Source organism: Pongo abelii, chromosome 2 (assembly GCF_028885655.2).
Source record: "Pongo abelii isolate AG06213 chromosome 2, NHGRI_mPonAbe1-v2.0_pri, whole genome shotgun sequence".
NCBI classification, from domain to species: domain Eukaryota; kingdom Metazoa; phylum Chordata; class Mammalia; order Primates; family Hominidae; genus Pongo; species Pongo abelii.
Genome location: NC_085928.1, coordinates 31,220,682 through 31,292,770, shown reverse-complemented (window position 1 = coordinate 31,292,770; position 72,089 = coordinate 31,220,682).

Here is a 72,089-nt window from a genome sequence, read left to right as displayed (position 1 = left end):
TAAGCCCGTCGGAAAAGCACAGTATTCGGGTGGGAGTGGCCTGATTTTCCAGGTGCCGTCTGTCACCCCTGGAAAGGGAACTCCCTGACCCCTTGTGCTTCCCGAGTGAGGCAATGCCTCGCCCCTGCTTCGGCTGGCGCACGGTGCACTCACCCACTGACCTGCGCCCACTGTCTGGCACTCCCTAGTGAGATGAACAGGGTACCTCAGATGGAAATGCAGAAATCACCCGTCTTCTGCGTCGCTCGCGCTGGGAGCTGTAGACGGGAGCTGTTCCTATTCGGCCATCTTGGCTCCTCCCCCCCTCCTCTAATTAATCTTAACATAGGTCTCTTATTTATACTAGCCACATCAAGCCTAGCTGTCTATCTTATGATCAAGATGAGCATCCAATTCAAAATATGCACTAATTGGTATGCCATGAGCAGCAGCCCAAACAATTTCATATGCAATTACCCTAGCTGATTATCCTCCTGTCAGTTGTGTTAATAAGTGGTTCATTCAGTTTATCTGTACTTATCACAAGAGTTTATTCTGACTACTCCTGCCATCATGACCTCTAACCCTATGATCTGATGTATTTCCATGCTAGCAGAAACTAACAGAGTCCCATTTTACTTGACAGAAGGGGAATCAGAATTCGTTTCAGGCTTTAATGTGGAATATGCTGCAGGTCCATTTGCCCTATTCTTTATGTGACATATATAAATATTATTATAATAAATGCCATAACCACTATTATCTTCCTAGGAGCATTATATGATATTCATATGCCAGAACTCTATACCATAATTTTCATCACCAAAACCCTCCTTTTAACAACCTTATTTTTATGACTTCAAGAGTCATACCCTTGATTCTGTTACGATCAACTTGTACGCCTTCTGTGAAAAAATGTCTTACCATTCACACTAGTGCTTTGCAGATGACACATCTCTATGCCTGTCCTAATATCTAGTATCCCACCTCAAACATAAGAAATATGTCTGACAAAAGAGTTACTTTGATAGAGTAAATTATAGAGGTTTAAATCCTCTTGTTTGTAGAATTATAGGAATTGAACCTACACCTGAGAATCCAAAATTCTCTGTGCTACCTAATACACCACATCCTATACTAAGGTCAGTTAAATAAGCTATTGGGCCCATACCCCAAAAATGTTGGTTTTTATCCTTTCCGTACCAATTAATCCTCTAACCCAACTTATTTTCTCTTTCACTATCTTTATAGGAACTCATTACAATATTAAGCTCACACTGATGTCTCATCTGAATAGGCCTAGAAATAAACATACTAGCCACTATCCCAATTTTAACTTAAAAAGAAAATCCACTCCACAGAAGCAGCTACCAAATATTTCCTCACACAAGCAACTGCATCTATAATTCTCATAATAGGAATCATTTCCAATATGCTATTCTCTGGACAATGAACCATCATAAACTCAATCAATCAACTATCATCCTTGATAATAATAATGACCTTAATAATAAAATTAGAAATGTCTCCTTTTCACTTTTGAGTCCCAGAAGTAAGTTGAACTAAAACTCTGTCTTGGACAACCAGCTATCCCCAGCCTTGATAGGTTTATCACCACTACTCATGAATCCTCTCACAATTTTGCTATATAGATGAGTGTGCTCATTTAGCTATTCTTGAGTAGCTCATCTGGTTTTGGGGGTCCTGGCTAGCGTTCTCTCTGTGAAGTCTGTTCTGGTTAATTCATTATGCAAAGGTACAAGCATTTGTCTTTGCTTTTTGATGCTTGGTGTGATTATTTCATCTTTCCCTTGTGGTACTATAGCTATTGCACCAGAGTAACTACTATCACCTATACTTTTGTCCAGGGTAAATGATTTGGTTTAAGGAGATATGGTAATACAGTTTAATAAAGTTGGGGCTAGAGTTGCCTCAAAGTGGTCAGGTAATATGAAATCTTCCGGGTGTAAGCTGGGTGCTTTAAGTTAAGCTACATTTTGGTTAGTCCAAGAGCACTTTCCAGTACGCTTACCATGTTACAACTTATCTCCTCTATACATGTGTAGGAAAATTATTAGTAATAGTGGTCTCTAGACTAGTATTTGAGAGGGTGATGGGTGGTGTGTGCATGCTTCACGGCCTCATTTAATCAAGCACTCTGTTCTTCATTTACCGCTAAATCCTCCTTGAATCTTTAGGTTTCATTATGGTTATTGTAAAATTTTCTGGGAAATAGAAAATGTAGCTCATTTCTTATCATTTCATAGGCAACACCTTGACCTAATGTTTTTATGTAGATACTTGTGCTTACTCTAAGGCCTTTTTAGGGTTTGCTGAAGATGGTGGTATATAAGCTGAGTGACGAGAGATGGCGAGGTATATTGGAGTTTACCGATTATAGAACAGGTTCCTCTAGAGGGATATAAAGCACTGCCAAGCCCTTTGAGTTTTAAGCTGTTGCTTGTAGTACTCTGGCGAGTAGTTTTCTTAATTTAACTATTTGGGTTTAGGGCTAAGCATAGTGAGGTATCTAATCCCAGTCTGGGTCTTAGCTATATGTTTTCAGGATATTAAAGTCACTTTCGTAGCTTATGTAACAAGTCTTCACATGTACCTCTGAGCCTAAATAAAAGTTTTTAAAAGTCTATTAAAAGTTAAGTTCTACATAAAGAAAATCTTTGTGTTTTTAAAAAATATAAAATACTTTCTACTTAACTTTTACATTGTTACTAGAAGACATAAAACTTTATTAAATCAATTAAGAAAATATTTGTTGCTGCCAGTTTAAAATGGCAGACTGAAAAGATGTAGTTACCTCTTCAATGTCTCACAGTTTTATTTAACTCAGGGTAAAGACATATAATATGAGATAAATTTATAACCAAAGTACGTTTTGGAGCGGAGAGCCCATCCCTGGAGCAAATATTCTGATGGCTCTTTTATAGCTAAAAGTAGAAGGAGTTATAAAGGCAGATAAACTATGCAGGCAGATGAAGACATAGGTCAGAAGCTGAATAGGAACAGATGTCAGCATTGGTGGAAACTGCTCTTTCTAGAGAATCTAGAGGAGGCCGATGCTAAGAACTAGCAGGTCTGGAGAGTAAGCAATAACTAAAGAGAAGCAACAAAGGAAATTATTTTAAAACTGTCCACATCACGGTATCTTGGCTCCTCCCAACAGACTCCTATTGCCATGTGAATGATGCCTGACAGGTCTTGCATATTCCCTGAGCATAAATCAAAGAACTGTTTCCTAAAGAAATTGAATCAACTGCTTGGGAATAGCCAATGTTCCAAGTGCTAGATTTTCCATCTGAAGTCACCTTGATTTTCTCCAGTGTATCCCATGGGCAGACTGTCTGCCTGCTTCTCATCTATGTACCAACTATATACATTCAAATGAAACCTGCTGATTACCAATAACATCACACACAGACACAAACAATACACAACACACACATACTTCCCTCTTAGATAAAAAAAGAAATGCTTGTTAGTTTGATATACAAACAAATCTAAAGAGCAGCAGCGAAACTTATCCCAGCAACTTAAGTGAATCAACACTTTTTTATTCATAAAGATGAATGGAAATCCAATTATCATTGTGTAATAAAAAGTATCAAGAAGAATAAGACAAATAACTGATCCTAGAGAAAACTCAATTAATAAGGAAATAAAACATAATAATACATAAATAATAAATAATAATCCATAATAAAACATAAATAATAAGGTCTCTCCTTGTTATTTTTGTTTTCTCCAGGATCAATTATTTGGCTTATTCCCCTTGAGACTCGTCTTTGTGTGAAGATTTTTAAGAAATAAAAGATGTATATCTTCAGTTCTCTTCTGTTCCACTTAACAAGATAATATATCCATGCAACAAGAATAGAATGCCACAAAAAACAAATATCTAAGAATGAGTTTTTGAAATTCAAAATATGATTTCTGAAATTGAAAACTCAGCAGAAAGGTTTCCTGATAAAGAAATCTCCTAGAGTACATAACAAAAAGACAAAGAAATAGAATATAGCAGATTTTGATTCCTAATAAATAGGAGGTTCCAAAGAAAGAACAAAGAAAATGGAGAAGCAGAAATTATGTATGAGTTCTAAATTCCTAGAGTTAAAAACAGATATGAGACTTTATATTTAAAGGGTCACTAAGTGCCAAGCAGAATGAAATTAAAAAGACCTACACCTAGACATGTAATAATGTAATCTAAAATATCTAGGATGAAGATAAAATATTAAGAGCTTCCAGAAAAAAAAATAGCCTATAAATAATGAGTTTTGGTGTAGAAGATATTTTCAGTGCTCCTCTGTGCCACAGCCCCTCGCTACAGATCTAATTTCAGAACATTTGAAAGCACATTTCACATAAAGGGACACCTCACAGATACAGCATCCCAACTCAAGTGCATACTGTCTTTCCAGGGGATAATTCTGGGTGGCATTATATGTGCTTCAAAAATCCTAGCAGACTAAAGCTCCAAGCAGTGACCTCATTATCTTTCCTCCTTCCTTGTCTCACTACTCCCTTCCCTTAACCCTGTTTCTTAGAATATTATTTCAAACAGATGAACTTCACTTAAGTCTTTTTCTCAGGCATTAGTTTAGGGAAACATAAACTAAAATGTTGGTGCTCACATGTCTGGTGACAATGATGAAGGAATAATTACAGCTATGACAGCCTAACAAGAGCAAAGTAAATTTTACTCCTAGAAAAAACAAAATCTAAAAATTAATGACAATTGGCTTTGGGTTTAAGCAATGGGCAGATGCTGGAAGAGTTTGCAGGAGACTGATAGTGAAACCTGGAAGACCTCAAGGAGGCTGTTGGAGAGGGCTTGAAGACAGTGAGGATGTTATTAGAGGCTGTCCTACTCAGCCCAGGCTGTTATATCAAAATACCAAAGATTAGGTGCTTAGCCACAGACACTTCTCACAGTTCTGAAGGTTGGAAGTCTGAGATCGAGGTGCCAGCAGATTTGATTCTTGACGAGGGCCCTCTTTCTGGATTGCAAATGACCACCTTCTCCCTGTGTCCTCATGTTACCTAGTGTAATGCCTTCAAGACCTAGGTCAATTTCTATCCCACCTTAACTCTGCTTATCTTTAGGAAACAGGACTAAAGTCAGAAGTTTCCCCTTGTGATTAAACCAGCTAAGACTGGTGGGATCTAAAATGGCAGGTCACCTGACCTCTGAAGAGCTTCTAACTTCATTGTAATCTGATTTCCATGCTCAGTGACACTCCCACAAGCACCATGACCCTTGACAATCACTATGACAATGACCAGAATAAACCATAAAACGACAAAAAGGAAGGTGGCAACTCCAGTTCCAAGAAGTTCTCTACCCACTCCCAGAAAATACATGAATATTCCTCTCCTCGTTTTTAATGCCCAACACGTTCATTAAATATGCCCTATACCTGCACTTCTAGACGCTCACTTTTGGTTTTGCATATTGACTTTGTGGCACTGGACAGGGAAAGACCCCATTTTAAGGGGTACCAACTTTGTTGGTATCACTCACATGGCCTTTCCTCAATGTGTGTACTTGGAGAGAAATCCATCTTTCTTCCTCTTCTTATAAGGGAACTAATCTCATCATGATGGCTCCACCCCCATCAGCCCATCTAAACGTTATTAATTCTCAAAGGCCCCACCTCCAAAGATAGTCACATTGGAGGTTAAGGCTTTAACATGAATTTGTGGAGGATACATACATTCAGTCCATAACAGAAGCTAGTGAAAAGAGGCACTTTTTATGTAGTGGCAGAAAATCTGGCAACACTATCACTTTTGGCAATAAGAAAAATAGAAAGAGTACCCAGTAACATTGGGATAGTTACAGAGATTTGAAGGCAGAATTTCAAGCTTCATCTGGCTGATTTTAGCTACCTATGATAAAATATAAGAAGAGATAAATGCAATAAAGGGGAAATGCTTCCATTTTTTAAATCAAAATTTAAATGAAACATAAAAGGTCAAGCTTTCTGGGACCAAAAATAAGACCACTTTTTTAAAATCTCCAATCTCTCCAGGAAGAGAATGTCATAGTATAAATTTTTTCAAAACAAATATCAAATCGTGTGGAAGTATAAGATCCTTGATAAACTGAAGAAAGAGCTAAAGTGGTATCTGAAAGATAACTTCAAACAGATAAAGGTCCTTGTATACCCTCTCTGTGACACATTAAGTTTTCTAATAATATTGAGGACATTATCATAGGGAACCAAAGGTAATGAAGGAACTGTCTCAAATAGACTTACGGGTGTGGCTGTTATCTAAAGCAGGACTTTCCAACCTTGGCACTATAGACATTTTGGGTCAGATAATTTTTTGTTGGAATGAGGGAGTCTTTTGTGTTGTCCTGTACCTTGTAGAATGTTTAGCAATATTTGTGGGCTCTACCCATTAGATGCCAGTAGGATGCTCTTCACCCAATTCTTTTTTCTTTTGTTTTTTTTTTTCAGATGGCGTCTCGCTCTGTCATCCAGGCTGGAGTGCAGTGCGGCACAATCTTGGCTCACTGTAACCTGTGCCTCCTGGGTTCAAGTGATTCTCCTGCCTCAGCCTCCCGAGTAGCTGGGATTACAGGTACCCACAATCATGCCTGGATAATTTTTGTATTTTTAGTAGAGACAGGGTTTCGCCATGTTGGCCAGGCTGGTCTTGAACTCCTGAACTCAGGTGATCCACCTGCCTCAGCCTCCCAAAGTGCTGGGATTACAGGCGTGAGCTATCGCGCCTGGCCTCTTCACCCAATTCTTGACAGTCAAAATTGTTTCCAGGCCGTCTAAATGCCTGTAGGACAAAATAATGTACATTTTAGAACCACTGGTTTAAAAAAGTGGATTGTAATTTAATACACAGGAAGTCCACAAAAACTTTAAAGGAATGATTATCAGCTTGGACTGAAAGAGAGAGAAATGGGACAGAATTAAAGAAAAAGCTCTTTCCAGATATCTAAACAGGAAGGACACTAAGAAAACTACTTAGTTGCAAACATAGGTTATTTTATGAAAAGTTCAATCTTTCCATTAAAAATAAGTCTTATGCCCATCTTAAATCTGAGCAGGATCTGTAATTGCTTTAACTAATATAATGCAAGTCACACCATGCCAGGTCCTGGCCTTAAGAAACTGGAAGCTTCTGATGGCAACAGTGGGCCATCTGGTGCAACCACTGCCATCATGCTGGCCACCTCAGGGAGGGCACAGGAAGGAGTTGGGCAGCCCTCGCTGCCTGCAGCCCACCACCCTGGGAGCCGCCATGATGGAGTTCGGCCAGGTTGCATGCTGAGGCCACAGGGGCAGCTCACAACAACGTGGCGCCTGCCCTGGATGTCAGCCCAGGCCCAGAAAGGACCTGGAGTTGCAAGGAGGGTGGGGCTGCAGCCGCCCACGTTGTGACTGTGGATCTGGGCCTGTCACTCCAAGAGCAAGCAGAAGCCCTGCCCCCCAGCACAGCTGCAGCCTCCCAAACCAGGGCTGCAGACCCAGATATTCCTGCACTCTTGGGGGGCCTGGGAAGGGCACCCTTGCTCTTGCAGGATCAGAGGTGCTTGCTCCCACTGCCTAGCCTCTCCTAACTCCCAGCATTGGCTCCAATATTGAAGCAGGGTTGGGGCTGAGCCTGGGCACTGTCACAGCCTAGCCAGGTGTGCCCACATTTGGGGCAGCACTGACATGCCAGCCTCCTGCTGCCTTGGCCCCCTCTGGACTTGAGGCACCAAGAAGTGTGGGAAGGGACACTGAGGTGGGGTTGGGGGTGGTTGGGTGATGGCCTGCAGGTACCAGCAGCCTGGGCTCCATGTTTGACATGGGAGGCAGACAGGCTCCTGGGAGGAAGGGGGTGAATCCTCAGTGAAGCCCCACCTTCAGGCCAGAGCAGGCCCGAAGCTGGGGGCCAGGATGACAGTCCTGCTGATGAGATGGGGAACTTATGGTGCTTTTTCCTGGGCCCTCCCATGGCTGCCCATGGACCAGTCAGCATATACTTCCTCCCCTCTGAGGTCAATAAAAGCCCCAGGCTCAGCCAGAGCAGGAAAGAGAGTGGAGAGAATAGAGATAGCTGATAGCAGAGAGGAATTACCTTCTGAACTGAGAGCTTCAGAGACCAGCAGAGGCATCAGAGCTACCAGCTGCAGAGAGGAGCTACCCTCTCCAGGGCCTCCACTCTGCTGAGAGCAGCAGACATTGGTAGTAACAGGGAGGATCTACCCTCTGCAGGTCTCCTCTGAGCTGTTCTAACACTTAATGAAGCTCCTCTTTGTCTTGTTGATCCTTCACTTGTCTGCATACCTCATTCTTTCTGGACATAGAACAAGAAGTCAGGCAAAGGCACCACTAGCCACAGAGGTTTCCAGCCAGAAAAATTGACACCCCAAAGATCCCATAACATTTATACTTCCTGTCTCTCTATAAACTTATTCTTGGAACTCAACTGCCGTACATGAGAAGCCTAAGACATGGACAGGCAATGTGTAGATACTCCAGTCACCAGCCTGCAGTGAACTGGAACTTAGGCATTCAGGTCATTTGAGCCTTCTCATGACTGTAATATCTATTTCTAACAGACTGCAACCATAGGAGAGATCCCAAGCAACAACCCAGCTAAGTCTAGTCAACACAGGAAACCACAATAAATAATATGTTGTTTTAAGCCACTAAATTTTTTAGTGCCTTGTTATCCAGAAGTAGATAGTTGGTAATCACAGAAGAAACTTTGAGTAATTTAACTGACCTTTCAGAGATTAAGCTCTTGGTCATCACACCAGGTAAGCAGTTTAGACAAGCTAAAATTATGGCTGAAAAAAGGGAGAAAATCTAGAATGAACAATTGAGACAAGAGATGATAAATATCTATAATGGTCTTAGACAAAATGGCAGCATTAGGAACTGTAGTCTGTTCCATTGAGACTCCTGTATTAAATCTTATAAAAATTCCAGCTGGTTACTACCTTGAAGTATCAGAAACTGAGTGAACTTAATTGGTACTATACTAGTCTGTTCTCACAAGAAATACTCAAGACTGGGTAGTTTACAAAGGAAAGAGGTTTAATTGACTCACAGTTCTGCTTGGCTGGGAAGGGCTCAGGAAACTTACAATCATGGCAGAAGGCACTTCTTCACAGGGTGACAGAAGAGAGAATGAGTGCCAGCGGGAGAAATGCCAGATGCTTATAAAACCCTCAGATCTCATGAAAACTCACTCACTATCAGGAGAACAGCATGAGGGAAACAACCCCCGTGATTCAATTACCTCCCACTGGGACATGGGGATTATGGGGATAACAATTCAAGATGAGATTTGGGTAGGGACACAACCAAACCATGTCAGGTACATAAGGAGATATATCTACAGTGTAAGGAGTGAACCAGACACCTCTGGGGTGGGTCCTTGGTCACATCCTATCAATGCACATATGATTTCATTATCAGTTGTAGTAGACAGTTCCAGGTGGCCTCAAATTTATATAATGCTGAAAAGTGTGCGTCTTTTTGCATTTTGCCTCAGAGCTTTTTCCAGCATTGTAGGAACTTTCAAGTACTAACAACAAATGGCAGTGGTAAGGAGAAATTTAATGCACCTTAAGAGAAACCAACAAACCAATGTGGAGTGGTAACCTGTGTATTAAGTACTCCAGTGTCCTATACTCCAGATGGAAAAATCTGGGAGGTAGTAGGTACACTTCTCAGAAGATGCTGGAGGAATTGAGCCCAGTTGTCCATAGCAGCTACTTTGATAGAGCACCCTAACATTGCATTTTCTTTCTTAACAACCTCACTCTCCCCACTCTCTCACTTCTGATCCTGGGTCTAACACCAAAATAAACTACCTATACTTAAATTTTTGCTTAGGTCCTGCTTTCTTGAAGAACCCAAATTAAGACAGTGAGTTTGATATCTGCACTTTCAGAGCTCTTTGAAAATGACATGAAACCTAGATTTCCTTACCCAGACCAATTATTACCAGGCATAAAAGAAAAATATATTTTGGGGCATGCGAAAATATATAAATCTTACATCTCATGAAGATTTAGTTAAAAAAAATTAAAGATTAAATTGAGAAAATTGTAACCATTCCTGAGAAAAGAGCTCAAAATCCAGAAAACAACAGTACCAACCCATGAGTGCAAAGGTAAAAAAATTATGGATGACAATAGTATAGTACACCGAGCAAATATTTAGACAAAATTAGATAGAAGGTCAGAGGACTCCAAGAATGCTCTCAAAATGAAAGTAAGTGCCATGTAACATATACTATTATTATAATTAAGAAGCTGTAAGATATTTATAAAATACATTTACATAAATCTTTTACACATTTATTTGATGAAAACTATATATTTTCTTCTGTCAAAAAGGAAAAATACAATAGAAAATTCTAGGGAAAGGGTTGAAAGTTATACTCCAGATCTGAAGTAACTAATACATGGTACAACTTATTTTACTTTATCTTACTTTTTAAAAACTACATACACTAAAATTGATCTCTTTGATGTACAATTCCATGAGTATTAAAACATGTTGATACCACCACGATCCATAGTTGAGGATACAAAACAATTTCCTCCACCTACAAATCTCCATCGTGCTGTCCCTTTGTAGTTGCACCATTTCCCCAACCCTAACCTCTGGCAACCACTCATTATTTCTTTTTTTTTTTTTTTCATTTGAGACAGAGTCTCACTCTGTCACCCAGCCTGGAGTGTAGTGGCATGATCTCAGCTCACTGCAACCTCCCCCTCCCAGGTTCAAGCGATTCTCCCGCCTCAGCCTCCCGAGTAGCTGGGATTACAGGCACACGCTACCATGCCCAGCTAATTTTTGTATTTTTAGTAGAGCTGGGGTTTCACCATGTTGGCCAGCTGGTCTTGAACTTCTGACCTCAGATGATCTGCCCGCCTCCGCCTCCCAGAGCGCTAGGATTACAAGCGTGAGCCACTTCACCCAGCCTCACTCATTATTTCATCTTCACTACAGTTTTGCCTTTTGTAAGGCATCATGTAAATATAATCATACAGTAAGTAATCTTTTAAAACAACCTTCTTTAGCACAGCTTAATGCCTTAAATATTAATCCTTGTGTGTATCAATAGTTTATTACTTTTTATTGTTGAAGATTATTATATGAATGTGTCATAATATATCCATCCACTCATTGAAGAAATTTAGTTTATCTCTATGTTTTGGCAATTATAAAAAAGAGCTGTTATAAATATTGTACATGAGCTTTTATATGAACATGTTTTTATTTCTCTAGAATAAATACCTGAGTGGGATTGCTTGATCATATATTAAGTGCATATTTATATTGTGACAGCTGCTTGGTTTGTGACATATGCTTGATTTTGTGACATCTGCTTGGTTTTCTTTTCCAGTCATTCTAATACATATTATCTCACTGTGGATTTAATTTGTATTTTTTTAATGGCTAATGATGTTGATCATCTTTTCATATGCTTGTTTCCATCTGTATATGCTCTTTGGTGAAGTGATGGTTTATGTTCCAATTTTTAAAACAAGATTGGTTGTTTTATTACCTGTTGAGTTTCGAGTGGTGTTTTTATATTCTATACTTAGTCCTTTGTCAGATAAGTGATTTCCAAGTATTTTTTCTCACTTTGTAGCTTGTCCTTAATTATGACTTGATTTTGAACAAGCATTAACATATAAGAATCTGAATGCATATGCTCTGTCTCTTGCAACATCCTCATTCTCTTTGAAATGACATAGGACTACATGCATTTTCTGTGGGTCTAGTTATCATATTTATTCCTGTCATATATTCATATAACATAATATTATAACAACCTTTATTTATTTTCCATTTTAAAAACTTAACGTATAAGCAAAGGATTTTGAATTCCCTTGGTTATTCAATAGAATGTAAATATTACAAATAGAACAATTAAAAAGTAATGGTTTGGTATTACTTTTAAGAGCCAGACTAGACACTAGTTGGGAGCACCTACTTGCAGATAGGGGTTACCTGCTTCAGGTCACCTCTCTTCTGAGAGCTGTCTGGTTGCCCAATAAAACTTTTCTCAGCCTTGCTCACCCTCCGGGTGTCTGCATAACCTCATTCTTCCTGGATGTGGGATAAGAACTCGAAACCTGCTGAACAGCGGGAGTGAAAGGAGCTGTAACGCTTTCCTGGCTGACTCACTGAGCTGTGGGCAGTGACGTGCTCACAGACTGTGGGAGTGAAGAGTAGTGATTCTTCTGGGGGCCCAGACCTTGGTATTGCCTGAGCCAGAGCTGTAACACTATAGCCCTCCCACCCTCTGCCAGCAGTGGGTGGCCGCCCCACACAACAGGAAGCAGAGGCCGGGCCAGACCAGTCCAGGAGATGCGGGCTGGAGCAGGGCCCCAGGACTGTGAAAGAGCTAGCTGTAAAAAACAGACTGAAACACAGCCCCCTGAAACACACCCTCCCTCTCACTGCGCTGCGGGCGATGAGAAGGAGAGAAGAGCTGCGGACCTTCTGTGAGCCCATACCTCAGGGCCCCTACCTTGAAATATTTCTGCTCTCAAGGCCCTAGCACTCTGGGCCTGTGATGGGGGTGGCAGCCTTAAAGATCTCCAAACTTCCTTCAGGGTCATTCTTCCACTGTCTTGATGAATGGCATCTGGGTTCCTTTTATCCATACTAATTTCCATGTCACTTGGCCACATTCTTGCTATTCTCCCCAAAACAACCCTTTTCATTCTTTACATGGAAACATTTAGAATTTCCAAATTGTTAATTTCTGTTCCCTTTTTGATTATACAGTCCATCTTTAATTTATTTCTCTCTTCTGCATTTTACTTGAAGACATCAATAGAAGCCACGCAGCAACCTGAACACTTTACACAGACATTCCTCCACAAATACCCAAGTTCACTGCTCTTAAATTCTGCCTTCCACAAAGCCCTAGGACACTGAGGCAACGCAGCCAAGTTGTTTGCAACTTTGTAACAAGGTTGTCCTTTCCTCTAGTTTTCAATATAATATTTGTAATTTCCGTCTAAGACCATCTCAGAATCTTTCCCTATTTCTACCAGCATTCTGATCATGCCCACTTACATACACACTAAGAAGACTGAGGGTCTCACGGCAGCGCTCCTCTTCTGAGGCTAATCATCTCCTAAAGGCTCCACCTCTTAACATTGTTGCACTGGGGATTAAGACTTAGCATGAATTTCAGAGGGAACACAAACATTCAAACCATAGCAATGATGGTAACTATCTTACCATTGAACCAAATATTTGATATTTTCATTTGAACTAACAGTTGGAGAGTAAATTTGCGAAGTGATGATGAAGGGTTAGGGGAGCAGTGGGGAAGAAAAAGGACACACTATTCAAGAGCAAGTGGCACCAATGCTTATAATCCTGAATATATGCATTTGCAAAACACAGCATTTTAGGGCCACTGTGAAACATCTGCCTGCAGCCATTTTGTTGTATTTAGTGAAAATCTGACTTCAAATGAATAGCCTCACTACAGGGCTACTTTACTCATTTCTCTAGTACAAGAATTTTGGCAGTTGGTAAAGTATAATCAAATTATCATGGGAAGAAATACAAAACTCCCAAATCTACTAAGTGTTCTAGAAAGCTGTGCAGTTTGAGAAGACTTCTGACCACTATCATCTGTCGTTATATTATCTCATGGCAATAAATGGATCACTGGCCTAAACATTGGCAAAATGCCTAAAATATGTGAAACAAGAGAGAGAAGAAATAGAAGAATACACTTTTGGTAAATAGAGACCCTGAATTTTTTGTTGCTATTTTATTCTCCTTGGGGAGGAAGTTGACTTAGTTATATTGGTTAAGATGTATTTAATTTTCAGCTATTTTCAAGCGTTTTCATTTGTTTTTAAATGTCCATAAATAACAAAATGTTATACATACTAGTACAGACTCATTCTAGTATTTTCAAACAGTATCAAAGTTCAAGCGTTAACTGTTTTGTATTTTTCTTAATATAATTTTAGCAGATCTTTGCCCCCAAGCTTTTGTCAGCTAGCTGTGACAATGAATTGCTTTACACTTTAAAACTGGCAAACCTGTTATTAGCATTTCAAAAACAGATTATAGTAGGTTTTAGATTATGTTTGTTTTTGTTTTAAAACTGCTGTATGAATGATTATAGTCAAAGACAATGACTCCCAACTAGAGAAAAGAAAAACAACTCACATAAAGGAAACATGTATTACGAACTAGCAGTGTTGACTTCAGTTATTTTTATCTTGCTTAAATACATAAAAACATACGACAGAATAAATCCCTCATGTGCCTAATTCTCTCCCAACCATAAAACCAAGCATTTATAGCAAATACTAAAAAATTTAAGAAAATAAAAATTCAGAGTAACAGCATTAAATTAATGTGATGGATGATATTTTGCTAAACTAAATTAAAACTCTCAATATAAATGCGGTACTGACTGCTACAGCGTGAGTTAGTAGAGGTTCAGCAAACTAATGGTGATGTGATGGCAGGACCACCTCACCACTTTTCTCTATTTAAGTGATCTTTTCCTTTGTGGTAGCATCTGGCCTTTCCCTTGGTGCACGTGTTGCATTTGCATTTTAAATCAGCCTCTGTTTTCCTCTTCTCAATCCACTATAAATGGTACATTACTTTCCCTCAATGCTCTTTCTTACTCTCAGATCCCAATATATTATATTCCTTAATAAATTAAAGTCTTAATCTATGAAAACATTTTCAATAGAAATTTATACCTATACATTTGTCTGTTAATGTTAAAAAGTCCAACATGAAAATTGTGTTAGAAATGATTTTACCTTTTTGATATTAGGATCAAATGGTAGATATGCTTATAATAAAAATTCAAATATAAATATAGTAACAGATAGTAATCATTTTAATATTAGAAAATGTCAAGGTAATTGCTAATGCTAAGACATGTTTGCCAGTACATTAAAAGCCAAATGCTGTCAATTGTGTCAATTGCTTATTTCAAATAGAATCACAAAACTAACACTAAATTAATGACTATATAGGATGTGTGGATCATCTAACATTTCCTGACAACACATATGTGAAATCTGATTTGAAAAACGCTAGATTAAACCAAATACCTTTTGGGGAAACAATGTAGTCCATGTATTACCTGGGGACGTGTCAACAGTTTGAAAAAATACTACTTATAGTTTGTATTTAGTATAATATATCAGCTCCAATCAGGTTCTAAGTGTAATTTCAAACTCTTATTCTAATTCAAGAACTCTAAGTCTGAAAAGAACTTTCCCACATATGCAGAGTGACTATGTTGGAGCTTAGTACAATACATTTAAACATATTCTGCAAGGGAGTTGAACACTGTCTTTGACCTTTTGTTGATATATGATCTCACAAAGGAAATTTTAAAACCAATATTAGCTTAATATAATAGAACAAATATGTGTGAAGTATACAAAATTAGAGTTTTAGAAGAGTTATGTATACATTTTGTCTCCAACATTTACTTGCCATGCAATCTTGGGCCAACACAGAAGGTAATGATAATTAAATGAGTAAAGTAATATGTAGTATAAGGGATACTTTCTATATTCAGTTGTAAAACAATTTTAATTATTTCTTTTGGTGATACACAATGGTGATATTATAATGTCATTTATAAGTTTTCAATTTAGGAAACTACAGCATGTGTTTTTCAGGAATAACATATCATCCATAGAGGAGAAAAGAAGCCTTCTTCTGTCTTTACTGATTTCTATTTGGTTCCTTATCATATAGAATAATAGCATTTTGTACATTCTTAAAAAGAAAGATTAGTTTGCATTCACAATGTTTATCTCCAGACTCAGTAAGCATTTGTTGAAAATCTTCTATGATTTATTCATTGTGATTAGTAATAACAACTACATAAAGAGGTTGAAAAGACCCAGTTATCATGGACTTTGCAGTTTAATAGGAAGATATACATAAATGTCCATCTAACCAGGCAGCATCTGATAAACATAATAAAATAGATAAAATATTCTACAGAAGAAAAGAAAAGGGAGATAATTTCCAACTTTGGAATTCTTGGTAGCATCCATGCAAGATGTCTGTACCAAGCATTTAGTCTCCATCTTGGCAAAAGTTACTTTCAATTTGTGGAGATGTAAACACATTGTAAAATGTATTTCATTTGGAAGAAATCAGAAGCCCAAGAAATTGAAAGGAGTGATTTTATGTTTAGAGAACAATAAATCATTTCATATGGCAGGATTTTTGTCTTCAAAAGTGTTTTGTGAAAGAGAATGGTTGAAAATAGTCTAGGGCCAAATCAAGTAAGAATTTGAATATTAATTTAAGAAAGTTGTATTATATGTAATATATAATATATAATACATTAGACTGTAGATTTTTAAAGAGAGGAAAGCGATGATCAAACATAGAGGTGGGACATATACAAAGATGAGAAAGACCAACAAGAAACATTGCAGGGTCTGAGTTTTTGATGGTCTGAGAATGATAGAAAAAAAAATAGACAAAAATATAATAAGTAGCAAGAATCTATAGAATTTCCTGATTAATGGAATACAGGGTACAGAAAGGAAAATTTATTATGTAATTTTGAAGTCTGAACCTTAGGAAATGGTGGTAGTGTTACAAAGAGAGCAAAAAAAAAAAAAAAAAAAAACGATAATGGCAATGGAAAACAGAAATTAGAAATTAGGGGAAATGATGAGCAAATGAGCACTGAATTTCCTCTATAGGCAGAAATAAAATTTGGTATTTATGAGATCATTGAGAAAATTTACAAGAACTGAGGTGAGAGCAGGAATTCAGAATGTAAAGACTTTAAGAATGAAAGGAGACTATCATTTTCAGCTTAATTCATATTAGACAACATCAAAAACCTTCCCCATACAAAAATGTAAATATGGTGAATACATTTTAACAATCTTTTCCAATGTACATTTGTCCCTGCCAGAAAATAAGGGAAACTTTAAAGCCAAAAATGAAAAAGACGTAGAAAACCACTGTAAAAAATGGGCATTTGCTTGTAGCAAACTTAGGTCATTTATTATTCCATGCTACTTATTGCCTTGCTTTCTAATCATTACAAAGAGGACAAGATATTTTGCCTTAAATCCACAAAGTTAACATTCCTAATTTAGACTGTAACATAATAATAATAATAATAATAATAATAATAATAATAAAAGAAAAAAAAACACAAAAGGCTACATTCTCAGTAGTCAGGTTGATTAAAATAAAGGAAAATAATAAGGAAATATATTTGAATTGGTCCACACTCTGATTGTGTACTGTCTTAGTCATTTGGGTTTCTATAACACAATACCATAGAGTGGATGGCTTATATATTGATTTATTTGTCTATTTTTCCACCAATACCACTCTTTCTTGATTACTGTAGCTTGATAATAAGTCTTGAAGTAAGGTTGTGTCAGCCTTCCAACTTTCTCCTTCTCCTTCAACACTGTGTTGGCTATTTTGGGTCTTTTACCTTTCTATATAAATTTTAAAATCAGTTTTTCAATCCACAAAATAATTTTCTGGGATTTTTATGGGGACTGCACTGAATCTATAAGTCAAGCTGGGAAGAACTGACATCTTGACAATACAGAGTCCTGAAAATGGAATGAAAGGCAAGAACATACGACATTATCAATATTCTCACAGAAAAGGGTAGTGGTCCAATCTACCATAGATAAACTCTCCTGTGGAAATGAAATAGATGGACTACTCTATAACACATTTTATGTGGTAAGAAAAACCTAGATAATAAAACCCAACATGGATACCAACACAAGGTTAAAGTGTAGTGCAATGTCTTACATGAAGACAAATGCAGACATTCTAAATAAAATACTATCAAGTCAAATTCATGCAGCACAGAAATGCAAGATGGTTCATATCTAAGAACATAAATGTCTCTCCAATTATTTAGTTCTTCTTTTATTTTGTTCATCAGAGTGTTGTAACTTTCCTCATATAGATCTTGTACATACTTTGTTAAATTTATACCTAAAAATTTCATTTTGGGGCTGCTAATATAAGTGGTATTGTGTTTTATTTCAAATTCCAGTTGTCCATTTCTTACATACAGGAAATCAACTGAGTTTTATATATTACTCTCATATCTTGTAACTTTAGTATAATTGCTTATTAGGCCCAGGAGTTTTTTTCCTTCCCAATCAGTATATCTTTTATTTTGGTTTCCCTTCATATTGTATTAGTGAGCATTTTCAGTATGCTGTTGAAAAACACTGCTTAAATGGGACACTCTTGCCTTGTTCTTGGTTTTAGTGGGGATATTTCTAGTTTCTTACTGTTGAGTATGACGTTAGTTCTAATATGCAGATATTCGTTATCAAGTTAAGGAAGTTCCCTTCTATTCCTAGTTTACTGAGAGTTTTTAATCATGAATGGGTATTGGATTTTGTCAAATGTTTCTTCTGCATCAGTTGATAGGATCGTGTGATTTTTTTTTCTCCTTTGGCCTTTTGATATGATGGATTATATGACTTGATATTTCTAAAGAAATGGAAGAAACCGGAAAGCAGGTTAATGTGTGAAAGAAGCCAATCTGAAAAGTCTATATACTGTATTCTAAATATATGATATTCTGGAAAAGGAAAAACTATGGAGACGTTAAAAAATGTCAGTAGGTTGACAGGAGTTACAGAGGAAGCAGGGTTGAATAGGTGGAGAACAGAAAAATTTTAATGCAATGAAACTGCTCTCTATGATATTATAATGGTGGAAACATGTCATTGTTCATTTGTGCAAACATACATAATGTACAACATCAAGAGTCAATATTAACTGTGGACTTTGGGTGATAATGATGTGCCAGTGTAGGTTCAATGGCTGTATCAAATGTACCACTTTGGTGGGGGACTTTGTTAAGGTGGAGGGAGGCTATTCATGCATGTATAGGGGAAAAGCGTAAATGATAAAGCTTTCCTTCTTTTCAGTTTTTCTGTGAACTGAAAACTGCTCTAAAAAGATAAAGTCTAAAAAAAGAATAATCACAAAGAAAGAAAAAGAAAAATAATAAATATGAGTAGATAATGAAATTAAATAAATAATATGAAATAAATAGCTGGCTTTTTGAAAAGACTAATAAAGGCTGGGCATGGTGGCTCAAGCCTCTAATCCCAGCACTTTGGGAGGCCGAGGCGGGCAGATCACCCAAGGTCAGCAGTTTGAGACCAGCCTGGCCAACATGGTAAAACCCTGTCTCTACTAAAAATACAAAAATTAGCCGAGTGTGGTGGCATGTGCCTGTAGTCCCAGCTACTCGGGAGGCTGAGGCAGGGGAATCACTTCAATCTGGGAGTGGGAAGTTGCAGTGAGCCGAGATTGCACCTTTGCACTCCAGCTCGGGTGACAGAGAGAGACTCCATCTCAAAAAAAAAAAAAAAAGACTAATAAAATAAACAAAGCAAAGCACAGCAAGATTAATAAAGAACAAACCAAAGGAAAAAATAATCATTTGAAATTTTAAAATAGGGAGAATATGTAAAGGCAGCAGAAATTTAAAAATGAGTAGAATTTTATATCAACTTTAGGACAAAGATATAAACAAAATGGAGAGTTTTCTAGACAATTATAACTTAATTTATTCAAACTGGTTCAGAAATAAATTTTTAAGACCCACATAGAGCTACAATTATTAAAGTAATTAATATCTTTTTTTAAATCTCATTTAAAAGAGAAAAATAATTTTGTAGGTGATTTCTATCAGACATTAAAGAAAAATGTAATTTTAATTTTTGATGATGTGTCAGTTCATTTATGCTATAGTTGCAAAAAATCTCAACAGTGTCAGTGATCTGCAACAAGAAAGATTAATTTCTCATATAAATTGTGTGTCCAATCCCAATACTAATGCACAAGGAATACTCTCAGGGACAGAGAGAGTGTAAGTCAAATAATAACAGGTAAGGACATGTAATCAATATACTCACAAGGAAAAGTGGTAGTCCAATCTACCAGATAAACTCTTCCATGGGAGAGAAATAGATGGACTACTCTATAACATATTTTATGTGGTGAGAAAAACCTAGAAAGACAATACCAACATGAACACGGACGCAAGGTTAAGTTGTAGTGCAACATCCTTCAAGAAGATACATGCAGACATTCTAAATAAAATATTATCAAGTCAAATGCATGCAGCACAGAAATTCAGGATGGTTTATCATGACAAAATATATTAATATAATCAACAAAACTAATAGATAAAAGGAAAAAAGTGCATCTCAGAAACAGAAAAAGACTTTCTTAAAATTCACCACTCATTTATGATTAAAAACTCTAGGAATCTAGAAATAGAAAGTTCTTGAACCAGATATACCAAAAGAATAAAGAAACATTACTCTTAATAATGAAATATTCGGTATAATGTCCTTAAAATCAGAAACAAAACAAAGATACTAATCAGTCTTTTTTTAAGTTGTTTTATGGATCTAGCCAGCAAGCACAGTATGAAATAAATAATAGGAAATTTCTAAAGCAAGAAACAAATCTGGCATTACTTGCCAGAATATGATGCTCTACATAACAAAATCAAGAGACTTAACAATTATTATAACAAATAATTTTAGGAAGATTGCTTTATAACAGACCAACAAACAAAATTAGTTTAATGTCAATACTTCAGCAACAAACTGGTCCATAAAATAAATTTTTAAAGTATTTAATTTAGCATAACTTCCAAAAGTAAAAATTACCTTGAAATAAATTTTAAAAATGGGTGTCATAATGATGCACAGCATTTAAAATATTTTATTGAAAGAAATTAAAGATGTAAATAAGTAGAGATAATTTAGAAGACAGGGAAATTCAATATTGTGAAGATGGCAGTTTCCTCAAAATTAAACTATGCATTCAACATAACTCAAATGATGTTTCACCAATGTTTTGTTTTGTTTTCACTTTTTATAGTATAGCAAGCTCATTATAAAATTAGCATGGAAAACAAATTTCTAAGAGTCATAATGACAGTTTTAGAGAACATGGTAAATTACATGGGTATTGAGTAAGCATGTAACAGTACCTGCCACATGTGTTTGCCAGATTATATGAAGGATTTCTACAAATCAATAAAGAAAAATAAAAACGAATCTAGTATAAAATGTCAAAAGATATGAACAGGCAGTAGATAGAAAAGGTAAATAAACTGGTAAATATTAAATGTGAATAGATGCTTAATCTCAGTAGCAAAGAGGGAAGTGCGAATGAAAACTAACTTTAGATATTACTTCAAATCTCTGAAAACAGTGTTTCGATAAGAATAGTAAATAAGATTTTTTTTATTCCACTGGGGAAGGCAACTACTAAGAGCAATTAGCAATATCTAGCAAATCTGATGAGTTTATTATACCTGCTACTCAGAAAGCACATTTATAGGTATATACAGCAAAGAAATGATCATACACATTCATAAGGAGACATTTTTAAAATGGCAACAATAGGAAAATATATTAACAACTTAAATGTTTATCAAAAGAACAGGTAAATAAAATTTGACATTATCATATATCAAATGTTAAATGACCGTGAAAATGAATTATTAGCAACTGAAAATTCATTATGGATAAATCACAAATATGTTAGGCAAAGACCTATATATTCAGTGATTTCATTTATATGGAAATGGAAACATTCAAAATGAGTCTATATACTACATAGGAATACATACACATTTAGCAAAAATGTAAAGAAATAAATGAGATTGATAAATATTAAAATTGTATTAATAGTTTCTTTCACGTGTGTCCATGTGAAGAGATCACCAAACAGGCTTTGTGTGAGCAATAAAACTTTTAATCACCTGGGTGCAGGTGGGCTAAGTCCAAAAAGAGAGTCAGCAAAGGGAGATAGGGGTGGGGACGTTTTATAGGATTTGGGTAGGTAAAGGAAAAGGGGGGTTATTCTCTGGCGGGCAGGAGTGGGGGGTCACAAGGTGCTCAGTAGGGGAGCTTTTGAGCCAGGATGAGCCAGGAGAAGGAATTTCACAAGATAATGTCATCAGTTAAGGCAGGAACAGGCCATTTTCACTTCTTCCATGGTGGGATGTCATCAGTTAAGGTAGGAACCGGGCATCTAGATGTGTACGTGCAGGTCACAGGGGATATGATGGCTTAGCTTGGGCTCAGAGGCCTGACAGTTTCCTCTATGGGAAAAATGTGATTATTTTACTTCTTAAATAGTGGGAATATGCATATTCTATATATCTGTCTATCCTTTATGTAATTCTGCATGTCTGCAATATTTCATAATGATTTAAGTAATAAATGGAAATTTGGTAAGTATCTTTACATGAAGTTCTAAGTGAAAAAGAAAGTGAGAACAAAATTTGTGGAGCAGTGAAAACAATGGATTACTTGACCTCAAAACCAGTTTCACTCTCACCTCTGCCTCTGCCTCTGACTCTGACTAGCCTGTTTTGAAAACTTGATAACATTTTTCACCTCTTCAGGCAAGTTTGAAAGAGCAAGATCCAAGTATAGGCAAAGCCTTTAACTTTTGATATAAGATAATATTCTTCTAAGTTAGGAAAAAAACGACATAATTTTGATGAATATAGTTTGAACTGCCCAGCACAATATTTTAACTTTCTGACTAGAAAATACAATGAGACTATGCCATAAATAAATGGTTGCATTTAAGTGTTATTTTCATTATGCTACAGTGAACTTTGTGTGTGATTATTCTTTCTCATTTTTTAGGCCTGCACTATGTACTGCTAAGTCAATTTGTGAATTTAAGTAGCAGGTCAATTCTATCAAATGCTGCTGGGCCACTGAGTAAATTGAGGACAATGGCAACAGGAAAGCCACCTCTGACCTTGACAAAGCAATTTCAATGGAGTAGGTAGGTGAATTAGGAAGCAAAGCTGAAGAAGCATTGAAAAGTAAAAGGAAAGTGAATGAAAAGAGATGATATGTGGAAGCAGTTTAGGGATGAAGAAGAAGAAAATATAGGCTGGTAGCTGGAGAGCAATGAGGGATTCAGAGACGTTTTCTTGTTTTGTATTTAATGGAAGTTAGAAGAGGATGCTTTTATGCTGATTCAGTAGAAAGACAAAAGTTGATGATGTGGATGTTCCACAACTGCCTCAGATTCGACACTTCCAGTATTCGGTTACTCATCATCCCACTTCTCTCCCCTCCCTTCAATCTGTCTATCCTGATTTCATCCCCAAATCAATGTACAGATCCTCCACCTACAGTCTCCTAAGCCAAAAGTCACCATAGAGTGCCTCTTCTCTAGCATTTTCCATTTGCAGTCCATCACTAAGTGCCACAAAATTGACCTCCTAAATTAAAAACAGTCTTCTCCTTTTCCCCATTCTAGTGTAAATGTTCTGATTTAGACAATCACTCTCTCTCATATGCATACATCTTATGGCTTCTATTTGATCTCCACCTCTAGAGATACTCTGTAAAATCTACCTTCTATGTTGTGCCAAATCACTCTCCAACACACCTGTCAATCACCTGCTTAAAATCCTCTTACGGTTTCCCAACAACCAAGCCTAATCCCTAAGCTTAAAATTTTGGGACATTCTATGAGTAGTCTTCAGCAATAGTTCTACTTATATATCCTGGCACACCCTACACTGTTTCAAACCTCCAACTAACTTGGCTAAAATTGCCCCCATTTGACCTTCTTGCTATTTTTTAAAAATTCAGGTCAACAATCATCGCCCCCTGGAAGTTTCTGCCTTCTCAACGTCATCATCCTGAACCCTTCCTCTATGCTTCTATGGTAAGCACAATCCTAATATGATCCCACAAGATTTTCTGCCTAATTCCCAGGACTGTGAATATGATAAGAATTCATTCAGACTATATTAATTAATATAAGTAATTTTGCAGATGTAGTTAAAGTTACTAATTAGTTGACTGTGAATTAATAAAAGAAAAGATTATCTAGGTGGGACATAATCCAGTCACATGAGCCCTTTAAATAGCAAAGAGTTTTCTCTTGCTGGTGGCAGAAGAGGAAGTCAGTGAGAGTCCAAGAATGGGAAGGATTCAAAGCATCATTGCTGACTTAAAGAAAGGGCAGGAACCACATGATAAAGAACAGGGCAGGCCTCTAGAAGCTAGAGTGACCCCCAGCTGACAGCCAACAAGGAAACAGAAACCTCAGGCCTACTGTACCACCACAAGGAACTAGATCCTGCGAGAAACTTGAATGAGCTGGGAAGTGGATTCTCTCCGAGACCTTCCAGATAAGAGCCCAGACTGGCTGATACCTTGATTTTTGGCCTTGTGAGACCCTAAGAAGACACTTCAATCATGCTTGCTGAGACACATAACTTACAGAACTCCAAGACAGTACATATGTGCTGTTTTAAGGTGCTAAGTTTGTGGTGATTTGTCACAAAGCAATTGAAAACCAGTACAACTCCATAGCTTCTTATGTTGACTCCTTTGTACTTTATGCTTAGAGTGGGTGCTTGCTTCCCAATTAGTTTGTGAGCTTTTTAGGACAGAAAATATGTGTTAAGTGATGTTTGTATTCCCAGCATGTATTAATAGCACAGTACTTGGCCCAACACATTTGAGGGGGATTACTGTCAATTGAGTCCATGGGAAGAAAACATTGAGATAGAGTTTTGATTGGAGTACAAGGAGTTCATGAGGGGTAGGGAGGATAGAGGTAACATCCATGAAAGATTAAAAGCAGAAGAAGCTGAACTGACCATTGAAAGCTTTCAGCCTGTAATGCAGATCTACAACCCAGAGCAATGAGTCTGGAGCTCCAGAACAATGAGCACGCATGAGAGGAGTCTCATGTTGGGCAGAAATGGCCAGGTCTAGAGTATCCCCATCCAATAATTGGATGGGGGCTGCCCAGGAAAATCATTGTCTTGGCTTGAAAGCTGAGGTGAATCCTGAAGGTGCTAACAGCTGGAAGCTGTCAGCCAACTGCACTTCTTGCAGGTGAATATGCAAGTTCTTCCTGGAAGAAAAATCTAAGCAGCACACATCGACAGCCGCCACTGTAAAAATCACTATCTCTTAGGAACATAATGTAAGCTCTATTCATCAAAGACGAACTATAATGTTTTCTTCCAGAAAGAATACAATGAAGAAAAGACTCCAAAATGATAACATCATGCCTCTAAAATTTAGTTAAGAATCTCACTATTTTAGAGCAAAAGTTGTAATGATTATACAAGCTTTGATATTGATGGTTGTGTTTCTTCCAAAGCAGAGAATTATTAGTCAATTATAACTTTCTCAAGGTTTTGGCAAAGAAAAATATTTTTACCTCAAGGGCGTATGTTCAGCACAGTGAAAAATGTGTTTTAGTAAACACCAATGATTACTTTTAAAAGAGTTTGGTTTTCTTAGTGTCATTCAAATGAAAATTTAAAAAGAAAACCCTATTTTCTTAGATTGCTTTGTCTGAATTCATGTATCTTTGTTCTTGAGGCTGTATTTCTCATTTATTTTAACAACTCTATGTGGAATTGAATAGGTGTGAATTGAGCAAAACTATTCAAAGCTTCCATTATCATTTCACAAGTGTCACAAATAATTATAAGTTGTTCTTTCATTTTTAAAGGAGAAGTTTGGCAATGTACTAAAGGAAGCATTATCTTCAAAGATTGCTGCCAAAACTTGTTCTTTGATGACTCTCATATTTGAGAGTATTGACATCATATCACTGGAAAATATGATAACTAAGGATACATTTTCCCCAAACCTCCTATATTGTTTTATGCATGTGAATGTAAAAATTCCCAATACAAATTGTTCCCAGAAATATAGTGTTAGACTTAATTATAACAAATGACATTTTCACAATCATGAGCCTGAATGAGACTTAATGTCTTCTGATGTCTTTAGTGATATTGGTTTCCTGCCACCAACATCTCCCAAACCAACTTCTGGCTTGGGGTTTGGAAGAGATCCTAATTGCTATATTGAGGTTTAGTTCTATCATATTGGGCTTAAATACATGACCATAAAGTTTTAGTGGCATTTTAGAAATTAACACAATTTTTAGAGGTACAACAAATCTGAGAAAATTTTACCTTTAATCGCATTTACCAGAACTCATTCTAATTCTGGCTTCAATTTACTGTTTCCTTACAAATCAGCAAAATAAAATATATCCACTTAAAGGGAAATGTACCAATTTTCCACATTCATCTTCAATAGTAGAGACAGAAGCCAACAGCTCTGCAAGAAGCCTACAGTCCTCCTTCTATCTGCCACATTTTCCTTGTATTTTTACTCTCCACACTTGGATGACTACATCAGTCTTCTGTTGGCTCAAATTTTAACACCTCCTCATGTGTGCTCACTCTCAGTTTATGGTCTTATTTTCTTTCATTTAGAAGAACAAGGCCATTAGAAGTTTTTTACAAGCTCCCATTTCCATTTCTGCAACCTGCCTACATTTGAACCTTATATGTACGCTGCCATTCCCATTGCCATTAAAGGAACTGCCTTCCCTCCCATTGCCATAGATGAACTGCCTTATCTCCTCTACAAGCCAAATCTCCCACCGATGTTCTGGTTCCCTTCCTCTCTCATTTCCTTAAGGATGTAGCTTCAGCAATGCTCCCCTTTCTTCTGCCGTAAATTTCACTCCCCACTAAATTATCCACATCAGTATAGAAATGTGATGTTTTATCTTCCTTTCAAGAGAAACAACTTCCTAAAAGCATATAGGATATCACTGCTTACTAGAATATAGCATATCTCTGTCTACTTTCTCTCTTCTCTTCCTCACCAATCAAGCTTTTGTTTCTACTACACTGAAACAGCTCTGGTGAAGGGCATCAACAATCAATTTTCAGTTCTCATCTTAACCTATAAACAGAATTTGTCATAGTTGATATTTTCTCAAATGCCTTCTTCACCTATCTTCTAGGTCTCCCTCTTCCTTGGTTCTCCTCTCATCACATTAGCTGCCTTATCTCCATCTCTTGCTGTTTTCTCCCCATCTTATATATTTCTAATGTTGGAGTACTCAGGTTCAAGTCCCGGGATAGTATTTCTTTTTCTTTCTATAGACTTATTAAAATATCTCAGCTACTCTCAAAGCTACAATATTATCTATATTCAGAGGATCTCCATATTGTACCTTATGTCTAGATTTCTCACAAAACTTTAGAATGTTTTGTCCAGCTGCTTACTCCCCATCTACAGTTGGATGTTTAATGGGAATTTCAAATTTGCCACGTACAAACTGAATCTTGGCCTTCTCCCTTCATGAAAATTGATCTTTTAAAACCCCTATTCAGTCCGTGGCAACCTCATTTTTCTACTTGCAGCTAAAAATCTTAATTTTGTTACTTCTTGTTTTTATACTCCCCATCAATCTGTCATCAAACCCTGTTGACTTAACTTCAAATATATTCAGAATCTGCAATTTTTTACGACCTCCATTGCTACTACCCTAGTGCAAAGCTACCATCATTCCTCCCCTGAGTTTTTACAGCACTCTTAACTAGTCACTTGCTTCCAGCCTTGAACCTCCACAGCTTATTCTTAACCTAAGCAACATCATATTTCTTCTCTGGTCAAAACCCTAGAAGAGTTTCCCATCTCACATGTACTATTCAGGGTTCTCCAGAACATTGAACCAGTAGGAGATGATAGATAGATAGATAGATAGATAGATAGATAGATAGATAGATAGATGATAGATAGATAGATAGATAGATAGATAGATAGATAGATAGATAGATAGATAATACAGAGAGAGAGACTTTAAGGAATTGGCTCATTTGATTATGGGCGCTGGTAAGTCTGAAATCTAAAGGACACTCTGGTGTCCTAGAAATCAGGCAAAAGTCAATGTTGTAGTTTTAAGGCAGAATTTCTTCACCTCCAGGAAATCTCAGTGTTTGCTCTTAAGGCCTTTTCATCCTGGAGACCCACCATATTGATACGGACAGGAAACAGGGAAATACTGGGTAAAAGAGGGCAGTTCCCCAGCAAAGGCCCTGCTGCTAAGCTGGGAAAACCACAGCCCTAAATGGGAACAAGCATTCCTGTTTTCATGACAGAATGTTGCCCTTTGGCCCACCACACTTCCCTATCCTGTACCCATATAAACCCCAAACTCCAGGGTCCATGAGCAGATGAGCAGATGAACAGATGTACAGAAGAGTAGAGAGGCAGAGAAGCAGCTCAGCAGAGAAGGAGAGAAGAGAAGAGTCCGAACGTTGAGAGGAATTCAGCTGGAGACAGTCAGAGAGGAGGTCAGCTGTGGAACAGCCAAACACCAGAGGAAGATCATCTTCCCACTCCATCCCCTTTCCAGCTCTCCACCCATCCCATTAAGAGCCAACTCCATCATCCAATAAAATCCCCATATTCACTATCCTTCAAGTCCGTGTGTGACCTGATTCTTCCTGGACACCAGACAAGAACCCAGATACCAAGAGGGCACTGGTTAACACTTAAGCCATCTGTGGATGGCAGAGATGAAAGAACATGGTAGCACACCTACTGGGGCTTTGAGAGTCGCATACCCACATCCCTAGATGCCACCATAGGGCTGGACCCCAGACACATTTGCCCTGGCTCCTGCACCTGCCCATTTGCATGCTCCCCGTCCTGTAAGGGGTTTGAGCGGTGGCAGCCAAACAGATGAGCTACACTTCTGTCACACATCCTGAGAGGGGAGTCAGGGAGCAGAGAACTCTCCTGTTTCAGTATGATCAAGGATAATCTCCTGTACTTAAAGTCAGCTGATTGTAGATGTTAATCACACCTACAGAATAACTCCCCAATAGCACCCAGATTAGTGTTTCATTAAATAATTAGGTACTATAGCCTACTCAAATTGACACATAAAACAAAGCATCACATCAAACAAAGCCCCAAATTTCCTTAAAATTGCCTATAAAGTTCCATATAATCTAGCTCTGTGTTATCTCTGTTTCCATCTCTTTTCATTCTTCTTCATATTCACTCTGCTCCAGTTACACTGTTCTCCTTGCAATTGCTCAAACTTACCAAGTAGGTTTTTTTCTTTAGAAACTTTAGTTTTTCTCTCTGAAATATATATCCCCTAAAGGCCTCAACTTGCTCAGATTTTGCTCAAAATCTCCCTTCTTCCCTTTACAACTTTATCACCCTTCATAACACTCATCACAATCTGACATGTAACATATTTACACACTTCTGTGTTCGTTGCCTATCTCTTTCCACTAAGATCTAAGCTTTAGGAGGGCAGGGATCTTTGTCTATTATGCTCACAGAAAACTGTCTGAAACATAATAATCTTCTCAATTCATGCATGTTTTTAAAGATATCACAAAGATTTCTAGGCTTACACTGAAGTATTTCCAATAAGTGTAGTCTAAGGGCATTGGATGGTAGATTTTAAAGCCTGAGTTCTAATGGCAGCTCTGCCACTCACCTTACTTCCTCTTTGGTAAGTCACTTAACTACTTCAGTGTACAGAGTTCTCCAACTGTGGAACAAGCGTACTGAATGAGGTTCTCATCAATTTAAAAATCCCATCTTGTTCCTTTTCTCTATATCTTACTTTCTTTAAATAGGACCTCACATTATATTACAAATGATATTACAGTGACATTGTAAATATATACAAGTTATAATACAGGGATATTACAGGTCAACAAGCTGAAAAGCCTACACATTACTTAACTATTAAAAAGTATAGTATAAACTATTACCTCCTAATTGAGGAGGTATAAACGAAAACAAACATGGTGTTTGTTTTATTTATGCCAACAAATTAAGAATGTCTTTTCAGATGTTACCCAAACTCATTCCAATGTTATAAACACATGTCCATATATTACTTATAATGCCTTGCACACTTGGAGGGCCAACAATGGATTTAAGAAGCTGAAAGGTCCATCTCTTCATAAAGACACCACTTTTTCTTCCTCCATACTTGAGAACATTCTGTTCTCTGTGAAATGTAATGTAAAAAAATGTTGTCATTCTGGTTTAGAGCTCTAAAATGGGGTCGAGAAACCATTCTAGGAAGACCACCTGCATGACCTGCAACCTTGTAAAGCAGTGTTGTAGGAAGAAACCAGTTCTTGTCACATGACCAGGAAAGATTAGGCTCGCAGACACGTAGAAGGGTGAGGAGTGGAATTTATCAAGTGAAAAGGAAAAAGGAAATACAACTCAGCGAAGTGAGATGGAGTCCTGCTAACAGGCTCTCCACCTCAACGGATTAAATCCTAAATTACTATCCAGGAACAGGAGAGGCCAGGCTCCTCCCCACTGCAAACAGCATGAATTTCCTGAGGCTCCACTCCATCCCCACAGTGTGCAGGCTAGTTGGCAATTCTCTGGGGACCCCTTTTTACTCGGTTGTCTCAGCAGGAACTTGTCTTAAACCTTTGAAGTGGGCCAAACTGCCATGACCAAAACATCCTGGAAAACGGCTGACTTTTGCCACTGCTGCAACTCCTGAACAGTGACAACCAATGAACTATGGAGTCAGGCATTATTTTGATAATTCTTTCAAAATTACTTATGTGATGACTTTTAGCATTCTGTTAAAAGTTCCCATTCTCCTTCTTTTCTTTGGGACACAACTTGCCTTCTAGTTGCATCTGGTCTCCTGAATTGCAATTCCTAAGACCCCAGTAAACACCCTGTCTCACTGCTTTGCACTCTGGTCTTCTTGGTAACATCTCCTTGATGTCTATATAATCTTTTTTCATAGTTTATTTTCCCCTCTTCATGGTTCCTGAATGCTTATTATCTTTATGAAGTAAAGCAGCAGTTGCACCTTGTTTGATGGTACCCCAAAGCCTTAGGAATCCAATCTACAGGGTTCTTTAGGTTTTCCTACTTTTCTCTACGGGAAGTAATGACTAGGGTCACTAATTTGCACTTTTAGCAATCTTCAGTGACCCACTTTCTATTTCTTCTCTCTCTCACTTCAAGACAGAAGTGTGAGTATTCATTGTCCATAAGACTTTAAATCCATGTAGTCAATACTTTACAACCCTTAACCACAATCAATATTAGAGACTTGTACAACACTGCAGTGCATTTTCTCTTGCCCAAAAGCTTTCATATCCTATGAGAGAGAGAAAATGATGAATCCTGTATAATCAATATTTCAGATGTTGAGTTTCTCTAAAACTTTCAGCTCTAGGAAAGGAACCAAGTCAGTTATAACCATCATATAAGTTTTTACAGGGTTTTGCTTTCTCTGGCTTAATAATAAATTAAATTTCTAAAATATCTAGGATGAAAAGATTCATAGCTAAAATTCAAAAGTTCAGCTTAGTTCTGACTGCAATCGTAGGCACAAGTAAATTAGTGCTAATGCAGAAGAAATGCATGGAGACCAATTAGAGGGAAAAATCTAAGAAAGAACATAGCCACAAAAGACTTTAATTGAAGTTAATCTCACAATAGAGAAAATGGTTACGTGGCAAGGCAAATTAAAATACTCATTAACAATGCAATTGTGCTTGGCAAGGGAATCTTGGCCTTTCTGGAAATTTAGACCAGTCCTTTGAACTCTGACCACTGTATCTCCATAATACCACAAAAAAAAAAAAAGAAAAAATTGCCTCTTTTAAGATTGAAAACATACATTGTTAATTCTAGGTTCCCAATTTTACCCTTTGAACTTACATAGAATTAGTAAAAGTAAGGCTCTAGAGAAACAGTTTTCAATGCTGAAAACTAATTCAACGTTGTTCCTAGTGCTTCAAATCCCTGAACACTTTTGCAAAATATAGGCCATATTTGGATGCCTGCTAAGGTCAAGCCCCCATCCTGGATGCATTACATATGTTATCTCAATTAAACATCACAGAAAAACTGCAGGTAGGCGTTATGATTCACATTTTATGGATTAGAAAACTAAGGTTCAGAAAGGTTAAGACAATTTACACAAGGCTATGCAGCTAGTTAGTGAGAAAACTCAAATGCAATTTTGGTCTATCAGATTCCACAGTTAATGTTCGTTCCTTCTTTTCATTATTTATTTATAATTTTTATGTATACATAATAGTTGTACATATAATGGGGTGCAAGTGATATTTTGATATGAGTATACAATGGATAATGATCAAATCTGGCTAATTGGGTTATCCATCACCTCAAAAACCTACCATTTCTTTATGTTGGGAACATTCCAAATCTTTGTTACCGAAATGAACTGACATCCACTTGCCTAGTGCAGTAAAGCCAAACATCTAACACCAAAGTTTTGCAGTAGGAAAAAGGAAAGTGTTTATTTTCAGGGTGCCAAGCAAGGAGAATCAGACAGGTCATGCTTAAGACTTGACCTCCCTGATGGCTTACATGTAAGGACTTCTAAAGGCAGGGAGGCAGAGGTTACAGGCAAAGTCATAAATCAATACCTGGAGGCTATACATTGGATTGTCCTAAAAAGGCAGGATACCTTGAAGTGGGGGTTTTCGGGTCATAGGTAGATTCAAAGACTTTCTGATTTGCAATTGATTAAGGCAGAAAAGCTTTGTTTAAAAATTTTGGGTCAGCAGAAAGAAATGTTATGTCTGGCCTGTGGGTATGACTTCCTTTAGGCCCCTAAGGAAGAAATTTAAAACAAAGAACAGTGGTCGAGACTCTAGTCCTTACTTCCATCTTATCGGAAGTCTACATGCCAGTGGATCCATCTGGTGGGGTCTGGGTTTCTGAGAGACAACTCAGGGACATATATTAAGATGTTATCTTTAGTTTCCATAGGGAACCAAACATCTAGTGACTCTAATTTTCGTGGCTATTGTTTCTTAAAACAACAGCTACTATTACCTTCTTGTTTATCAGGTTGATCATTTACTTCTCAAGGCTAGCTAGGTGCCTGAAATTTCCCTTGAAGAAACTCAATATTTTCCTTTATTCTTATGCTTCAGTAGGGGCAGCAGCAGGCCCCTATGAGGGGTCCTTGCCCCATCTCATCTTTGCTTCTAGATATTTCAAAATATACAATAAATTAGTTAACTATAATTGCCCAATTGTGCTACTAAAGACTAGATCTTATTCTTCCTATCTAATTGTATTTTTGTACTCATTAACCAATCCCAAAATGTCCATCAATGGATGAATGGATAGAGAAAATGTGGTATGCATACACAACAAAATATTATTTAGCCATAAAAAAGAATGTAATCCTGTCATTTGCAGCAACATGGATAGAACTGGAGGACATTATGTTAGGTGAACTGTCAGGCACAGAAAGACAATATCACATGTTCTCACTCATATGTGGGAGTTAAAAAACAATTGATCTCGTGGAGGTAGTAAATAGAATAGTAGTTGATGTCCTTTCTACTGAGCAGCATAAAAACGAGTCACAATTGAGACTGAGTTAGAGGAAGCATTTTTTATTTTATTTTTTTAACTTCAGAGACTTGGGAACCAACCAACTAGGATTGCACCTGACAAAACAGTCTCTGGACTGCTTTCCCAGATCACAAGGAAGCAGGGCCTAAGACCCCAGTAGAAGAGCCCAGCAAGATGGTCAAAGGAAAACTTTCCAGGCCTAGATGTTCAGGGACAAGATTGGTGAGGAAGAAGCGAATCATTAACAGTGACCATTTGATCACTAAAATAAGTGTCATTTGCTCCATGGATGTGTGTTTCGATATTTTGCATCCAGTTTATTGATAATGTAATAAGGAAACTAAAACGTGCATAGTACTTCAGAGTTCACATCATGTTTTATGACTGACTAGCTCTCTATATACCTACAACAATCCTGGAGTCATGTATGATGTACTTTTAGAATCTTTAAAGAATATGACATACTTTGTAGAATCACTATCAATTTTGGGCAGCCTGCTGTATACTAACTACTCTACCAGGAGTTCATACATTACCAAATTATATACTCGTAACACCCTTTAGGCAGGAAGAAACAGGTATGATTTTACTGTCCCCCAAATCAAGAAGCTAGTAAGGTAAAATCAAAGCAAAAATGAGTAAGTAAGTAAGTAAGTAAATAAATAAATAAATAGGGGGAAGAAACAGTGGCTTCATTTTAATTTAAAAAAGAAAAGTGATTTGCTATATGAAGGCAACTCAGTACACTCTCCCAGCACCACCCCATTTCAGTCACCTTGCTGGCCTTAAGAATCTTCTACATAGAATTTCTGGGCTCCCACTGAGCAGAAAAGGCTCAAATTGAAGCCTGATTCCACATCTGGAATTAAAATTAAATCAATTGCATTTGTATTAGTTTCATATATTACTACAACATATTACTCAAAACAATACAAATGTATTATCTTCCCTTTCTGGAAGTCAGAAGTTTGAAACAGGGCTTACTAGGTATAAAATCAAGGTGTTGGCAGGGCTGCATTCCTTTTGGGGGCTCTGGAGGAGAATCAGTTTCTTTTTATTTTTTCATTTCTAGAGGCTGCCCGCATTCCTTGGCTCCTGGGTCCTTCCCACATCTTCAAAGGCATCAGAGTAGCATCACTGAATCCCTCTCTGACTGTGGCCTCCTCTTGTGCTGGTATTTTCTTCTTCTAAGGATTCTTGTGTTTACATTAGGCCCACTCATAGATAATCTTCCCATCTAAAGGTCATCAATTTAACAACAGCTGTAAAGTCTCTTTTCCCAAGTAACCTAGCATATTCACTGGTACCAGGGATTAGATATAAACATCTTTGGGGGGCTATTAGTATGCCTTCCACGGGACATTTGTCTGAAATTCACATTTGCTGATCTGGAAACAGACTTTTAAAAGTTTATAATAAAGGATGTGATTGCCTTTTAATATGAAAAATGATAAAAAATACTTTTGATTATAACTTAACAAAGTTCTTAATATATTTCCAAGGAGCAAAATTTTTTAACTTGACATCTAAGAAAGGGTCCACATTTGGGCTAAATAATAAAATAAACCAAAACAACACTTCATGAGTGGAGAAACAAACTACCATAGCAAAAATAAATGCCATAAAATTTAAGGCACAAAGTGATGAAAGAAGATGTATGGCATAGACCCATCAGCTTCAATGTTAGGCTTTTCCATCTTCTAGCTAGGTGACTATAGCTAACTTACTTAAGAAATCTGTGCCACTGGAAACCATCATTCTGAGCAAACTATCCCAAGGACAGAAAACCAAACACCGTGTGTTCTCACTCATAGGTGGGAAGTGAACAATCAGAACACATGCACACAGGGTGGGGAACATCACACAATGGGGCCTGCAGTGGGGTTGGGGGCTGGGAGAGGGATAGCATTAGGAGTAATATCTAATGTAAATGACGAGTTAATGGGTGCAGCACACCAACATGGCACATGTATACATATGTAACAAACCTGCACGTTGTGCACATGTACCCTAGAACTTAAAGTATAATAATAATAATAATAATAAAAGTACATGAAAAAAAGAAAAAAAAGAAATCTGTGCCTATTTCTGTGTTTCATATGTAAAATGGAGACTGTTTTAAGTTTTACAGTTGTTGTGAGGATTAGAGCTCATAGCACTTCCGGCTGGGCGCGGTGGCTCACGCCTGTAATCCCAGCACTTTGGGAGGCAGAGGTGGGTGGATCATGAGGTCAAGAGATCAAGACCATCCTGGCCAACGTGGTGAAACCCCGTGTCTGCTAAAAATACAAAAATTAGCTGGGCATGGTGGTGGGCGCCTGTAGTCAGTCCCAGCTACTTGGGAGGCTGAGGCAGGAGAATAGCTTGAACCCAGGAGGCAGAGGTTGCAGATTGCGCCACTGCACTCCAGCCTGGGCGACAGAGTGAGACTCCTGTCTCAAAAAAAAAAAGAAAGAAAGAAATCACGCCGCTTCCACCCCTATCACAGGGCTTGGTCCATGGCAGTTACTTGGTAAAGGGTAATTATTCAATTTTCACTTCTTTTAGTTCTGTTATTATTACACAAGAAACTTCCCATGCAGGGATGTTTTCCATTACATGGTTAAATGTATAACAGTCCTATTCCTAAATGAAATTTGGCTTTAGGAGAGTTTCTGCAGGGCTAGAACACTTTTCATAATAATACTTTACAAAATTGCCTGATGAACTGCCCAGTAACAAATTAAAGAAATGGTCAAGTTTTGACAATTAAATTACACAAAGCTCCAAATGCCATATCGCAAAACTAAAAACAGACAACACTGAAATGCTAATTTGGCTGAAGAAACACTGATAGCAAGATATACAGTCTGCAAGCTGTAACAGGACATAAATAACCTCCTGACTTGAGTTAGAGGTCAATTTAATAAATAAAGAAGTATATAGATCTTACAATGTAAATATAATTACTGACCTCTTTTTCCAGTTCTGTGAGGTCATTAAGTAATTCTTGACATGACCATCCCACGTCAGCATTAAAATGAAAAGGTTTCTGACCTAGCTGATCATACACAAATTACTTCAAACCTCAATTTACTAGGATACACAGACTATAAGTTTTACAAAATATTATGCTAAATATCTAGCAGGTAATACATTCCCTATAAAAATTCAAATGAAGGCAACGCAGAATATTATTTTATAAGTTAAAATGAAAAAAATTTAGAGTTGTTGATAGGAAATACTATTATTTTGGTCATCGAAATACCTAATGCTGCATTTCTGGACTAACAATTCAACAAAACAAACATGCTTCTAGTAGAAAATCTATCAAACATCAAAGAAGGAGATTTTATCAATAAAACAAGAGGAAAAGCTTCTTGGTGGAATACCTGTGGCATACATTAAAATGTGCATATTTTGTTCCACAATCTATAACAAATCCCACCTGTAAAGTTTATAGCTTCTTTAACTAGATATGAAAACTGCAAACTCCACCCACAGGCTTCCATATTCATAAACAAAATAGATCAAAGCAATAATGATTTGTTCTTTTATAACATTGTTTCCTATGAGGAAATTACTTTATGGTTTCCTGTCTTATTCTTTTGAAATTTCAGTGAAAATCTGAAAACTTTTATTGCCATTTAAATTTCAAATTACAACTAGCACATAAGATAGTGCCAGTCAAGGCAAAGAAATTCCACCATTGCTAAAGACCAAGAGAGTCAGTGTATGTTGCCAAAGGCCCTCCTGATTTCATCAGAGTCTTGGGATGAAGAATCAGAGAAAAGTTTATATTCCTATGGCTGCTAGAACACCGGGATTTTAATATAATCAAAGAATTAGGTCTTGAAGGGTTTAGGATGGAAGTCTTTGGCTATCTACAACTCTTAAGATTTTGAAGTTGGGAAAACTATTAAAATAGGAAGAATGTAAAATGACAAGTGCCTTGATGTGAGGTCTTTGCTGCACAATATGGTGTTAAATGAAGCTAACCGATTTCCACTTTGTAGTTTTGATAGAATATCCAGAGGGCTTTTTGAAAGTAAAACAAAAATGAAAGGAACAAAGGCTGAGTGATCATTTTATCAAGGGGCCCTTGGTTTACACAGTAGTTCAGTTTGGGCAAGTCAATATCAGAAAACTCAAGAAATACCAAAGAACTTTTCCTCCTCAGAATCTCATTTCATCTTTCACACAAGAGCATACTTTAATGTGCATTTCATCATTTTTCTCAAGTTAGACTTCTCTTATTTTTCCATTCAAGAGAAAATATGACTGAGTCCATTTTGGACTGTGGAAGCTTTAATATGCTACTTTAGTACACAGAAATAGTGTTTTGCATATACCAGGTTTGCTGAAAAAATTGGATTAATTACTTTGTCGAAAAATATTTTCTGAGTATCTTTAATGTATTGTAATATATTGTGATATATGCTAAATTCTTCCCCTCCCCCCCCCGACACAGGGTCTCAATCTGTCACCCAGGCTGGAGTGCAGTGGCTCATTATGGCTCAATGCAGGCTCAACCTCCTGGGTTCAAGTAATCCTCCCACCTCAGCCTCCCAAGTAGCAGAGATTACAGATGTAAGCCATCATCCCGGCTAATTTTTATATTTTTTGTAGAGACAGGGTTTCTCCATGTTGACCAGGCTGGTCTCAAACTCCTGAGCTCAAGTAATCCACCCACCTTGACCTCCCAGAGTGCTGAGATTACAGGCATGAGCCACTGCCCCAGGCCAACCTATACTAACTTCTGAGAATAAAATAATGATAATGAAAAAGAATAGTTCCTGTCCTCATGGAACTTACGGTCTACAGAAACAAACGATAAACGACTAATTATTCGTTTCAAACGTGATAAGCAATATGAAACAGAACAGGCTATGATGAGAACTATTAATAGATTTGATTAAGTAGGGCCTCAGATAATGATTCCTAGAGAATAGATACATAAGCTGATTTTGAAGGATGAGCAGGATATTAGGGCAGAGGGCTTGAAGCTGCAATGAGGAGAAAGAGGACTATTGCGGCTGAACTAACAGGGCCCAGATTGGATTGAAGTATTGCAAGTTTGAGAACTGAGAGAACAGCAAAATGAACAGACCAAGAGTGAGGGGGCAGTAGCATGATATAAGGTAGAGGGAGAAGCAGGAAGACATGCCAGGCCAAGAGGCCATATCAAACGTTTTACTTTTATCCTAAAAACAATGACAAATCATTAAAATATATTGAATAATATATAATCAAACTTATATTTTTAATAGATTTTGGCTGCAATGTGAAAATGAGTCCATTATTTTTAATGAAGCATTTATTTTTCAAAAACTCATAGCATTTCCCCACACTACATAGCAATAGAAGATCAAAAGGAAAATGAGTGCAAAAGATCAATGAAAAATAAATATACCCTTAATAAATCTGAATTCAGATGCAACTGTGTGATTTGATGGAATATCGTAAATACAAGTGTCGGACTCAAACTAGGATCTCTGTCAATAGAGTACAAACTCTGAGGCTGCATTCATCTTTACTGTCTGTCCACTAATTTATCCCCAGCACATAGAACTGGGTATGACAATAAGAAATCTTCAATAAATACCAACTAAATGAACGAATGAACAATCAAATAAAAATTTGTTTCCAATCACCTGACATTAGTAATAATTATATTTCCCACACTTCCCCTGATAATTTCCACCAATATCTTTTTATAGAGTCTTCTTCTTCTACCACTCCTGCAAACTTAAAACAAAAGAAGGCAGTGGAGCTCAGTAAGAAGATGAGCATGGTGCAAAGTGGCATCAAATAACAACGAATTCATAGTCCGAAGGAAAAAATTCTAAGGGAGTATAAGATACAAAGAGAATGAATTAGTTTAGGGCATTACATCCTTATCTAAAGAGGTTCAAGCCCCATTAGGGTGTGGTAATACATAGCCACTGATGACACCCTGTTTTCAAGTGTTCATGTTGAAATTATTGTGTTAAACGTGATCAGATGAGGGAGTATGCAGTTCAATTACATGTCCACTATTGCAAAATAACAAAGGCATCTTACATGTGCACAGTCAACATCATTATCCTCTAATGGAAAGCAGATGGGAAAGTAAAGTGTGAGATATCATTAGGCTGATGGTTGAACAGCTCTGCACCTCCCACTCTTCCTCTGCAGTAGCACTGAACACTTCCTGTGTACTCAATGTTCAGTCAGCCAGGAAAGATAGAACCTCATGCATCCACTGCCTATACACACACACACACACACACACACACACACACACACACACCCCTTAGACACATGCATCTGCCTTAGATGGAAAAAATCTGTGTGAGAGCATACGTTAGAGAGCAGGCAAAACCCACTGGCTGGTGATCTCTGAAACTTAAGAGCCGTGCTTGGGCCCAAAGACCAGTCTCCAAGTCACTTCATACGCCAAATTCTATAAAAAGACAAACAGTTATTCAAGAGTGAAACTAACATAAGGACATTTTGGATCTATGAGGACTCACAATATTTGCCCTGGAGAGATGCATACAAAAGAATTACTGGAGTGCCTCAGCAAGTAGTGAAATGAAGCCAGAAGGAAGTAATAAAATGCAGACAGTAATGCTAAGTTATTTACCCAATATTATTGGAAAGTTTTAATAGGTATTGATTATTAAAGTACACATACAATAGAAAACTAATTTAAGGATATTATCAATATACAAATTCTGTCCATGAATTAATTCTATGTTTATATGCTTGCACATTATGTAGGGGAAGATGAGAGTTGCCCAAGGTGGGAGGGGGCACGGAAGTGGAAATTAGATGATATTAACACAGTTTATGTCTTTTCTTTCTTTCTTTTTTTTTTTTTTTTGAGATGGAGTTTCGCTCTTGTTGCCCAGGCTGGAGTGCAATGGCGTGATCTCTGCTCATGGCAACCTCCGTTTCCCAGGTTCAAGTGATTCTACTGCCTCAGCCTCCCGAGTAGCTGGGATTACAAGCATGCGCCACTGCGCCTAGCTAATTTTGTATTTTTAGTAGAGATGGTGTTTCTCCATGTTGGTCAGGCTGGTCTCAAACTCCCAACCTCAGGTGATCCACCTGCCTCAGCTTCCCAAAGTGCTGGGATTACAGGCGTGAGCCACCACGCCAGGCCTATGTCTTTTAAGGTAGACAGATGGCTTAGTAATTTTAATCTTTGCTTTAAAAAGTATAAGTTTGAACATTTATGTTAAAGTGAAAAAGGAAACAAGAATAGAAATACAAGTATCATTTTCAATTTAGAAAACACAAAAATAGAAAAAGGTAAATGATGCATCTAACAAAACCAAGGAAGGAAGACAAAAGAAACAATGAGATAACATGGTGAATAAAAAACACATGAAGCAAGATTTCAAGATTTCAGTGGACACAGTAAATATTAATGTGCTTAGCTCATCTTTTAGAAAACATTTTAAGATTTGTTAAAACAAATCAACCACATTCTATTTCAAGGTCCACACATTTATAAAAATGACACAAGAAAGTTGAAAATAAAGGCAAATGCTAACAAAATAAAGCTGGGTTGTCAGTAGCACAGAAAAGAATTCAAAGCAAACAGCTTTAAGTGAGTTGACATATTTACAAATCAACAGTCCAACAAGAAAATATAAATATCATAAGTTTTACACATCTAACAGCATAAGTTCAAAACTTTAAATGAAAACTGATATTCCCCTAGAGAAATAGATAAGTCCAAATTTCCCAGCAGGGGGATATAACACATCTCTGATTGAAATTACAAGATAAAATAGAAAATAAAATTAGTATAGAGGATTTGAATACCACATTTAAGAAGTTTGATTTAACACATGCAAACAAACCTGCATGCATACACACACACACACACACATAATGTTACACAAAAGACAGCATATTATTTTTTAGTACATTTACAAAAAAATTGTTGTGCCAGGCTGTAAAGACAATTTCATTTCAAAAATTTGTATTTTACAGTATTTATTCATTGACTCTATTTTAAAAATTAGAAATTATCAATAAAAATAGAAAAATTTATACATCTGAAAGTTAAAATTCATGTTACCAGTCATTGCACTACATGGGAAATTAAAATAAATGATAAAACAGTGATCACAAATATAGCCAAAAAGACATGTACAAAGATGTTTAGTTCATTGTTGTTTTAAACAAAAACAACAGCAAAAAAAAAAAATCAGAGAACATAGCAGTTCTTCAATACAATAAATAAAATTGCTAAATAAAATGTGAGACATTTAATCTATAAAATACTAATTATATATGTAGATACTCTCATGGATAGATTTTCTTATAGCATTTGGGAGCATCTACACAGAAACAACAAAGGAAAAAATACAACACTATATAATCTATATGGAGATCACATGTGTATACAAATCCATAGAAAAACATCTGATAATAAAGACATCTAACAAAGAGGTAGGGAAAAGACAGATTTAATTTTATGGTCAAAAAGGACCTTAGCATTTTTTAAAATATTTTATTTACTTGGTTGGAAGCAAGTATTTACTTGGTTGGAAATAAAATTATTTTATAACTTAACTAACTTTGATCAATTATAGACAGTATGTAGAAGAGAAAGATAGAGAGAAAAAGAGAAAGAGTGAGAGAGGAAAGGAGCAGGAGGAGAAGGAGGAGAAAGAGTAGAAAGTGGAGGAGGAGAGAAAGAGACAAAAAGAACTCTGGTGAGGATGGGGAAAAGTTCTTTAAATAGGGTGATAGGTGAAGTATGTCTGAGGAATTGACATTTGAGTAGAAGACTGAACTAAGTGAGGAAGTTGATCATGTGGAATACAGAAAATGTTAGGCAGTGGGAATGAACAGCAAGTACAATGGCCCTAAGGCCAGCTTGGTATATTAGAGGAAGAGCAAAGGGGTGAACATAGAGAGGTAAGCAAGAGCTACATCTTTTGGGACTTTGGATTTTATCCGAAGAATTATGAGAAACCAATTGGAGGACTCTTAGCAGGGCAGGAATCTGATTTACATTTTGCTGCTCTTAAATTAGACTTTTTATTTGACATAATTGTGGATTTAGATGTAGTTGTAAGAAATAATATAGAGAGAGCCCATGTACCATTTACCCAATTTCCTCCATTAGTAACGTATTGTGAAACTGTAGCACAATATCACAGTCAGGATATGGACACTGATATTGTCAAGATACAGAATATTTCCATCAAAACAAGGGTCCCTCATGCTGTCTCTATACAACCATCCCCACGCTGTCCTTATAGCCCAGCAACATTAATCTCTTCTCCATTTTTATAATTTTATCATTTCCAGAATGTTACAGAAATGGAATCATACAATGAAACCTTGGGATTACCCAGCACCATTAATCTGTCCTCCATTTTTATAATTTTATCATTTCCAGAATATTATAGAAATGGAATACATAGGATGTAAACTTTCGGGATTGGCGTTTTTCATTTAACAAAGTTCTCTGGAGATTCATAGAGGTGGTTGATAGTTTGCTTCTTTTTATTGCCAGGCACTATTCCATGGTACCTGCTAGCCATTCTTGTAAGTTAGCATGGTTAACAGGTACCTGTTTAACCATTCACTTACTGTAGGATATCTGGTTTTGGCTATTAGAAATAAAACTGCTCTAAACATTCATGTACAGATTTTTGTGTGTACCTAAGTTTTCATTTCTTTAGGATAAATGCCCAGGAGTGCAATTCCTGGGTTGTGTGGTAGTTGCATGCTTAGTTTTTAAAGAAACTCCCATACTGAATTCCAGAGTTGCTGTACCATTTTACATTCCCATCAGCAATGTATGAGTGATGTAGTTTCTCCATTTTCTTGCCTACAGTCTTTGTCGTTTCTGTTTTTATTTTAGCCGTTCTGATAGGTGTGTAGTGGTAAGTTTCTCATTGTGATTTTAATTTGCATTTTCCTAATGAGTAATGATAATAAAAATTTTTCCATGTGCTTATTTGCAACTGTATATTTTCTTCAGCAAAATGTTTATCCATAACTTTTTCTCATCATCTAAGTGAATTTTTGTTTTACCATTAAGTTCTGGGAATTCTTTATATATTTTATGTATCAGTGTTTTATGAATTTTTTTGTAATTATTTTCTCCCTGTTATAGCTTATCTTTTTGTCTTCTCCATAAGGTTTTTGCAGAGAAAAACTTTTTAATTTTGATGAGGTTTAATTTATCAAATATTATTTTTGTAGATGGCACTTAATATTCTAAGAACTCTTTGTTGTCCTAGATCTTAAAGATTTTCTTCTATATCTTTTCTAAAAGTGTTATAGTTTTATATCTTACATTTAATTCTGTGATTCATTTCCAATTAATTTTTATATAAGACATGAGACACAGATCAAAGTTCTTTTGTTTGTTTGTTTATGGAAATACAAACTCTCCAGTACCATTTGTTGAAAAAGCTACGCTTCCTTTATTGAATTTGTTTTCACTTTTGTCAAAAATTAGTTGTGCATACATTTGTGGGCCCATTTCTGAGTTCTCTATTGTATTTCACCGAGCAATGTGTCTATTTCTCCACCAGTCCTATGTAATCATGATTACTATAGCTATATAACAAGTTGTATAATACATCATGAAATTGACTAGATGGGTTTTCTCTCACTTTATTCTTCTTTTTCAAAATTGTTTTCAATACTTCAGGGCCTATGCCTTTTCTTATGAATTTTAGAGTAATCTTGTCTATATCTACAAAATCATACTGGGATTTTTATTGGGAATGCATTAAACCTATATATCAATTTGAGGAAAATTAACACCTGTACTATATTGAGTGTTCTAATCCACATAGCATATCTCTCCATTGAATTCAACCTCATTTGATCTTTCATCAGTGTTTTATAGTTTTCAGCATGCAAGTCCTATACATGTTTTATTACATTTACACCTAAGTATTTCTTTTTTTATCTCTGAGTGTTTTTATATGGTATTGTATTTTGAATTTTGGTGTCCATGTGTTCATTACTAGTACATAGCAACACAATTAATTTTATATGCTCATCTTGTATCTTGAAACTTTGCTGAGCTCATTTATTAGTTACAGGAGTTTTGGGGTAGATTTATGGGGATTTTCTACATAAACAATCATGTTATCTGTAAATAAGGACAGTTTTATTTCTCCCTCTCTCATCTATACAATTTTAATTTCCTTTTCCTGCCGTGGCACACTACATAAAACTTCCATCACTATATTGAGTAAGAGTGGTGAAAGCTGACATCCATGGCTTTTCCTGATTCAGAAACACATTTGGAAAAACTTAACACACCGTTATAATAAAAACTCTCATAAAATAGAATGGAAGAAATTTCTTCAACTTGATAGGAATTGACAAAACATTATAGCTACCATTATATTTAATGGCGAAAGACTTAATATTTTCTTCCTAATTCAGTTCTGTATGTTCCTGCATCACTTATTTTGCAACTTGTTCAGTGCATAAGCATTAGGATCATATATTCTTGATAGAGTGACATATTTGATTCTTCATAATACATATCATTATAAAACATTCTTCTGTGTTTCTGGTAATTTTCTTTGATCAATCCAGCTTTCTTTAGATTAATACTTGTATGATACTTTCCCATTTTTTAATTTTAATTTACCTACATCATTATATATAAAATAAATATCGATATCATAAAATTAGGTTATAGTTTTTAATTCATTCTGCCAATCTCTTTTAATTGAAATCATTTTTATTCAATATAATTATTACATTTTAGGGCCTAAATCTGCCATTTTAGATTTTTTGTGTGGGGGAAGGGTCATTCTCTTTGTTTTCCTTTATGTGTTTTCTTTCCCCTGTTTTTTTAATGGATTATTTGAACTTCTTAGAACTTCATTTTTATTTTTCTCTAGTGTTTTTTGTGTGTCACTTTGTGTATATAACCTTATAGTGGTTCCTGTAGATTTTTCATTATTTATAGATTATACCACATTTTACTTGCATTGACATTTTGCCAGTTTGAGAAAAATTTAAAAATCTTATTTCCTGTTGTGTTCCTTTACCTTCCCCAATTTATAATCTAATCAACCTAAATATGTCCTCTCTATTAACATTTAGAACCACATCAAGTGGTGTTATATTTTTGCTTCAACCATCAAACATAATTTAGAAAACTCAAGAAGATAAAGAAAATATATTGTACTTGCCCATGTTTTTGCTTACTATGTATTTGTTCTTTCCTCATTTCCTAAGATTCTGTCTTTTATTGTTTTTCTTGTGTTTAATGAACTTTCTTTAGCTATTCTTTTAGGACAAATTCTGAGCGGGTGACGAATTCTCTTAGCTTTGGTTCATCTGATATTACATGGATATTTCACTGGATAAAGGATTCTGGGCTGACAGTTCTGTTCTTTTTATTTCAGCAATTCAAACATATTGTGCCACTTTCTTCTGGTCTTCATTATTTCTGATGACTAATCCATTGTCACTCATATTGTTTTTCCACTTCAGGTAGTGTCCTCTCTCTGTCTGTCCCTCTCTCTCCCTTTCTCTCTCTCTCTCTCTCTCTACTTTAAGGAATTTTTCTTTATCTATAATTTTAACCACTATGTATGTCAGTATAGATTTTTTTTTTATTTAACTTCTCTGGGTTTTGTTCAGCTTCTGGAATCTATAGGTTTATGTATTTTGCCAAATTTGGGAAGTTTTTCAGCCATTATTTCTTTGAGTATTTCTTCAGCTCCATACACTTTCTTCTCCTTTCTAGGACTCTGATAACATAAATAGTGTATTCTTTCTAGGAATCTGATAACATAAATAGTGAAATAGTAACATAGGTCCCTAAGACTTTGTTCATTTTTTAGTCTATTTTCTCAACTTTTTTTTAGATTGGGTAATTTTGATTGTTCTATTTTCAAGTTCACTGATTCTTTTATCCCTCTCACCATTCTGCTGTGGAACAAATGTGTTGAGTTTTTAAAAATTTTGGTTATTGTATTTTTAAGTTCTAGAATTTTCATTTGGTTCTTCTTTATATATTCTATTTCTTTGCTGAGACTTTCCTTTTTGCTTTTCTTTTTTTGAGCCTGTTAGTGTTCACTGAAGTATATTTATTATGGCTGCTTTAAAATCTTTTTCAGTTAATTATGACATCTCTGTCTGTTTGATGTTGGCATCTATTGATTGCCTTTTTTCATTCAGTTTGAGATCTTCCTTATTTTTTGTATAATGTGTGACTTTTTATTGAAATCTGAACATTATGGGTATTATATCATAAAACTCTGTATCTTAACTAAATCTTCTGCTTTAGTTGGCTTTTCTGACACCACTCAAGTAGGGGAAGGAATGACACTGATTTGTTACTGCCCAGTACAAGAAGATGTCCAGGTTCTCTACCCAGCCTTTGTTTGTATCTGAGGTGGGATTTCTTGTTACTTTCAAGCAGGGGTTGGAGTTCCATCCCTCCAACAGGCCTCCACTGATAAATCCCTTGCTGGAAAAGGTAGAAGTGCCTGCTATTGCTCGTAGCCTAGCTTCCACTAACTCTGCAAGGAGATGGCCCTCTTATCAGTGGGTGGTGGTTTGAGGCCTGACTCTACTAGACCTCCTCTGATACCACCCTACAAGGGAAGAAGAGAAGCACTTTATTAATGCTGGGTAGTGGTGGAAGTTCAGACTCACCGCATGGTCTGCTCTGATACCCCGACACCCTGCAGGAATGAGAGTCCTTGTTTCTACTTGGCTTTTCTGTCAACACTTTGTCGGGGTGGGGGCTCATTAGTGCCTGGCCAAGACGTTTAGTCTCCTTCTTCGTCTTTGTTGGAATGGGTAGGAAATTTTTCTGTGATTTGTGCCTGAAGAAAAATGGTTATTGTCTAAAAGTTTTCTGCCTTGCTAGGCTGCCCGTTTCCTGATCTTTTGCCTAAACAGAAAAGATATTTGTTGGTTTTGTTCTGTTCTGTTTTGTCTTGTTTTGTTTTGTTCTCTGCTCCTGTTGGCATTTATAGGTTGCCAGCTTTTTCAGCTTCAGGTCTAGGATATTCCAGGCAAAAACACAACCTAGGAACTCATGGTGTGCCATTCCTTGGGTCGTGAAGTCCCTAGCCATCTACCTTTTTCTCTCCACCTTTCAGAGACTTTTTTATATTTGTTATGTATAATATTCAGGGTTTTTGTTGCACTTACTGAGAGTAATAAAAAAATACATGTACTCTGTCTTCACAAAAGTAGCAGTTTCATGATTTACATTTTAAAGGTTACAGTGGTTGTTAACATGGGGAATAGACTACAACAGAAATGGAGCAAGAGAGCACATAAACTAGACCACAGTAGATGTTATCCAAAAGAAGTTCTACAACTTATTAGCTATAATCTGGGCATGTTATTTGATCCTTTAACTTATTAGTTGAATATATTACTTGATAAATTACATCATATATTTTGACAGTGAGGCCAAGAGGATTTTGTGGAATATTAATTGTGGAGGGTGAAGAGAAGAGATTTAAAGATAACTCCTGGGTTTGAAACTGAATGGTGATACTATTGACTGACAGAGATGAGAGAAATAAGAGCAAGGAGGATCAAGAGTTCGGATTTAGACATGAGGAACTGTGGATGTCGATGTTGATATTGCCAAATATTTAAAAAGCAGCTGGAGCTCAGGGAAGAGATTGGGACTAGAGATGTAAATCTGGGATTAATCAGCCTACAAAATCAGCTATACAACTAGATGAGTATAGGGAGCGAAGACAAGATCATCTACCAACCTGAGAATAAATGATGTTCCCTTGAGGTAGTTGTGGAAGAAGGCAATGACAGAAAGAAAATGATGAGTACTGAAAATAAGAAGCACTATCCATGAGAGAAGCCATGGGGTTCATACATCTCCGCACATCTAGGGGCATCCACAAAGGACACATTGGAAGATCCTGAGCTGCTAGAAAGCCTCCAAACTTTAAGGAAGAAATATCTCTCTGTACCCATGGTCTTTTGAATAGTTCCATGCTGGACTCTGACATATCCCCCAACATTATCTGAATATCAAGTTACAGTGAGCTCAGCTCACTGCCAAGCAAGCACTTTCCTGAGGCAACTCTTAAAATATGCTAATAGAAATGTAAAAACACTAAATTTATTTTACATACATAAGAATCATACTGGATTATTCATCTTCAGCTGTGAATCCTATTTTAATGTTTAATGAAATCAAAGGCATCTGAATAAAAAGTTAAAAATTTATAATAAACAACTGCTTGTCAAGACAATTTATCACTGGTACACTATATGCCTGCAGATATAATTTTATGCAGTTTAGATGCAGAAATATAGAACTATCTTTCATATATGTAAGGACTATTTACTTTATCTCTGCTCCTCTCCTGAGATGAATTTTGGAACATTTCGTTCCCTGAAAAGCTGTGAAAATTGGTAGGAGCTAATACCCTCTTGCTGAGTCCTTAACTGCAGACTTAGCTTTTTAAAGATCCATTAAAGTTGGTTGATAAGCTATGGTAAATTAACATATTTCAAGAAGTCTCCTCACTCCTCAGTGGATATAGAGTCCTGGGAAAGATTAAATAGGCTATCCTTAACTATCCCTCAGAAGTAATTGCTGAGAACTTTAAAAATATTATGTTGACAAGAGAACATCTTCAAAATTAGACTTCAATATTGCACTCCAAAATAAATGAAACATTCCAGAAGAAAGTGCCTTAAATATAATTATTCAACCTTTGACAGCAACTGAATGAAAATTTGTCAGTATTCAAGTTATGAAGTGTCAGTGATTAGTTTTGTATGAGGGGAGTATAATAGACCCTGAATTCTTAAGGTCAATAAATGTCTGAAAACAAATTTGGAGTAATTATGTTTTTGTCTTGCATGGCCTTGTTACTATAACTGAATATGTCAGCTCGACACCTGAGGTCTTGCTTAGCCTTGTGCTTACTGTAATATTTAAAGATTCCTGTAACTTTCACACAGGACTATATAAAATTAGTTTACAACAAGGAAGGAAGGCATCACCTGCATTTCTAAAACTTCTCAGGAAGAGTGGAAATACTACTGATCACTTGGTTATGATCACAGATACATGAAAGATGAGAAATAATAGAAATCTAAGCATTTTAATAGACAGGGTACATAATTGGAAGATTAATGAAGTTAAGAGAGTATAAATATCTCAATGACTTAGACAAATTATTTAAATTTTCTTTGCCCTACAGCATTTGTTTATAAGCTAGAAGTATTTGGTAGAGAAGCCCTAAAACCTTTCAGCATTACATTCTTTTAAAAATTATATCTCAAATACAGATTCTTAAGATACAAGACTTGAGATATCATTACACCTTGAATTTTGGAGGCATATAAGCATGGCATCTTAGTTTTCTTTCCATAGTGTACGTAGTAGGTTTCATTTTCCAAAATGGTAGCAACAACATCTCTCATTCCATCTGCACTTCTCACAATGTGTTATAGGCATTTCTATAACAGGTCTATAACATTCCTTTTAAGTTTTGGCTATGTGACTTATTTCAAAAGTGTTCTTCCAGTTAAAGATCAAATACACATTCTTTTATATTGTTTTCTAATAATTTTATGATTTACTTTTACGTGAATGTATTTACTCTGTTTTTAATTCAGAGTTGTGTGAATAAAAATCATATCTTAAACTTTTATAGAATATTATCAATTTATTCTCTTAGTTACTGAATAACCCATTTTCCCTGATGATTTAAAATGTCCACTTTATAGTATGTCAAATTCAGAAAGAGGAAAAGAGTTGTTTCTAGGCTCTTTATTATATTTCTATTAGCTATTATCTTTTTAACTAATAACGGTTAAATTCTGATTTAACTATTGTTTGTTAATGCTTTGATGTTAATATGGCAAGCTCCTACCACTATGCTTTTCAATATTGTCTTAACTGTTTTTGACATTTATTTTTACTTATAAATTTCTGTTAGTTTCTCGAGTTTGATGGAAAAAAATCATGATTATAGATTTGCTTTCTGATCATTGAAATATTTAAAATAATGTTTTCCCACCCACAAAATTTTCCATTTCTCCATGTATGCAGCTCTTCCAAAATTTCTCAAATAACATTTTAGATATATTTTAGAATGTTAAACCTAAATTTCTTGGACATTATTTGTTGGCCTTTTCCTTAGGTGCTTCAAAGTTTGCTGCTTTTATTGTTGCTGTGCATGATTTTTATTTAGACTTTTAATATTATATTTCCTCATTTGTAAAATTCACATATAGGCATACAGGAAAGTAATTACATTCATATGTTGATATTTTATCTAGCAACCTTGCAAATAAGCTTACGAGGGCTGATAGCTTGTCAGCTGATTCTCTTGGATTGTCTATGAGACAATCACCTTCCCCACATTACCCATTGTATTAATCTGTTTTCACACTTCTAATAAAGACATACCCAAGACTGGGTAATTTATACAGGAAAGAGGTTTAGTGGACTCACAATTCCACGTGGCTGGGGAGGCCTCACAATCATGGTGGAAGGCAAGGAGGAGCAAGTCACATCTTACTCCTCTTTATAAACCCATCAGATCTCCTGAGACTTATTCACTATCACAAGAACAGCTTGGGACAGACCCATCCCCGTGACTCAATTATCTCCCACTGGGTCCCTCCTGTAACACATGGGAATTGTGGGAGCTACAATTCAAGATGAGATTTGGGTGGGGACACAGCCAAAGCCTATCATCCACTTATATTGTCATTGCTGCTGTTACTGCTGTTGCCTGGGCTGGGCTTCTGGTAAAAATGGTCCTTCTTTCTTGTCACCCTTTTCAATAAAACTTCAAATATTATTTAGTATGATACTTATTTTTATAGATCTTTGTAAAAAATCTTTATCAAGATGATGACAACAACCTTTCAAGTCCTTGTTTGCGAAGGAATGCCATTTAAGTTATATTTAAAAGGCTGTAGTTATGCTTTAAGATGTTGATATTGTATATTGCATTGACAGATTTTGTTGTTGTTAAATCATTGTTACATTTTTGGGATAGACATTACATGTCCATATGACATATTTTAATTTCAATGGACTGTTTGAAACTATTTTAAATGTTTATTTAAGAGTTTTGCATCCATGTTTACATGGATTTTTTTCTTGTGAGCTTACATGTTGTTTTCCCTTTATCAGATTTTAAAATATATGTATTCCCCTTTTTCATCCCTTATTGAATTAATAAAATTTTCTTTGTTGCTTTCATTTTTACTAATAATTTGAAAGTATTTTATTTTTCTTCTTCCAATTACAGTAAACTTTAATTTTTAAACAACTTCTTTATAATTATAATGACATTTTTTTAACAATGACTAGTATTAAACTTTGTACATATTATATCCCCTCCAAAAGTCAAGAACTAGAGTATGCTTTTGCTTTTATTCACCATCCCATGTTGATAATACCTGGAAACTTTTTATTATAAGTAGTCAATTTCAGAAAAAATAATTACAGTTAATACTTATTTAGAATTTACAATAATTTTAAATAATTTAATTACTCATCATTACTTCGGGTATCCTATTTCTTCTTCTTAGGTTCATATTTGTCTTCTTGCTGGAGGGCACCCAAGAGTAAATCAACCTCTGTCTATAAGTGATGATACATTTTCTGAATCATTCATGCGCAAAACCACCCTATTCCTTTCTCGCAATTGAATGATCAGATAATTACAAGTTCAAAGTTACTTACCTTCAAATGTATGTTTCTATTATCTTCTTGCGTCTGGTGAATCTAGTGAATGTTTAGGTAAATCCAATTTCAATCTTACCATTATTTCCTAGTAAACAATTCTCTTTCTCTGGAAGATTTTAGAGTTTTTCTTTGTCCTTGGTGTTCTAAATTTTATTAGGATAGGTGGTGCTTTGATAGCTTACTCTAAATCTTGCTGAGTGCTTGCAGAGGTATGTGCATTTAACCTGAAGATATAACTTTTTCAATTCTAAGAAATATTTGTCTAATATTTTATTTAATATAAGATATCACCTTTCTTCCACTCTTTTCTGAGTCTTCTAGTATATGCAATTTGGAACATGGGAGCTATTGTCTATATTTTGTCTTGCCTTTCATACTTGTCATCTTTTTCTTTTGTCTTGCATTCTATAAATATTTGATTATTTTGGACAATAAGCCCTCACTTAAAATTGTCAATAGGTTTTTGAAAATTTTGACTTTAAGCAAAACAATGCATAATGAAACCAATTTTACCACAGGTTAATTGATATAAACAAGAATTAAGTTCCTATGGTATATTCTAGTTGCAAAACATCACCAAACTTCTGAATAAAGACCAAAAACAATTACAGTATTAAACACTGAAATAAATGTGAGCTATATGTGCATTTTTAAACGATTAATAAAAACAAGATATTATTTGCCCAGTTTTTGGTGAATCAGTGACAGCAGTCACAGTTGTGATGGTCAAATCAAAGAACAAATGTTTTCAAAGTAAAACTTGTAAGTAAGGAGCACCTCCTAACACTATGCAGTTCAAAAAAAACGATAATAAATAAGATGGGTTCACTGAGAGCTTTGGTACTGCATTGTTTTTGTCATGTATTTGTATGATCATAGACTTTACACATTTTTATAGCATGATAATTTTTATTCACTCATTCATTCATTTATTTTCCAACTCCCTTATTCCAGTTCAGGATCACAGGTGGCTGAAACCTATACCAAGAGCTCAGGGTACAAGGCAGGAACCAGCTGTGGACAGGATGCCATCCCACTGCAGGGCACACTTACACACACACTCACAATCACTCACACTGCAGCAATGTAGACACACCAATTTACCTAATGTGCACACCTTTGGGATGTGGGAGGAAACCAGAGTACCTGGAGAAAAATCATGAAGACACATGGAAGACATGCAAACTCCACCAAGACAGTGGCTCTGCCAGGAATCTTTTTTTTCATCAACATAAAATACTGAATGGAATGACACTGATCAAGAATCTGCTTATGTAAATTTACTCTTCTGTTTCAGGAGCCATTCTGCTCTCCTTAGTTCATCTATTTTGCTGTTGTGTGGATTGATCAACTTTTATTATCCATATGATTTAGTTGATTAAGTTTTAGGTAGCAATATTTGCTTGCATTTCTGTGTGCTAAAATACATCCTCATGAGAAATTCTTTTCTTTTTCTAACCACTCTGTTTCTTTGAGTTTGAGTTCTGTTTATTGCCTTTGTTATCTCTCCTTCATGGTGATAAATTTCCCTACATACTTGGTGAATTTTTATTATGTACTCCTTTTAAAGGGAGTTTGTCTTATTAGAATGGCTGCTTAGTACTTCATTGTTTCTGTTTGCTCTATTGCAATCCTGCTTTTGCCCCAGGAATGAACTTTAATGCTGACTGGCAGAACAGCTAATAGAAAGATAAACTGTATTCTGTGATTGTCATGCTGCTATTTTTAGCCTTCTGGATAATTTAAGTGCACTTTGGCCTTAAAATTTAAATAAACAGGTAGAAAAGAATGTTTACTCTGCCTTCAAGACAAAATCAAATAATTTCTTGGAGAACTTTGAGTAGATTATTATCACCATCAGATTCCAGTATAAAAGTGACAGCTCAAAAAAAAAGAAAAGAATTCCTGCTTTAAAAGGAAAAAACATGATGGGGTTATTTCACCTTAGAATGGAGGTTTGTATTTCAAGATATTGTTTTCTCTAGGCCATTCCATGAAAAGGAGTTCGGTAGGAATGATGTCTATGACATTCAGAACATTAGCTTCTGGCAGAATCACAAGTAGAAAAGTCATTTCAACATAAATTATTTTAAAATTAAATGAGATTCAACTTTGCAAGAGATACTGGATTAAGCGGCTTAACTTCTATGAACTCCCAAGACTTATTTAGAAACTGAGATTGATCACAGTAACCTATATTCCACAGGGTTTTTATGAGAACTGACTGGGTAAATATATCTGATTCACAAACTAAAATCTTATGAAAAGTCATTTGTCACAATTAGCTCTTGCTATGTAACAGACTACCCATATTTTTAAATATGATTAAGTGGATTTATAACTTAAAAAATAAAATTTTTAAGTTTGCTTTTGCTTTTGTATGTAATCATGTCTTTCTATCTTATCTCTATTTCATACAGAGAAGAAGAAGAATAATCTTTTGATATCCTTAATATCCCATTCCAAAGTTTCATGTATAAATCGCGTCTCCCCATTGTGCTTGGACATAAGAATCTCACGGGTTGCTCATTACATAAATAATGTTTTCTAGGATTTTTTTTTTTTAGAGATTCAGATTCACGAGAGACCCAGACAAATGTGTTTTTAAAAAGCACCCAAAGTAAAACCTATGATCTGAAATATTTGGCAAGGACTGGTTTAAAGTATGAGCTATAAATGGTTCTCTAACAAGAGTTGCAAATTCATCCAGTGCTAATGACAAAAGGTAAAATGTTATAATCCAGGAACAAATTGCCCAAAATGTGTCTAAAGTCGCCTGTTTTCATATTATCATCCCAAGGAAAAATAAGTTAAAGTGCTTAGAAGCAACTATTTTCTCTAGTCTGTGTTCCATGTGTGTTATCCCAGATAGAAGAGATTACATTCTACTTGCTAAGACTTCAAATAAGAAACAATTCTCTTCTTTGTGATAATCCATTCTGATTTTTTTCACACTCCAAAAGCTCTCTTTCACATCTGGGTTAAAAAACATATAACTTGATGGTTAATATATTATCATTGCCACTGAAATACAAAGAATTTTATCTTAAATCTTAAGTAAACTCATGCAGTGTCCCCCAAATTATAAACTACCCTTCACTATTCAAAAGCTTCTTTCTTGCTATGAGGGGCCAAACATTTCAGAGAAAATTAAAGAAAAAAAAAACTTGATACCCCTACATACACCTAAACACCTCTGAAATGTGCTGCCAGCAATACATGTGCAGAGGTAAGAAGGATGTTTTCCAAGAAACACATGATTAGCGTGAATGCATCATGTTCAGACCTTTAGGAAAACAGAATAGCCAGGAGGGCCTAGAAAAAATATACAGCTGTTTCCAAGATGTTTTTATTTACAATTTCATGGACAGTGCACTTTGCTAAAAAATATCTGTAGAAGGTACACATTCATCTGCAAGATAGCCTTAAGGTCCCGTCTGCAGCAGTGATCACTAATGAATATGCAATACATTTTTTAAGGTTCAATAGTTTTCAGATAGGCTGGTGACAACCTTGACTGCATTTGCTCTCAAGGACTTACTCAGAGGGCTAGAGATTCTGATACGGTGCCAGTCTTACTAGCATAGGAGAAAAACTGCCTTGATTGTGCCCTTCTCTGCTGAAAAGCCTGGCAGTTGTATTCAGATCCTTTCTCAATAGCAGCCTCTTCAATGGCTTGGTGTGAAACAGACATTCTAAGAATGCCTGTTTAAATCTTAGATGATGAAAAGAAGTAGACTACCTTGTCATGAAGACTTGTGGAAACAGTGGGCAACACTGAAATTAAAAATATTCCTGGGTATGCACAGATGAAATTCCATTGTGTGATTTTGGTTACTGCACCTTTGGTCTCTATTTTAGTTGAAAAACCTTTATACAGTGAGATATATAGAAATTCACCATATGCACATTGAAAGATTCATGATTGTGGCCAGTATAGCTTAATCATCTTTTAAAGCTGTTTTGTATTATGACACATAATGCACATATGAAAAGTACAAAAATTATAAGGGTACAGCTCAATGACTTACAACAAAGCAAAGTCCTCTGGAATTGTCATCAGGACAACAAAGACAGTAATTGCTAACCATACAGGCTCAGCCCCAGCCATTTCCCTTTCCCATCTCCTCCAAAGAAACCACTATCCTGCCTTCTAACACTGTATCTTAGTTTTGACTATTTGGTAAAACTTAATATCAGTGAAAATATACAGTTTATACATTTATTTGTATCTGACTCCCCCACACACACATTGTAATTGTGATATTCAGCCTTGTCATTGGGTATGATGATAGTTTCTTCATTTCTGTATGGCATTTCATTATATAACTGTTGCATATTTATTCATCTATTTTGCTAGATGGACATTTATGTTTTTCCTGTTTGGGGCTATTATGAATAGTGATGCTCTGAATGTCTATTTACATGTCTTTTGAGGCAAATATATACATTTTCTGCTGGATATACCTAGAAGTAAAAATGATGAATTATACTGTATGCAAAATGTCTGCTTTAAAAGATAGTGCTAAGTATTTTTCCAGAGTGGTTTCACCAATTTATCTTCCTATCAGTAGTGTAGGAAGACTCTTATAATCTGCACATTCTCAGCAAACCATAACTAATGTTGCCTTTTGAAATTTAGTCATTTTGATGAGTGTCTAGTGGTACCTAACTTGCCTTTCTCTTATTGCCAATGAGGTTAGGTTCCTTTTAATATATTCATGTGGTCATTATTTGGATATTTTCTTTTGTGAACTTCCTATTCAAATATCATGCCGATTTTTGTATTATGTTTTCTGCCTTTTTCTTATTGATTTGTAGATTTTAAAAATTCTAGTTATGCATTATTTGCTGGTTACATATGTTTAGAAATACCTTCACTCTCTCTGGCTCAACTTTTCACTGGATATGCACAGATGCATACCTAGACTAAAGATACATAAATATAATCTATCCCTCTGATTACTTCTCTTTTCTTCAATTTCTCTCAGCACTCTTGCTTGTAGAGCTCTGGAATTTTCTGTGTAATTGTCTTGCCCATTTTTACAATTGTTCCTAAATATTTGTGTGGTTTTTTTTGTTTTGTTTTTGTTTTTGAGAGAGTTTCACCCTTCCACCCAGGCTGGAGTGCAGTGGTACGATCTCGGCTCACTGCGACCTCTGCCTCCCAGGCTTATGTAATCCTTCCACCTCAGTCTCCCGAGTAGCTGGGACTACAGGAGTATTCCATCACCCCCAACTAATTTTTGTATTTTTTTATAGAGACAGGGTTTCGCCATGTTGTTCATGCTGGTCTCGAACCACTGGGGTCAAGTAGTCCACCAACCTCAGTCTACCAAAGTGCTAGAATTACAGACATGAGCCACTGCATGTTGCCAATATTTGACTTTTTTTTATGCTAAGGTATGTGGTAACTGATTTACTTTATTGTTTTCTATTATATTATTATATAATATATTGTATCTAGCAACTTTGCTATATGCATTTATAAATTCTAGTAATTTCTCTTATGAATTTTCTACATAAATAATCCCATAATCTACAAATAATGACAGTTTTATTTCTTTTCCAATATTTACATTTTATTTTTATATTGTGTCTTATTTCACTAACAAGGACCTCTAGACTGTAACAGACATCTTTTTATCCTAGTCATTTTAAAATGAAAAACTTTCAAAAATTTCACTAGTAAGTTCATGTAGGATTTTTAAGATATACTTTACAAATAAATGTTTTACTTTACTAAATGCTTTTATAGAAATCATTGAGATGATTGTTCATGTTTTTTGCTTTGTTAGTGTAGTGCATTATATTAGTTCTTTTTTCACTAATGTATTTTTAACAGTTTTATTGAGACGTAATGTGCATACCATAAAATTTACCTATTTCAAGTTTACAGTTCAATGGGTTTTAGTATATTTATAGAATTGTACAACCATTGCCATAATATAATTTTAGAACATTTTTATCACACCAAAAAGAAACCTCATACCCATTAGTCTTCACTCCTACCCCTCACCTTGGGTGAGAAACGCACAGCCAAACCATATCAGTTACCTTTAAATTTGTAAGCCACATATTCAATTTTTTTCCAATAAATTCTACATTTCTATTCTTCCAACCCTGACAACATTCTTAGCATATTGGATCTATCTCCAATAACAGACACATCTTGTTGTTTTAATTGAATTTAATTTATTCTCTTTTAAAAACTAACTCAAAAATTACTTATTACTTTCTATATTTCACTATCAGACTATGCCTCTCTTCTACAGAAGTCAGTAACCTCCTATATACGTATCTTGCTTTTTACATAATGACTAAAATCCTAAATTCCAAAGAGAAAAAAGCCTATTAGGCAATTTTCACCTCACTTTACAGACACCTTCAAGTATATGTATCAGATGTGAAACCCAATACAAAACAATTGTTCAAAGTTGAGCATAATTTCTAGCATTCTCAAAGTCTGAGCACATGGATGCTCTGAGAAAAATATTTCATTGAACATTTTAAGGCATGCAGTAATAATAATAGCTGATGCTTACATAGGGCTTATCTAGTGCCAGCCACTGTTTTATTGTCCTAATAAATATATACATATATAATGTTAATCTTCACAACAACCCTACAAATAGATACCACTGTTGTATTATTCCCATTATACAGATAAATAAATTAGCACAGGGCATTTAAGTAAATTGCCCAAGGTCACTAGTTTTTGTTTTTTGTTGTTGTTGTTTTGTTTTGTTTTCTTGAGACAGAGTTTCACTCTGTCACCCAATCTGGAGTACAGTGGAGCAATCTCAGCTCGCTGCAACCTCTGCCTCGCCGGTTCAAGCTATTCTCCTGCCTCAGCCTCCTGAGTAGCTGGGATTATAGGCATGTGCCACAATGCCTGGCTAATTTTTGTATTTTTAGTAGAGACAGGGTTTCGCCATGTTGGCCAGGCTAGTCTCGAACTCCTGACCTCAGATGATCCACCTGCCTTGGCCTCCCAAAGTGCTGGGATTATAGGCGTGAGCCACCACGCCCAGCCAAGGTCACTAGTTTGTAAGTGACAGAGATGAATCTGAACCTAGCCAATATGGCTCCAAAATCCATGCCCTTAAACTACCCTCTGGCACATTACCTAAAGAATGATTCACAAAAGTCTATGCCCACCTATAACTTATATCAATCATTAGCAGCACACTTTTGAAACAGGAATGCGTGAATATTAGTATTAGTATTTCTCACAATGGCTTGTAATGGCTAATTGAAACAAAACAGAATCAAGGAGCTAAGGTCAATCTTTAAGAGGCATTTTAAAGTTAAAACTTTAGTATTGAGCCTTTGCACTATATTTAGAAATTTCTTTGTTTAGACCTTCATACATTAAATTCAATTAATGTTAAATTAAATGTTGTATTTAGAAATTCCTTTTTTAGACCTCCAAACATTACATTGCCCCCAAAACACAGCTTTTGTAATCAAGAAGCTACAAAAATAAATGCCTTGGATTTGGCAAGTTTAACTGTAACAAATAGTAAGAACAATAAAAATCTAGGTCTATGTCTACCTGCAACTGCTCAGGGATCGTGCACATATTACTCCAATATGGCTACCTGAATATTCCCTGTCACAGGTAATGATCCTCCCCAAAGCAGTATGGCCCCTTATTTCCAGGCAAATTTTCTCATGCACCACAGTGAAGAAATGGGTTTCTCTGTGGTAAGAGAGTAAAGCAAATGGCAGTGCTAAGTAGGAGACACAAGTACTCAACAACCCTGACTCCAGCTTGGATTGACATCCTTACTCTTTATGCACTAATGTGAAATTCAACTCAGGATCAGCTACCTCCGTAGGGAGCCTCCAACTACGTGATTTCCTCGAATTCTCTCTACTCCCTGGGGTCCATTCAGCTCTCTGATACTGTATCAGCCTTATAATTTCAGACCCACAGAGGCCCAGGAAGATCAAGCACTAGCAAAGAAGATAGGAATCTTGAGAAAACATACACTTGAGCTCCTCTAGGTAAAATAAAAGAAAATGAGCAAAAGGAGTAGGTTCAGTTGTGTAGAGCAATCTGCGTCTGAGAGGTTGTGACTCTCTCTGAATGAATACCTTTTTCTTTTTCAGCCTTCAGATTTAATACAGATAGCACCTTTTCTGGCCAATGTACTTGAAAAAAAAATTTGTGCAATGATTTAAAATAATTTCCAGAAGTGTGTATATCGCCTTAAAATATTCATTGAGGCTTATTTCCTTTCTTATAGAACAATAAATCTCTATTGTACATACAATAGGATATTTCAGATACATTTTGTTGCATATTTGGCACCCTTTTGAACATTCATATTGCCCAACAAGCCATTTATTAGAGCTTTCATAAGAGCACTTTTTAATCTTCTATACAACAGCATAAATTCCAAGTCTTCAATATGAATTCACTAAAGCTGTATTCAAATAGAGTAATTATCCTTAAGTGTATATGTTTAGAATATATCTAAGATACTTATGTATTAAATCTGGCAGTTCTGATTGCCTTTATTTTGATAGTGAGTTCTGAATCCCCTACACTTAAGAGGAAATGTGTTTTCAAGCCCCAGAAGTAGAACTCTTTTAGAAACATATTGAAAATAAAGTCCTATTTCCCTGTCCATTCCAGTATACAGTATATTGTAAAGTAAATACTTCAAAGTGGTTTGATTTCATAATGGTAATTGCTTAAAAACTGCCCCAAAGTTAGGCCTGGCACTGCAGATTTTGTCTGGGGGCCAATTAGTATGGCTCTGTTAATACTCTAAAACACTGTTACGGAACTGCCAACCTTATGGTAGGTATTTAATTGAAATATTGCAAATAAAGTATCAAGTTGATATTCAGTTTCTCTTATAAAATTCAGTGATGGCTATTGGCCAACAGATTTTCAAAACATATATGCAACAAATTTGGTATAAATGCTTAGGAACTGCAATTAAAACTACTATTGAATTCCTTATAATCCAACGTTTTATTATACAGTTTCATTTGGTGACTAGCTTATTATTAGTTACATCAAAAAGTAAGATAGCCTTCCCTAACTGAGTTACATACGATATATTATACTTATTTTTCAAGGCCTTTTGTACACTTAGTTACCCAGTGATTCATTGGTAGACATTTATACTATTGTTTATAGAGGAAGTAGAATTTAAAACAGTTCATCCAAAGAAGAAAAGTGGGAATACCAAGAACACCATGATGTCAGAAGTCTACTCACCCACTTCAAATTCTGGCCAGTGACTAGGGTGTGTCTTACCACCTTTCCCAGCACTCTCTGACATAGAACAAAGGCAAAAGAAACAAGATTTCTGGGGAAACACCATCCTATGCAACAGAGGTTTGCCTCTTCTCCTAATATCTCTAATTTGTCTGTTCCAAAGGTGAAAAGATCAAATCATATATGTGCATAAAAAGCATCCAAGTAATACCAGTAAGTCAGGGACACTCTTTCACTTATACTGTGTTGTAATCAAAGTTCATAGTCTTCAAATTCTGGAGAATCATTTTAGATAATTAGTATGGCCATGTGCTATAAACTGTCACTTATATAAGGAAGAGCATTAATGGCTGGGCGTGGTGGCTCACGCCTATAATCCTAACACTTTGGGAGGCCAATGTAGGCCGATCACCTAAGGTTGGGAGTTTGAGACCAGCCTAACCAACATGGAGAAACCTCATCTGTACTAAAAATACAAAATTAGCCAGGCGTAGTAGTGCATGCCTGTAATCCCAGCTACTTGGGAGGCTGAGGCAGGAGAATCGCTTGAATCCGGGAGGCAGAGGTTGCAGTGAGCCGAGATCATGCCATTGCACTCCAGCCTGGGCAACAGAGCCAAACTCTGTCTCAAAAAAAAAACAAAAAAAAAACATTAACCTGAGTTTTTTTTTTACTTTTCCTTGGAAATTATCTTTCTCTGTAGAAGAAGTTCTTGAATCAAGTTATCATTTCTTCTTCTCCAAAAAGTCCATCAAGAAGAATTTAGTCAGCATTGAACATATTCTAGTTACTATGGAAGTTTTAAAAAAAAGTAAAATGTGTGATCTCTACCACTAAAAAATCACATCTGATTGGTTTTAAAAACACACGCAAAAGCAACTAAAACAAACAAAAAGCCCCAAAGCAACTGGAAAATAATTAAAGTCAGTGTAATAGGACACCCTAGAATGTTTTCAAGCTATACTTGCTATGGGAGTTTAGCAAGCAATGGAAGAGTTTGGTCCCAGGCTGTTACTTAAGAAAGTATAGCTGTTGGATTGACTGGTGAAGAGGAAAGTAGATATTCTATGTGGAAGGGAGATAGTTTGGGAAATGGCATAGCATAGGAATGATTATTCAGAAGAGAGAGGCTAACCAAAGTGATTGACAGTGAAAACAATAAGATGTTTAGGATAGTTTCTACTGGATTGAGAGTGTTAAATGTCACATGAGAATCTGTAGAAACAAACAAACCACCAAAAGGATTGAAATAAGAAAATGATGAGCTATAAGCATTGTCATAGATTAATCTGGAGGCTGGGGTAAAGAAGGGTATTAAGAAACTAGTGATTACTTTGGGGACTTTAAATGTATACAACATACTGGAAAAGAAGACAGGCTCTGGAATGAATGTGGCTGGGCTGGACTCCCGGTTCTTCCACTTACCAGCTCTGTAATCTTGGACAAACTTTTGGAATTCCTGTGCTACAATTTTCCCATCTAAAATTTTGACATAATAAAGTACCTAATTCACTAGGTAATTATGAAAGTCAAATGGGTTAATACAGGCTAAAGTCTTGGTATAAATCTAGCCCATCATAACCACTCAATAAAATATTACTATCATTAAGAATTATATGTTCATGTTGCATATTCACATAAACACAATTTTATGTTAATTCTCCTATATCTAAAAAGTGTTATCTTCAGGACAGAGATTTTGAAGTTTTCAAAACTATATTCACAGCAGTTTGCAAGTTGTAAAGCAGAATATAGGTATGCAATAAATATTTCCTGAAGAAAAAAAAGTCATATAGAGAGGGAAGGGTGGGTAGATACTGGACATTGATTATTAACCTGTCAAGAGAAAAATTCATGAAGGGAACAAGATTGCATCAACTCTATTCTAGCCCCCTCATAGGGAAATGTATTGAGCCAATGTCTATAATGTGTTCCAAGGAAATATATGAAAAATTCTTGAAATTAGGCACAAGAGCCAACTGACAACTTAATCATGATAGGTGTCCCCAAACAGATGTGGTATCACACAGAAAATTTAAGAGGAGTTAGTAAAGCTGAAGTGATTAACTAGGAAGAGGTCTCTTCAAAGAGAAAAAAGACTTGAATCTTCCAAATAAAACATGTAAAAGCAGAGACACAGGGGTTTGCATGTGAGAAAGAGGAGTATTGGGGACAGCTAATAAGAGAAGAGAAGCTTCACTTTCTCCTCCAAAAGGTTAGAGCTGTGCTCTGTGTAACCCATATATTTCAGACCAAATGTGATCAAATAGCATGTAGCTATGCATGCTTCTAGATTAACAAGCCACCAGTGTGTCGTAGAAAGGTAGGAAGCAGACCTCTTGGGTGAAAACTATAAGAACATGAGAATCAGGAGAAATAGTACAGATGAGAGGGATCCCACCTCTGCAAGGCTCTTTGTACTCATGATCGTACCGTTCAAACCTTCAGTTGCTGGAATAAGGAGAAAGCAATTCAAAATACAAAAATCTTGGCAGCATAGCTGAGAAGAAAGGCTGGCTAGCCTGAAGTGCCATTGGCTTAAATTTAGTAGATTTTTTTTTTTTTTTTTTTTACTTCTGATTCAACTTCTTAGAACTTATGCTGAGCTCTTGCAAGATGTAATGCATGAAAACAACAACAACAACAAAATGTGGAATGATTCAGTGTAACAGAACTTTGCAGTGAAATCACAAAGTAAAAACAATCCCTAAAAATTTTTAATATTAAAATTCGATGGCAGTGTTTATTAGCCCAGAGATTACTTACACATACAATGTGAAAAATATTTAATGAGATCATGTTGAAACTATGTGACTGAGCTAGCAATCTAATCATTACATAGATGCTACAAATTATGACCTCATGGGCACTGTATTTTTGGTTGTTCCCCTAAAGAGGAAAAAGGCTCTGGTGGTTATGAGCTGGTTGAGAAGAGAGAGGTTTGAATATATCCTTATTTAATCCTCTAATGTCATTTCCTCAATGGGGCTCTCCCAAACACCCCTAGAGAAAATAGGTAGCTAGTACTCACTCTATATCACAGAATGTATCTATGAATAAATTTATAAAGTTTAATTATTTTTTTACTGGATTGTTTTCTTTTTCATTGAAGGCAATGTAAGGTATATGAGATGGGGGTAGTAACATTTTGAGAGGCAGTACAGCAAATTGATTAAAAGCACAGACTCGAGGGCTAAACACACTGAGTAGGAATGCTGGCTCTGCCACGTACTAGATTTATACTCTTGGGCATACTGCTTCACGTCTCTATGTGCACTGACTTGTAAAATAAAGTTAATAATAGGATTAATACATCCTAAAATACATAACATAAGATCTGTTTAGTAGATAATAATCACTACAGATGGTCCCCAACTTATGATGTTTCAACTTATGATTTTTCTACTTTATGATGGGACAAAATAGATACTCATTCAGTAAAATGAATTTTGGATTTTGAATTTTCCCTGTCCAGTGATGCAGTATAATACTGTTACATGAGATATTCAACACTTTATTATAAAATAGGCTTTTTGTTAGATGATTTTGCTCAACTGTAGGCTAATGTAAATATTCTGAGCACTTTTAATACAAGCTAGACTAAGCTATGATGTTTGATAGATTAGGCGTATTAAATACATTTTCGACTTACAATATTTCTACTTATGATGGGTCGATCGAAATGAAACCCCATCATAAATTGAGGAACATCTGTATATGAACATTAGCTTTTATTATTAATGTTTACCACTTTCTTCAATGCCTAGAATAGCAAATGAATGAATATTCAACACACCTATACACACATATACCCTGCGTATCCTACTTCCTAATGAAATGTAGAATATTCATAATCAGATGTTCCTTTATAAATAATTAAAACTGCTCAAAGTACCTGTCTATGTCAACTATATACATGGAGCATTACACACTATCTTTAAGCTGTATTTGGCACTATGGGGATCAGTGCTTCCACTGAATTCACTGCTTCTCAACCTATGGGCCTCAGAGTTACTGCAAAACATCTTCAAATCCATAGTGCATCAAATATAGTTAATTGATGGAATAAATTTATCTTGCATCTATTTTTCAAATATATGTAATTTTAATTAATAAAGTATAAATGCATTTAAAACTACTACTAAGTTTTAAAATAAAAGTCCCAATGGGACCTTTATTGTTTTGTAGTTCCTCAGCAACTGATTCAAAGAATGCAACTAGAATCTCTTGGGATTCTGTAAAGTTTGACATTTAAAAGAAACCTTGTACTTGGAAAGGTTGAGAACCACAGGTCTAGGTTATGCTACATCATTAAAATGTCATCTCTGCCTCCCTGAGCTCCCTGGCAAGCAACAAAGGGCACTTGAGTCAGGAATATACAAAGACTAAAAGTGCTCCTGCTAAGCCTTCTCTTCTAAAGGGCTCTGGTAGTCATTGCCTGAGTTTGTCCATATTTGTGAAATCTGTTTCAGCAAAAAGGTCAGCCCTTTGGCCAGAAACAGCTTAAACCATTGTGGACAAAGATTTCCTTCTTTTTGAATATAGATAAATTGAGAGAAGGTAGTTGACCAAAAGGCTTACACTGTTGCGATGTTTCCAAATTCCAGCGATGTCTTTCTAAATATTTACCTTCATTTAGAGGCTTTTCAATTAGGTGCTAAAATATTAGCAATTTCACTCACTAGTCACGCGCTGTCACTATAAGCACATTCTAACATTCATGCAACAAATATATGTGCACATACACTGCAATGAACACTGGAGGAGAAATGGTGAACATGAGAAATGGTAAAGCCATTGTGGAACTCCATATCAAGAAGAAAGCTCTGGAATCTCATTAGATTCCAGTTTTCTGGAAATTTCTAAATAAAGGATACTACTATCAAGAAGACATAAGCTCTGTGTTATTCATTCTTTTTGTGTCTATAAGCATAGTTAAAAAGTTAACACAGCAGCCCTTCAAATATCTGCATCATTATCAGTGATGGAGATAAGGCTTAGGCAGAACCAATGCAATGGGTTTGTTTATAAAATCCAGTTTCATTTTGCTCTGCCTGAAAACACAAGACCCCATTTCCAAATTGCCCTTGCTAAGGTCAGGGCTGTGTAATCTGTCTGTCTTGTGAAAATGTGAATGAAATTGATAGATGTAACTTACAATCAGAAGTAAAAGGGGGTATATGTTCTCCACCTTTCTTCTAAGACCATTAAAGACCCACTGCTAAAGTCACGTTAGTAAGAAATAAACATTTCTATGATAAGTTTCTGTTATTTCACACCTTAATTTGCTACCTAACTAATATACAGTGTGTTCTAAACAAGTTACTTTTCCAAATAAGCTGAAGATTAGTCATTAAGCAAAAGGGCATGCAGATTTGTACTTTATGATTGAGATCTTTGGAAAGTTATGTGACTTCTAAGTCACTATGCTTTTTCTGTAGAATGCATACAATATCACATGCTATGCAATATTATCATGCAAATTAAGTCAGGGAACTAAATGAATAAATTTGAGTGTGTGTGTGTGTTTGTGCATGCATGTATTCACACTTCAGGTATATTAAACAGCTCAATAAATGCTAGTTTCCTCTGTCTTGTATTATTTCTAGCAAATGTAATTTGACTAGCAATTAATTAGATGTTTAGAATAATATAGTTTCAAGGATAAACGGAATCTGAAAAATACCCAATCCAGTCCTTATTATATAGATGGGCAAACTAAAGTAGAGAAGTAAATGGCATTGCTTACAGTAACATATTTTTTCTATTATACCATCTGCTATTGAATTAAAGTTAAAAACTGTTAATAAATTTAATAAATTTTTATCCTTTATATTAGATACCATAGCATCAAAATGTGGAATTTAAAGAGTTATTCAAACACACGTTTTATATTAAAATGGCTCCTCAGTCTTGCCCAAATGTACTGAAATTAGAGGCACAGATATTTCAAGCAGTGGTCAGGTATGGTGACAATGAAGTAGTGTCTTTTCTTTATGCAAAGCTAATTGGCTTATGTATAAATTGACTGTACAACTTTGACTTCATTAGTGAATCAAGTAAGTTAATTTGTGCAAGTAATGTAGCATAGAAGTTAACAGCATCAACACTCATCAATATAGACTTTGGTCTGAATTCCAGTTTCAGTATCTTCTAGTTCTGGAGCCATATGCAATTTCACCACTTTTTAGCTTTAGGACGCTAACTCTCAGTTTCCTCCTCTAAGAAATCGGGGTAAGAATATTTGCTATGTAGAATTTTTTTTATTATTAAATGAGTTAATGTTTGTAAAATCACTTAGCACAGTGTCTAACAAATAGTAAACACCCACTAATGATAATTATCATGATGTGCATTAAATCTATTCCTTTCAGTATAATCATACAATGGATAAATCTGGGTAAAAATATTCATACTTACATATATATTATGAATGAAAGCATGTTACATCTGCTAAATAGTTTTTAGCACCTCTAAGAAAATATTATTATAATTGAGTTACCACATAGAATTCCACTGTTGGAAAACATGAGTGAAATCTGATACATAATATAGGCTTAAACATTAAAATGTGTATAAACTAAATTTTCAAAAATATTTAAGATGTTAGCGTAAACTCTTAAAGGTACTTATTAAATAGCGAATTTTTTTCTCTGCCTTAAGTACAGTATTACCAAATTTCACATATTATCAATTACTCACAGTTATTATGACATCAACTATACATGCCACATCTGCTCCTGATGTGGGATACAGAAAGTAAAGAATATGAACCCAAAGATATCCCAGACACTTGCTTTCTATTTAAATTGAATAATTAGCTTGCTTTTTACTCATTTACATTTTGCTTGTGAAATTGAAGTCAGTAATGTTGAGCAGTCTATTCTTCAGGTCAATAGAAAACCACTAACTTTTTGAAGAACAAATTAATAGGTTAAAGATTGAAGTAATCAGCCCTGAAATGTTTTACTCACCCTTAAGAAAATTATCTTTCTAACTTGTGCTTCCAGGATCTTTTGAACTGTTAGCACCATGCAAAACATTTCTTACGATTTCACCATGAATGTCATTTCTTATTGTCTTCATTGCTTCTCACATTGCCCTTTTCATGCCTGAACCAAATGAACAAACCTGACTGTTGAATGTGCATTAGAGTCTGGAATAACTCTCAATTCCGTAACAGGTATGAGTTTCAAGATGCCTTTGTGCCTGCTGAACTATGCTTTCCTTACCCAACCTCCTATGCTACTTTCATGGGACTGGGAAACTACCTCAGGTCCTGATTTATACTCCAGTATTCTGACTAGGATTGGATCTTGTTTCTGAGCTCCAACAATCAAAACAAGGTTCTGAAACAGTCCCAATTTTCCTAAGAGTTGGACCCTCTCTCCCTTTTGCCAGCAACTGGCTAGAATCCTACTTCAGTCCAGATGGATTTCCACACTCCAGAAACCACACAATTCCCATCCACCTGTTTCTGAGTAGCACTGCTACTGGAAAACTCCAGCTGCTGGGGCCCAACCACCTAATTTGAATCTTGGGATATCAACTCAAGCCCAGATAGAGAAAAAATTTGCTCCATCAACTTGGACCCTGAATCAGGTTCCTGCCGCCTTACTTGGAGGCCAACTCTCCCACTGATTAGGTTTCCCTAGTCCTGGTACTGCCTATTCCTAACTTATTTTTCTCTTCCTGCAGGCTAAATAATTGAGGGCTCATGGTGCTACATGACCTGCCCCACCAAGTTTATTACAATAAATACCTTTGGCAGCCTAATTCTGTCTTCTTTCTCTCTGGCACCTTTCATTAATACAGTGTCAATGAAAAGTATCCTCAGTTACACCAAGTATTTCTCTAGAATATTTTGGGCTCATTTCCAAGTCCCTAATGCCTCACCAGCAAAATAATATGAGATTCTCTACAGTTAGGATACTGAGTTTTAAAAAATGTGTATAGTCCTCTGTGGACCAAGAAAGGGAAGCCTTTGTTGCTAGCTCTTCTCTCACGCCACATTTCTGGAGCTTTCTGTGTTAGTGCCACTCCCAGCTCCCGGTCTTCCTCCTGTCTTCTCCTCTACTGCTTTTTCCCCACTGTTCCTATTGTTTCTATTCTCTGCTTCACTTCTTTTTCTTTTCTTTTTTTCCACCCCCAGGCTGCAACGAAGACCTTCATAACACAGCTTTGCATACTTGGAAGTATATCTATAGGACAGATTCCTTAAGCTGGACTTATAGGGGCTGTTCAACACTTTTTAATATGTAATAAAAAGCAATGGTGACATCCTACAAAAATGTTTTGCTTTCCATTCCCTGTTGAAAGAGCATAGCTTTCTATACTATTCTAAGTTATGTTAAGAGCGTTCGTTGTTGTGGGAAGGGTGAGAAGCTGAGAGGAGGTGGGAGAGAAAGAAAAGAAGAGAAATAGAGAAAAGAGGAAGAGAGAAAACTGGAAGTTTTTCAGGCAAATTAGAGAAACATTTGGTGGGGAGGAAAAGATTTAAGCTATGTGCAAGCACAATAGCATTCACTTCCAAATTTAAAATTGTCTGCTGATGGTGGCTGAAAACCTGTAACTCTTTTTGTAAATCTTATTTTCACTGTTATAGTCTTCTCAGGCTGACATAATTACCTTTTGGGGTTTCATCAGCCTTTGGCAAAATTACAGCATCTACATTTCAAATATGTTCTATTTCCAGAAAGGAACCTACAGCCTCTTATTTTTTAATACATGGCAGGTGGCTAGCTGTTAACTAACTTTTTTTTCCTAAAGAATGACATAATTAACCCAAGTATGTTACATTCCCATTGCTGGATATCCTATAACAAGAAATTGTTAAAATCTGACTTCATTTAATAATAAACTAGTGTTTGAAATTATTATTTTTTCATAACCTAGCATCTTGCCAAATTCACCCAAGGTTCCCTTTCACATAATAGCCGTCTGTTATTCTCACTCGATTTCACCCTGCAGCAGGTGACAGCTTTGTTGTCAGTCCACATGAGGACAGACTTTGGAACAAAGAAAAGGAAAATGTATCAAAGTAGGTATGCTGTGTCCTTCTTAAAAGTAGTTTGCCTTCCAATTTCATGTGCACGTAGACAACTGAAAATGTTTGGCTGACACTCCTCTGGGAAGTATGGTAAAGATGAGGGAGAGTAGCTGGCCCCTTGATGTCAATACCAATGGTGTGTGAGAACGGCTCAAGGAGAATTAAGAACAGGTGGTACTTAAATTTTAGATTTCCAAGTTTAACTATATCAACTCAACCAAGGAGATCAGGCCTTTGCCCATGAAAAAGAAGCCAAATTCTGAGTAGGCTGCTTTATAAATCTGATCCCAGTTGGTTATTTTGCAATGAGAAGCATGCTTTTGAATGAAAAGCTAGTCTTCTCTATTACCCAGAATAACCCCTGCCTAGAAAGAAGATGGTTTTTAAACAAAATCGTTTGCTAAAACACAGCTATGTCAGCATGGAATCAGCAAATGGGGTATAACATGATAAAAATAATAGCACCTGCTCATTTTATTGCTTATGATACTTTACACCAGAGCTGGCAAATTTTTCTCTGTAAAGCTTCATGTTGTAAATATTTTTAACAGCACAGGCCACAGTCTGTATCACAGATATTCAACTTTGCCTTTGCAGTGTGATGTCACTGTAGAAAAGGTGAATAAATAAGTAGGCAAGGCTCTTTTTCCAACCAAAAAAAACTATATATACAAAAACAGGCAGCATGCCAGATTTGCCCTTGGTCTACTCCACATTTAGGTGTGCAATAATATGTGAGATTTATCACAGTTACCAGAGGTAGATGTTACCTATTTTATAGGTAAAGAAACTGAGATTCGGAGGAATTAAGTGCTTTACCGGAAGTGGTATGGTAAATAATGCTAAGTTCTTCAAACTAGACTTTGTATTTCAAGTCTCATTCTACTATATCAAAGTTGAGTAGTCTGGAGTTTATTTTATCCAAGAAGTGGTGAAATCTCATTAAAAATTTGTATTAATTCAAAATGAAGTATTTTCTTCCAATCTTCAGGATATTTGTGTCAATTGAGTGTTATTACTTTTCCCTAACAGCATAAGAGAAACACCAAAAAGTTAATTCTTTAACTCAATTATTTTTCTAAACTCTAGGTTTATACTAGGATCTGACTTCGAACATTTAATTCCAATATAAGTCGGTGGCACCAAGAAAAGTTTCTTAAATTTCTAAAACTGCATTTATCTTTTTCACAACTTCCAACCATGCTGAGTAGCAGTTTGTTTTTTTTTTTTTAACTTATCGATTAAAATATTTCCAACTCCTCTGGTTTCAACAATCCCTTTTCAGTCTCTTCAAAGTTAAACATCCTATTAGGGCTGTTTCAAATTTACCTCTTTCACATAATATACTATTTTATAGGTAAGTGCTCAGTCTTTCAGATTTCACTCTTTCTCTTTACTTTTCTCAAGTTTGTATGTATGAGAGGAGTTGATCTTGTCCTTACAGAAGTGGGTTAAGGAGACATGAGGTGAATGTTCCTCAGATCCATGAGGTACTGGATCTCTATTGTCTCTTGTGCAGAATATATGAACCCCAGATTGGTGACTGCCAATAGGCAACAAGCTCCACCAGGCTTTTGGGATGACATGCTGGGAACTCTGCTAGAACTCATAGTACCAACATCTTCACCCAGTCTCAAAGTCTATGGTGGCAACCTTGTCTTGACTCCAAGTCTCTGCTACCCATGGGCAATTTTAACACCTCTTCATCACTTCACTGGGATATACAGGAAAGTCTGTGATTCCAGAACGCCCTAAAGACCATCTATCTACCTGCTTTACAGCAAAGATATGCATAACTACCACATGCCATGTTAGAAGTATCTGGGGGCTAGACTCC